The sequence below is a fragment of the Pelophylax lessonae genome, assembly GCF_965119305.1.
Source record: "Pelophylax lessonae genome assembly, chromosome: 10".
Classification (NCBI taxonomy): Eukaryota; Metazoa; Chordata; class Amphibia; order Anura; family Ranidae; genus Pelophylax; species Pelophylax lessonae.
This window is the reverse complement of record NC_138777.1, coordinates 183,589,384-183,655,767: the sequence shown is the minus strand read 5'-3', so window position 1 is coordinate 183,655,767 and position 66,384 is coordinate 183,589,384. Positions and strand designations below refer to the sequence as shown.

The window sequence follows — 66,384 nt, the reverse complement described above, 5'->3', positions numbered from 1 at the left end:
GGAAGGAAATAATTTTTTTCTTCTTTATTCATCCGCACTTCCGGGTCCGGCCGCCTATAGGTGATTACGTCACTAGGCGATTCGCAAGGGCTCCTTGGATAGCGGCGTCATGTATCCCAGCAGCCCTTTGCGAATCGTCTAGTGACGAAATCTTGCGTTATATCCAGACTGGCACCAGCTGTATGCAGGGATGTATTCCTTTCATTCTGCGCTCCGCCCCGCCTCCTCTCAGTGAGCTCTACGGGATGTAATGCTTTCAGTCCACTCTGTGCCCCGCCTCCTCTCAGTGAGAACGAACTGAAAGCATTACATCCCGTAGAGCTCACTGAGAGGAGGCGGGGCGGAGCACGGAATGAAAGGAATACATCCCTGAGTACAGCTGGTGCCGGTTGGGATATAATGCAAGATTTCATCACTAGACGAGGGCTGCTGGGATACATGACGCCGCTATCCCAGGAGCCCTTGCGAATCGCCTAGTGACGTAATCGCCTATAGGCGGCTGGACCCAGAAGTGCAGATAAATAAAGAAGAAAAAAAGGTATTTCCTTACAAAAAAATATATATATATATATATATATATATATATATATATATATATATATATATATATAGTTTACATTGGTAAAAGCATTTTTAAAGGGGATTGTGTACATCTCAACTTATTAAAATGGGTGGAACTCCGCTTTAATAAAGAATGTCAAGGTTTAAAATACAATAGGGTCAATAAAACCAATGCTGTACCAGACCGATGTATTCAGATGGTGATCAGCAATGACTGCTGGTCCATGGGGTGAGATGTATCCAAACCCCCTTGGTGGACTGGAGATGGAAAGCAATCCAAAGCGCTGTGTGGAAGCCGTGTACAGACGGGAGCCAAGCCGGTCCCGCCGGCGTTCACCGCATGACGTGTCAGCGACACAGAGGCAGGGTGGAAGTCTCGAACCCGGAACTGTAACCAGCCTGGAAAGCATGAAGAGAACGTTGCCGTGATAATGTTTCATGCACATGCGCTTTGTCAAGTTATGGAAAAGAGGGTAACGGACAGGCGTGGAACCACCAAGTGTCCTTTGCAGTCATTAACCCCTCACCACCTGCCAATGTCATTGAAGTTACATAATATAAATGATTAGTGGACTATTGCGAGCACATTTAAACACATCCATCTGGTACAGCATTGGTTTTATTGACCCTATTGTATTTTACATTTTGATGTTAATAAATGTTTTTCACATCCATCAGCTTGTTTATTTAGCACTTTGATAACCTCAAGATCTGGACAGCGCTGCTGTCTTTTCCTGGTTATGAAACTAAGTTAACTTCTTTGCTGGAAAAAAAATGTTTAAAGAATATTCCAGGGATCGGTATGTTATGCATAGTTACAATGGTCTAGCTTGAACAAATGTAAATATATATGACATACCTGGTGGATGCCACTGGAAGCTAAAAATGACTGAAATAGACACTTAGCACAATCACTATTCAGAGAATGCTTTACATTTTCTGAATGAATGCAAAGTGTTTTCTGATTGAACAAGGTGGGGAAACATGGCAGTGATGTCACTCTCTCAACCTAGTCCAACCAGAGAACGCTTTGCAAACACAAAATGCCCTGGGTACCATGAGTAGAAACTACTATGTGGCTGTGGTTGAATTATGGTAACAATGGGAGAGTCTTAAATGAAGATGGGAAGGCCTGAAAAAAAAAAGAGGAATATGTTCTTTTACAATAACAAATAATATACTGTATCTATGACACGGTATTCAAACTATATAACATGAAGACCTTAAAGTAGAAGTTCAATCAAAAACTAACTCTAAATCTACTGGCAGCTACATTTTAAGACTAATCTATCTAACCCTGCGAAGCAGAAATCGCTATACATACCTTTTCTGCAGCGGATCCGGCCCGGTTTCCAGCGGTGGATGCTGTGTAGAAGAGACAGCGGACAACGGCTAGGAGGTAACATCACCCATAGACTTACTATGGGGCGTTCCGTTGCCGGCTGCCTCTCCTACACATGTCTACACAGAGAAGCCACCGCTGACAGCTCATTATGAGACCAGATCAGTTGCAGAAAAGGTATGTATAGTGATTTTTGCTTTACAGAGTTAGATAGATTAGTCTTAGAATGTGGCTGCCAGTAGATTTAGAGTTAGTTCATTTTTGGCCGAACGTCTAGTTTAATAAAATATTCCTGTGACTTTATGTGAAGTCTTAAATTACTGCAAGTTTGCTCAGCTGAAGACAAGCAAATCTTGGCATACAATTCAAGTAACACTGTACTTCTCAGTGCAGTTCTCAAGCAAAAGCAATATGCATTTATGCCTCTAGGGGGCACTGCAGGGAAAAGGCTCCAGTTTTGCTTGTGGGCTCCATCTTATATGTCCTACAGTTGGGTGGCATACAGTAGATGATAGTTTCTGTCATCTCAGCCTTTAATTGATAGGTAAGAGGGTAAATTTGGCTGACAAATTAGATTATCTTTTTTAACCTTTGTTGACCAGGCCTTTTCTGGTACTTTTTGTTTATAAATTAAATTTGTATTTTTCGCTAGAAATGCTAGAAAACATAATAAATATATATATATATATATATATATATATATATATAATTTAGCAGAGACCCTAGAGAATAAAATGGCAATTGTATTTGCGCAGCAGTCTTTTAACCACTTAAGGACCAAGCCTATTTCTGACATGTTGTTTACAAGTTAAAATCAGTATTTTTTGCTAGAAAATTTCTTAGAACCTCCAAACATTATATGTATTTTTTTTAGCAAAGACTCTGGAGAATATATCGTTCATCGGTCGTTGCAATATTTTTTGTCACACCGTACTTGTGCAGCGATCTTTAAAACGCAATTTATTTGGAACAAATACATTTCACTGCATTTAAAAAAAAAAAATAAACGGTAAAGTTAGCCCAATTTTTTTGTAAATTGTGAAAGATGTTGTCACGCTTAAAGAATAGATACCTAACATGTTCCGAAGAGGAAGAGCAACTGTGTCTACTAGTGCCACCTACTAGTGCCCAACAGCGCCACCTACCAGTGAAGGTCAGTGCCACCTATTAGCGCCCACCGGTGCCTCCTATCAATGCATGACAGTGCGACCTATCAGTGCCAGTCAGTGCCCCATCATCAGTGTCACCTACCAGTGCCTACCATTGCCGTCTTATCAGTGTCCCCTATCAATGCCCAGCAGTGCTGCCTCATCAGTGCACATCAATGAAGGAGAAAACTTACCCGTTTGCAAAATTTTATAACGAACTATAAAAACTGTTTTTTTTTTTTTTTTTTTTTAAATTTTTGGTATTTTTTTGTTTGTTCAGCAAAAAATAAAAACCCCAGTAGTGATTAAATACCACAAAAAAAAGCTCTATTTCTTTTGAAAAAAAAAGATAATTTCATTTGGGTACAGTATTGCATGACCGCCGCAATTGTCATTTAAATTGCGACAGCGCTGAAAGCTGAGAATTGGCCTGGGCAGGAAGGGGGTTTAAGTGTCCAGTAGGCACGTGGTTAAAAATCTCCTTAAGGCGACACTTTAAAAAATGTTACAGGTTACCTGTTTAGAGTTACAGATTCTTGCACTAGAATTAATGTTCTGGCTCTAACAATCACAGCAATATCTCACATGTGTGGTTTGAACACGATTTACATATAGGTTTGCATGACCTACATATGCGTTCGCTTCTGTGTTTTTTTTTTGTTCTCTTATTTATTTATCCTTTTATTTTCAGACTGTCCTTTGTTCTTTTTATTTTTTTTTTATCACTTTTATTTCTATTACAAGGAATGTAAACCTACCTTGTAATAGAAATAAGAATGGGGTCAAAAAGACCCCAGATCTCTCATATACCTTTAAAAGCAAAAGAAACAATTTTTTTTTTATGACACCTTGACTTAAAAAAAAAATAAATAAAAATAAATCTCTTTAAGCCTGAGAACCGTAAGGGACGCCAGCGGTCACTTCCGGTTCTTCCACACTTGACTTCCTGCCTATCCATCCAGCAGACCTGATCGATGCCGGGTTTACCGGCAGCTCCGGTAAACTGCGAGTGTGTGGCAGATACACACATGGTCATGTACATTAGCGGTCTTCTTCAGGCTTTGGGGCGCGCATGCACGTGTCCCCTGCCAACCTGTGATGTGATTGGACACAGCACAAGTCTGGCAGCAGATTTCAGCCAAAACCTGCTGATCGGCTGTGTCCAATCACACGTAGAGTTCTGTGTTTACAAACACACAGAGCTCTGTGTGCAGTGAACAGCAAAGTGGCTATTTTCTTTCTCCCTGAAAAGCAGGGAGAAAAAAACAGCCAGATTAGTAAGTAAAAGCATCACACATTACACTTGTTGGCACACAGGTAACCACTTTTGTGCTCCCAGATTTTTTTTTTAGTATCTTTATTAATTTTCAACTATACAAAATATAAATACATTATTTACAATCTTTTTCACAATTCTCTTTCACTAATTTTTCAAACTCCCCCCAGTTATACTTCTTTCCCTTTTAACATAAATATGTTTATTCTCCTTTCTTTTGTGTTTTTTTTTTCTCTCTATCCCTTTCTTCCACTTTCTTTACCCCTTCCTCCTTGCCTCCTAAAGGGCCCACCAGTCCGGTGTATTTCTTTGAATTTTTAAACTCCAACCAGCCTCTCCAAATTTTTACAATTTCTTCTATTTTATCCTCTCCACAAGGATACAGTTCTTCCAAATTATAGATATAATCTGCCTTTTAACCGAATCTCTTACTGTTGGGCTCTTTGGTAACCAAAATTTTGCAGTCAGATCTTTTGCTGCATTTATTTGGTGAGATGTGAGCATATTCTTAAAATTGTTTTATTGTAAGTGTTATGGAATAAATAAGCTCCTGGATCTTTATGCATATTCATTCCCCGTAGCCGTTGTATAACCTTCTGCCAAAACCCTTGTATTTTTTGGACACTCCCACCAAAAGGCCGCATGCACCAGTCAGTGACGTCACAGGGGGCTGTGTCACCGGCGTCGTGATTGATGATGGATCTACACTAGGGGGCATTGGTTTTTTTTTGTTTTTTTTTAATAAAAGAATTGTCAAAAACTGTGTCTGTGTTTTTATTTATTTTTGACACTTTTTTTGGTGAATGAGTAGGGGTACAATGTACCCCATACTCATTCACAGTGGGGGGGCGGGATCTAGGAGCCCTCTTGTTAAAGGGGGGTTCCAGATGCCAATAAGCCCCCTGCCCATAGACCACCAAAACCACCGCCCAGGGATGTGGGGAAGAGGCCTTTGTCTCCATTTACATGGGGACAAGGTGCTTCAGGGTGGATTCCCCCCGCCCCAAAGCACCCCCCCCCATGTTGAGGGCAGATGGCCTGGTATGGCACTCTGCCTCCCCCCCCCCTTTCTAGCCTGCCAGGCTGCATGCTTAGATAAGGGTCTGGTATAGATTTTGGGGGGAGACTCCACGCCAAATTTAACCCCCCCCCAAGATCTGTACCAGACCCTTATCTGAGCATGCAGCCTGTCAGGCTAGAAAAGGGGGGTGAGCGCCTCCCCCTCCTGAACCATACCAGACCCCATGCCTTCAACATGGGGGGGGGGGTGCTTTGGGGCAGGGGGAGATCCACCCTGAAGCACCTTGTCCCCATACAAATTAGAATATTACATAAGACCAAAAAAAAAAAAGGATTTTTGATAAAGAAATGTTGGCTTACTGAAAAGTATGCCCATAGTATGCAGTTGCACTCAATACTTGGTTTGGGCTCCTTTTGCATGAATTACTGCATCAATGCTGCGTGGCATGGAGGCGATCAGCCTGTGGCACTGCTGAGGTGTTATGGAAGCCCAGGTTGCTTTGATAGTGGCCTTCAGCTCATCTGCATTGTTGGGTCTGGTGTCTCTCATCTTCCTCTTGACAATACCCTACTGCTTCTCTATGGGGTTAAGTCTCAGGCAACTTTGCTGGCAAATCAAGCACAGTGATACCATGATCATTAAACCAGGTATTGGTACTTTTGGCAGTGTGGGCAGGTGCCAAATCCTGCTGGAAAATGAAATCAGCATCTCCATAAAGCTGGTCAGCAGACGGAAGCATGAAGTGCTCTAGAATCTCCTGGTAGAGGGCTGTGCTGACTTTGGACTTGATAAAGAACAGTGGACTAACACCAGCAGATGACATGGCTCCCGCAATCATCACTGACTGTATATATATGAGTTTCACTTTTTACATTGAATTACTGAAAAAAATGTACTTTTTGATATTCTAATTTTATGAGATGCACCTATATATGTGGCCCCACTGCACTGAGCTTTTTTCTGTGGGGCCGCATTAATGAGTATCTCCCTTTGTGTTGGGAGCAAGCCGAACAGCACAGAAACCAAGTCTCACCAAAAACTCCGGGCCCCGTACTAACGATCAGGACAAGGAATGCCCAATTCCAGTTTACCTGATCGCTGTGGTAGCCTCTGATTGGCTACCATAGTGATCAGTCGCTGTGAAGCCCGCCCCTGTGTTTCTCTCTCTCTCAGTGAATGGAGAGGAAAGATGCAGTGGGGGAAATTTACTAAAACTGAAGCACACAGAATCTAGTGCAGCTGTGCATGGTAGCCAAACAGGCTCCTAACTTCAGCGTGTTCAATTTAGCTTTGACAATAAAACCTGGAAGCTGATTGGTTACTATGCAGAGCTGCACCAGATTCTGTGTGCACCAGTTTTAGTAAATCTCCCCAATGTATCTTTCTCTCTCCTTGCAGAGTAAAAAAAGTGTGTAATAAAATAAAAAATACCAGTGCCAGAGTTAGTATTTGGGTCAAGAAAGGGTCAAAGGTCAGTATCAGTATAGTTTGGGCAGGATTTTTGTTTTTTAAATTGGCGTCAGTGTGTTTTAGGTAGGACATAAAAAGCAAAATGCGCACTATTGTTTCTGGGCTGTACATATATATATATATATATATATATATGTATATATATATATATATATATATATATAGTATCACTGCAATCGTCCAAAGTGGGAGAATTTATTTTGAGTTGTTCTTTGGTGGTAGGTTATAAGAGTAACAAGAAAAAGTTTTGTTGTTAAATCTAAACAGCTTAATGAAGAAAAAAAAAAAACTATTTGTTTTTACTATTTTGGACCAGGTTTCCTTTAATAATTTAATTTAATCAGGAGATATCCATAACCATTTTCTACCAAATGAAAGACCAATTTGTCCTGAAAAAACAAGGTATACTCAGTGTTCATTTTGTTCACTAAAATGTTTTCGTCTACTAAATTAACACAATTTTAGTCTACTAAAATACAACTAAAACAATTCACATGACTAAAATACAACTAAAACAATTCACATGACTAAAATACAACTAAAATTAAAATGGTATTTTAGTTATAAGACTATAACTAAAATTAAATTGAAAATTGACATCAAAATTAACACTGTCCTCTGCTGGCAATTTCTAAATCGGCAACACAATTCCATCCAGAGCCTGTAAGAATAGCACATTAAAGTTTATGTGATGAGGCAGGACTGATGATCAGTGCCCTCATTTTCAGTGTAAATGTCCCCTGTCATACTTGCCGGTTACTGGCTCTCCTCAAGGAAAGGAATGCCAATAACCGGTAAATTTGTTTACAAGTGATCAGCTGTGATTGGACACAGTTGGTCACTTGGTAAAGGGCCACTGTGATTGGCACTTTATTCTGATCTGTGAACAGCTGTGTCCAAAGGACACAGCAATCACAAAGCACCGGGTGTACAGGTGGCTTGTTTCTGGAAGGAAATCCATAGACACCCTCCCAGAACTGGATGACCGCACTGTATCCATCTTTCGGCTATAGCCTAGTCAAAAAGTGTTTAACGTGTACAGTCCTTGTTATTTCATTTGTAATAAAAAATACATTTTTAAAAAGCAAGTTTAATTTATTTACTGAATAAGTTGTACTTTTATTTCAAGTATAATACTTTTATATACGCTGTATTTCAAAGTCCCTGTACAACAAAATTACTTTCAGTGTGTAAAGCTACTACACACTGATTTTTTTTTGATTTTTTTTCCAAAAATATCTCATGGCTTCAAAATTTCAGGAAATTTAATATCTCTAGTCACTGTATATATATATATATATAGTTTTTTTTTTTTATATAAAAGACGTAGCATGCTCTTATGTGGATAAAAATTGCGTAATAGGGTGTATGTAGTTCCGCGCTTAGGATGAGGGGTATATATGTACAATAGAACACCGCACCTAGCTGCTGCCCACTTCAAAAATGCGACCCTAGAAGGGGAGCACTTGAAGAAATAAAAGGGGAAGGGAAGTGATTGGCGCTGCCTGGTGGGGTGTTATGGGAATGTATATGTAGGATACTATGCTTCTAGTAAGATATCCTATAGAGGCATGTGTAGTAATTTGATATTGGAATCAGTGAATCATCAACTTAAAGTCTGATAAATGACAAACCTGTGTAAAACCAAAGTGGGTCTATGTATAAAAAATATAATAAAACCCTATATACATAACATCAATAAATAAATTTCATACGTACAATAATGTGCAAAGAGAAGTGCAAAAAGTGAATAAAAAAGTGAAGTGCTAAAAAAATAAATAAAATTAAGCCAATGAAATCCAGTGGTAAATATGTGACCATAAAATAACAATAGGTAAGTATGCTATAAAAATTCTTAATAAATATAGGTAAAGTAATAAATAGCGTATATATGACCCTAAAATGACAATCGATGGGTATGCTCTTAAAGTGCCAGTAAATACAAGTAGAAAAAGAATGAATAAATAATTCTCAATAAATAAATAAATAGGTGCAAACGGTGCAAAAGGTGAACCAATTAATTGGTGAAAATATCCGTGCCGAACTAGCGGTACATAAATGAAAAAATGCAGACTAAAAAGTCAATACAAATAATCCCACAAATGAATCCAAGTAAATGTGCCGTCTCAGTGGTTTAAAAAGTCCAAAAAGAGTCCTAAATAGGTGAAGTCAATATATGGTGGATTTGTAGTGCTCTTTTCTCTATGCCCAAAGTATAGTGGGTGGGCAGAAGGAAGATGTGTTCCCCTGAGCCTGGGGTCCTGCGCTTACCAGATTCCCTTACCCCTACAGGGGTAAACAGCGGGTCGATTATTAGGGGATCGCTCCCACACACTGGCAATCAGGATCTCCTATGGCCTTGGTATCACTCCGTGGTAGTAGTGCAGATGTCAGCTCAATAGGTATAAAATAGGAATCCAGTACAGTGCCCGGGTATGTAGGAGAAAAAGGGAAGGAGCCTCCAATAGTGTAAAATTGTTTCACAGAACAGCTTTATTATATAAAAAAGACATGTACTCACAAGGTATAAAATACAAAGATATGCCCGTCTGGCATAGGAGCCGCATAGGAGATCCTGATTGCCAGTGTGTGGGAGCGATCCCCTAATAATCGACCCGCTGTTTACCCCTGTAGGGGTAAGGGAATCTGGTAAGCGCAGGACCCCAGGCTCAGGGGAACACATCTTCCTTCTGCCCACCCACTATACTTTGGGCATAGAGAAAAGAGCACTACAAATCCACCATATATTGACTTCACCTATTTAGGACTCTTTTTGGACTTTTTAAACCACTGAGACGGCACATTTACTTGGATTCATTTGTGGGATTATTTGTATTGACTTTTTAGTCTGCATTTTTTCATTTATGTACCGCTAGTTCGGCACGGATATTTTCACCAATTAATTGGTTCACCTTTTGCACCGTTTGCACCTATTTATTTATTTATTTATTGAGAATTATTTATTCATTCTTTTTCTACTTGTATTTACTGGCACTTTAAGAGCATACCCATCGATTGTCATTTTAGGGTCATATATACGCTATTTATTACTTTACCTATATTTATTAAGAATTTTTATAGCATACTTACCTATTGTTATTTTATGGTCACATATTTACCACTGGATTTCATTGGATTAATTTTATTTATTTTTTTAGCACTTCACTTTTTTATTCACTTTTTGCACTTCTCTTTGCACATTATTGTACGTATGAAATTTATTTATTGATGTTATGTATATAGGGTTTTATTATATTTTTTATACATAGACCCACTTTGGTTTTACACAGGTTTGTCATTTATCAGACTTTAAGTTGATGATTCACTGATTCCAATATCAAATTACTACACATGCCTCTATAGGATATCTTACTAGAAGCATAGTATCCTACATATACATTCCCATAACACCCCACCAGGCAGCGCCAATCACTTCCCTTCCCCTTTTAAAAATTGCGTAATGCACAGACTGCAGGGACTAGGAGTGCATAAGACAAAGCACACAAGGGTCAGGAGTATGTAATGCACAAAGTGCAGAACGTAGGGGTATGTAATGCACAGATTGCATTGGATCAGAAGTGTATAACGCATGAAGTGCATGAGGTCAGAAGTTAGTAATGGGGTCAGGAATATGTAATATATGGGCCAGCATACATAGTGGAACCAAAAAATATATGGGCCAGCATACATAGTGGAACTCTTTTCTCCAGTACAGAAGAATGCGCATTTAACCCTTGCTGGGAAGGCAGACACGCATAGTCATTTCTTACTGCTGTTCGGAGTTCGGTTTTAACAGAGTGGTAACTTTGCATTCTCCAATCTGAATGCTAAATAGGTTGGAACGATCTGTTATCAAATTAATTTGTATCCTTGAATTGCGATAAAAGTATAAATCAGCAAATGCTTAAATAACCATCTGTACTGGATGAGAAAACTGACAGCCACCCTCATTATTAATCAGTCACCACGGCTTTCAGATGGGAATCTTCCTGGCTCTTCCTCCTGTTTTTTATTGATGAACATGCCATACTGTAGCCTTAATGCCAGATGGATCTCTTTCATTATATGGTTTGCTGAAGCTAAAAATATAGTTTGGTTTGACTATGATAAAATTGCTCACATTAGTTTCAGTCTAATAGCTCCTGACGTAGAAAGTTCAATATAGCCCTATGGCACCTTTCTGATGGTAGTTCCCTTAAGGACCGACTAGCACCTAATTCAGGCAAGCATTTGCACCAGCGCCTGTAGCATTACCAACAGTGTCCAATTCAGGTAGTTTTTACTACAGCCACTTTTAATTTCACCCGGTGATCCTCCCAGTAAGTCTGTTGTTTTTCTTTTCAATATATGTTTTATTTTGTTGTAAAAAAAGAGGTTCAAATACAGTGTACAGGCTAGATGCCCAAAAGCTGGGTAAACAATGTATCAACAAAATATTGATCATATCAGTACAAACAACAAGGCATTATCAGTGACATATGGTCAGTAGCACAAAACAATGAGAAGAGCAGTAGCCACAGGGTCAGTATGGAAAAATGGCCTTGGTGTCTAACACGGCATCAATCTGTCATGGAGGAACTAGCTTTCAAAAAGAAAAAGGATAGGAGAAAAAACTCCAAAGGAAAAAACAGGGCAGGCTAGGAGAGGGGAAGGGGGGAGGGGAGGGTGAAAGTTTAGGAAGGGGTAAAGGAGAGGAGAAGATGGAGGTAAGGGAGAGGGGAGTGGGGGTGACACAGGCTGTATCCAATTCCTTAGAAGGCCTCTTACACAGCTGCCAGGCTCACCAAGGAAACCATTGGGTGTCAGTATGCGAGCCATGGGCTCCAGATTTTTAGGAATTTGGCATAAGTGTTAGTAAGAATACTGGTCAGTTTGTTTATAAAATGGCCATCTAGGCAAGAATCAGCTTCTGAGAAATGGGTAATTTGCCTCTTCCACACTTTAATAATTGTGTGCTTAATGGCTAGCAGGACAAAATGGACCATTTTAACCGGTTGCCGACCGCCGAAAGTACATATACTGCGGCGGTCAGCCCCGGCCAGGCAAAGTGACGTATGGGTACGTCACTAGCCTGTCACTAGCTTGTGAGCCAATAGCGGGGAGCGCGCGCCCGCGGAGGCGCGATCCCGCCCCAGCTCGTTACCTAACAAGTCAGTGCATGTGAACGACGGACCCGATGTCCGCCGGTCACTCGCGATCGTTCGCCGTGAAGGGAGAAAGGCAGGCGGCTAATGTAAACAAAGCCGCCTGTCATTCTCCCCTGTGTAAAAATGGAGATCACACGGTTCTATTATGTAGGACCGTTGATCTCTGTTCTTACACCAGTAGCCATGTCCAATCACAGTTAGAAACACGCCCCTAGGGACATACTTAACTCCTCCTTCCCCAATAAAGTTAACCCCTTCCCTGCCAGTGTCATTTTTACAGTAACAGTGCATATTTATAGCACTGATTACTGTAGTAATGTCACTGGTACCCCCAAAAGTGTCAAAAATGTCAGTCAAGGGTCCGATCTGTCCGCCGCAATGTCGCAGTCCCGCAAAAAAAATCGCAGATCGCCGCCATTACTCGTTAAAAAAAAACCAACAAAAATCTTTCCCTTAGTTAGTAAACGCAATAACTTTTGCGCAAACCAATCAAAATACGCTTATTGTGATTTTTTTTTTTTTTTACCAAGCATATGTAGCAGAAAACAAATTGGCCAAAAATTTTAAAAAATTTTGATTTTTACATTTTTTTGGGGGGGGGGAATTTCATATAAAAAAATTTGAAAAATATTGTTATTTTTGCAAAATTGTTGCTCTTTTTTTGATTATAGCGCATGATCAAAAAATCACACAGGTGATCAAATACCACCAAAAAAAAGCTCTATTTGTGGGAAAAAAGGTACAACGTCGCACGACCGCGCAATTGTCCATTAAAGTCACGCAGTGCCGAATCGCAAAAAAAACCCTGGTCAGGAAGGGGGTAAAATCTTCCGGGGCTTAAGTGGTTAAATTGGTGTTTAGTAATGTCCGGGGGTTTGAAATGCAGGAGGGCCAGCCAAAGGTCCTTAGTAAGCAGTGTTCATAGTAGGTTATGTAATAGTGAAAAGACTCTGGACCAAAAACGACCCAACATAGGGCAGGTACTCCAGGTATGTAGAACATCACCAGTGATCTGGCATCCTCGAAAGCAGTAGTCTGAATGGCCAGGGAAAACTTGCAACTCTGGAAGGTATCATGTACAATCTGGTCATCACTTTATAGGCAGATTCAAGCATGGTGACATTAATGGTGCAGGAGGCGGCGGAGGACCAGAGAGACCTGCCAATCCAGGGCTTACTTGTAAAACCTTCAGATCTTCCTCCCATGAGTCACATAGGCATGAGCTGTTGATGTGGGCAGTCAGTTAAGTTGAGAAAATACCAACGAGATAGGCTTATAAGCCAGTGGGGTGTGGTGACAGGTATGTTCAAAGACAGTAAGCAGTGTGAAGAGATCCTTATCCTAAATAAGACCAGAAATCCAGTGTCTGATCTGAGTGTATTGGAAGAGTTCAGATGCTGGAGCTTTAAATCTTTTAAAATTGTTTGTCAGGAGAGAATGGACATCAATTTGTTATTGTATCTACTAACTAGGGTTGCCACCTCATCCCTTTAAAACAGAACACATATTAATTACACAGGTTCTGTGGCTGATTAGGGTGGTAATTAAACTCACTTAGTGCCTTATGTGCATTATATCCGCCTCAGAACCTGTGTGATTAATATGTGTTCTGTTTTAAAGGGATGAGGTGGCAACCCTACTACTAACACCCCCCCCCCCCCCAGACTGACAATGCTGCTGTCAAAAAGGTGGCCCCTGTGCTATTTTATCCAGAATGGAGGCACTCGAATACAGATGTGTTACTAGCCAGATTACCAGATGGGGGAAAAAGCCAAAAAAAAGAAAACAAATTTTTGAGTCAAGCCCCGTACACACGCACCGATTGTTGGCCGACCGATCGGCCGTTTTTTGCCAGTGTTGTTGTGTTGGTTGAAATGTGCTCTAGACTACACACGAATTTTGTCGGCCAACAACAACCAACTGCAGAAGTGATGTCATGCGCTGGTTAACTTTGCGTGTGTTTTTTCTTCTCTGAGCATGCTCAGTCTTGCTCATCACATTTTTGTCTGCCGAAATCTGTACTGACTGAAGAACAATCGGCCGTTCTGGTGACGGCCAACAAAAATTTTTTAGCATGCACACCAGATTTTGTTCGGCCGAAAAGTTGCAGTCGGTTGTCGGAAGCATCATACTAACAAGCCGCCGATCGGACGTTGGCCGAAAATTCACGGCCAACAATCGGTGCGTGTGTACGAGGCTTTAGGTTTTATCCTGCTTTTTTTAAAGCATGAATTGCCACCAGTTCTCGGTGGTAATTAAGACAAACTCTGAGTTGGCGTACAGAGGTACACCAGAACGAGTGGTTAGTGCCTGTGCAGGGGAAACTCATGTATGCCACAGCTTTCCAGACAGTCGTTAGTCGTAACCTCCGACTCCATTCAGCTGGTGGCCAGGAGATTCCCCAGCTGAAAGCGAAATGTAAATAGAGATACAGGTGATGTCATTACCCAACGTCATGCCCATATTTGGGAAATCAACAGTCAATGGGTGGCGGAGCCTTGAAGGGGAACTGAGAGACTAGTTTCCCATCAGGTTCACTTTTCAGCTCACAGCTAGGAGTAAATTTGAAAGCCAATATTACACTGAATCTGCCCACTACTGTGCTCTGTCAATCAAAAATAAAGCAGAATAGTCTCTCAATTCCCCATCAGGCTCTGCCAGCCCCAGTACAAGATTCCATCAGTGAGACAGGAGCAGTGGCCAAGGAGGGAGGGAGTGCATTTTAAACACTCCTTCAGTGCAGACAAGGACAGATTCATGTACCTGTTTGTGACAAGTACATCAATTGGGTGCAAGCCTTTCAGTGCTGCACCCTGAATTCTAAAGGGTGACGCCCAACATCCTTTATAAACTCACCCCAAGTATATACTTTGCTAAAAAAAACTTCATCTTCGATCATTAAAAGAAAAAAAAGGCCTTAATCTCCAGTCTATCGACTGTTCCTAGGCTCAGATGATGGTGATCAAACTACAACAAGGTATGTTTGTAGCATGCCATGTGAGTGAGATTCAGATTCTGCAGCAGGGGGCCATTCAGTGTCAAACTTTTGTGAAAACAGCCAAGGCAGTGAAATTTGCAGGATTGTGTCATCTCTCTGCCAGCCTCTTAGTCCAAGAAGTAGATGTCCCTGAACAAAGATGGCACCCTCTTTCTGGTAATAAACATTGTCAAGGGGGAGTACAGCTTGGCCCTGTGAAAGGTAAACACCTGTTAAGTGCCACAATTAAATATTACTTGGTTTTAAGTTAAAAGTATTCATACCCCTTGAAACGTTCCACATTTTCTCATGATACAACCAAAAAACGGAACGTGTGTATTGGGATTTTGTGTGATAGACAACACAAAGTGGCACATCATTATGAAGTAAAAGAAAAATAATAAATGGTTTTAAAACTTTTTTACAAATAAATGTGTGAAAAGTGTGGTGTGTATTTGTATTCAGCCCCCCAAGTCACTACTTTGTAGAAACACCTTTCACTGCACTTACAGCCGCAAGTCCTTTTGAGTATGTCTCTACCAGCTTTGCACATCTAGAGAGTGAAATTTTTTCCAATTCTTCTTCGCAAAATAGCTCAAGCACTGTCAGATTGGATGCAGAGTGTCTGTGAACAGCAATTTTCAAGTCTTACCACAGATTCTCAATGGGATTTAGGTCTGGACTTTGACTGGGCCATTCTAACACATGAATATGCTTTGATCTAAAGTCTAAACCAGAGATCACCAAACTACGGCCCTCCAGCTGTTGTGGAACTACACTTCCCATGAGGCATTGTAAAACTCTGACATTCACAGACATGACTAGGCATGATGGATATTTTAGTTCCTGAACAACTGGAGGGCCATAGCTTGGAGACCCCTGGTCTAAACCATTCCATTGTAGCTCTGGCTGTATATTTAGGGTAATTGACCTGGTGGAAGGTGAACCTCCACCCCAGTTTCAAGTCTTTTGCAGACTCTCAACAAGTTTTCTTCTAAGATTGCCCTGTATTTCGCTCCATCCATCTTTCCATCAACTCTGACCAGCTTCCCTGTCCCTGCTGAAGAAAAGCTTTCCCATAATATGATGCTGCCACCACCATGTTTTATGGTGGGGATGGAGTATTCAAGGTGACGTGTAGTGTTAGATGTCCGCCACACGTAGCGTTCTGCTTTTAGCCCAAAAAGTTTAAATTTTAGTCTCATCTGACCAGAGCACCTTCTTCCAAATGTTTGCTGTGTCCCCCACATGGCTTCTCGCAAAACTGCAAATGGGACTTCTTATGGCTTTCTTTCAAAATTGTCTTTCTTCTTGCCACTCTTCCATAAAGGCCAGATGGAGTGCGTGACTAATAGTTGTCCTGTGGACAGTTTCTCCCACCTGAGCTGTGGATCTCTGCAGCTCCTCCAGAGTTACCATGTGCCTCTTGGTTGATTCTCTGATTAATGCTCTCCTTGCCCAGCCTGGGATATTTTTTTTTTTTTTTTATAACCGAACCCTGCCTTTAAACGTCTCCACAACTTTATCCCTGACCGGTCTGGTGTGTTCCTTGGCCCTCATGATGCGGTTTGTTTATGAAGGTGTGACGAGAGTCACTTTGGTTGGGGGGGCCTGTGGAACCCAGCTTACCTTAGAGAGGTGAGAAATCCCTCTACTAGCTCCCTAGGCCCCTCTTATCTTTAAGTCACCCTGTGTCTATTAGGGGCACAGAGTGACCAAGAAAATTATGGACAGCTACTTAATGGAGAATATGTTTGGATTACGTCAAATGACGATTCCTGGTTTGTTTGATTTTGAACATGTTCATTGAAAGAGCTGGTCACATTGGCCTCTGTTCCATGTTCTTCAATGTAGGAGACGGATAGTCTGTTACTGGTGGTCTCTTGCTATTGTCTGTGTATTAAGGTGTGATGTGTTTACACTTATAATGTGTATTGTACTTCATGAGCTTGATGACGGCAAGTCTTCTAATTAATTAAATCACAGTCATCTATTAGTTGCTAGTGGGAAAGTAGAATATTGTTTGTGTTGGTTGTTCCCTAGATATGTTAATTATATTTCTGTACACAATTCCATCTGCATATGATAATGTAATTAGGCACCTGACTTGGTGGGGTATATAGTCGGTGTGAGTTAAGCCCCGTACACACGTACCAAATGTCGGCCGAACGATCGGCCGTCTTTTGTCAGGTGCTGTCCTGTCGGCTGAAAACTGCAAAAGACTGCACATGAATTTTGTCGGCCAACAACAGCAGTGATGTCATGTGATGGTTAACTTTCCATGTGTTTTTTCTTCTCTGAGCATGCGCAGTCTTGCTAATCGGCTGTTTGTCGGCCGAATTCTGTACTGACTGGCGAACAATCGGCCGTTCTGGTGTTGGCCAACAAAAATTTTAATGCCTGCACACCCGATTCTGTTCGGCCAAAAATGCGCTGTCGGCTGCATCATACTAACAAGCCTACAAGCGGCCGTCGGCCAAATATTTACGGCCGACAATCGCTACGTGTGTACGAGGCTTTAGTTCAATAAATGTTCCAGGTCTTATACAAGCTATTCTCAGCTAGTTTATTATGGAGGCGGCTAGAATATCTGATATCTATGTTCTAGACTGAAGGAAGCGGTATTCTGACAGAAGCCCACAAGCACGTTGTGGATCACGTTACATAAGGTTCTCTAACAAACCTGAGGGCTTCACAGAACAGCTGTTTTTACAAATGCACACCACACTTTTCAGATATTTATTTGTAAGAAAAATAAAAAGTTTGAAAACCATTTATCATTTTTTTTTTCTACTTCACAATTATGTGCCACTTTGTGTTGATCTATTAAAAAAAAAAAAATGCCAATTGAATCCATTTATGTTTTTAGATGTAACACGACAAAATGTGAAAAATTTCAAGGGGTAATAAATCATTTTTTGTATTTCAAAAATTTCCCAGACTACTCTTAATTACCTGAACAATCTTGACGTTTGTAAACTTACTTTGTGAAGATTCGCAAACATTTACTTCCCTGAATTCTGTGACATGTATTCCCTATGCACAATTAGTAGACACTACTGCGCTACATCTGATGAAGAGTCAACTTTAAAGTGGCTATAAAGGCTCAAGATTTTTTTTTTTTTTTTTCTTTTTACCTTCATACATTCTATGTGTGGAGCAGTAGCCTAATAACTACCCGAGCCCCATCTGAATGCAGCAATGTGCCTCAGCGGTCACAGGTCTCTCAATCACAGCCAGTGAGCCAATGAGACCAGTGTGGGGGCGGGCCAAGCAACAGCTGTGTGCATGGACAGACAGAGCAGTGGCACAGGAGTGAGTCTGCTCTGGTGCCCCATAGCAGGCTGCTTGCTGTGGGGGCACTTTGTGAGAGGGAGGGGCCTGTAACACTGGCAAGAGACCCCCCCCCCCCCAGAAGAGGAGGTTTGGGGCTGCTCTCTGCAATACCATTATACAGAGCAGGTATGTATCACGTTTTTTAAAAGAAAAACATATGCTTTTACAATAACTTTAAAGTGACTGGTACAAAAATAAAACTTTAAAAAGGAGAAGTTCACTTTAAAAATAAATAAATGCACTTTTTTTCCAGATAATAAAACGTGCATTTATTTTTTTTTTTGTAGCAGGAGCCTGGAAAGCATTGCACCAGTGATCAGCAGATCACATGTCATACAGATAAGCTGATACTCCCTGACAGGAAGGGAGAGGCAGCTGCAGCAATGGGAACTCACTACATGTTCCCAAAAGGTGAACTTATCCTTTAACTACCATCCGCAAGAGTAAATACTCTCCCACACCAACCTGATGAAGAGGAATGGCCTGCGGAAGTTTTCTTCTGAAGTAGACATTTTTAAGCGTTTTGATTGCCAAAAGTTCTCACACTGGGCCCTGTTACTACCAACTCCTGCAGCTAAAGGGGGGGGGGGGGACCACCTGCTTATCTGTAGGAATAAATGGACTGAGCAGTGCATGCGCAATGGGAGATATTCTCTCTCTCTCTCTCTCTCCAAAAGGAAAAAGGCTGACTCTGTGCATTAACCAACCCCCAGACAGATGTGCGATATGGAGAAAAAAAAAAAAAAAAAAAAAAAAAAAACCCCATGTTTAGATTGGTATAGTTAATCATAAACCCCCCCTTCACACCCACCCCCATTATGGTACATGATGAGAAAATTACAACAAAAACATTAGGAGTGATCATCCAATAACCTATTCATTAGTACACAGCTTTTGAGAACCAATAAGTTAATGTAAAAAAAATCCAAAAGGGCCAAGCATGAAAATATTTCTTTTAACAGAACAAATGATTTTCATGTAATTGGTATAGTATTCGTACAAAGGGAAAAAAAAAAAAAAAAAAAACCCCATGCAGTGAACCTAAAGAATTTATCACAATACAACACTTCCAAAGTTGCATTCTGTCTTATGAAAATTTTCTAAACCTAATCGATTTTTGATCTAAACCTAGCATGCAAGAGAAAAAATAAATGATTATGACGATCATTCATCCGTCAGTCCATCGTGTGTACTAGGCATTATCCTTTGTGTCTTGTTCCAGTGAGAACGCTAACAATTTGCCATCACTTTCTGACCAAGTGTCCCTAACCTCTTTGTTTTGGTGACAATTGTCTAAGAAGGGCATGTCTTGTTGTGTTGACAGGAATAGAAATGACCCAATGGCACACAGACTGCAATTGACTGACATGGATTTTAGCCCTTCCATAAAATTGGCTATACTTACACTTTAAAGATTTATCAACAACTATGTGGCATTTCTGTAAACCCCCTTTTCTTTATAGCTCCTCACTTTGCATCACACTATATTCGTTGATAAATTTTACAGATAAATGATCAAAATAAAACCTGTGTTTGGCTCACTTTAGGTGCATTGACACAGAAAACAAAGGCACAGCATTTGCTCATACTATCGCATCCAGTCAGATAGCTCCTTTCCGACAGAGCTGGTGCAATATGCCTGTTGGGGGCAACAGATACTTTTCTAATCTTTTGCCTTGTGCTGGCCATACACTAGTACAATGTAGAATCTTGCTAGAAATTCTTTGTTTTAAGAATTTTCATTTAATTCCCTAATGATTAGTGGGGTCAAATCAATGTTCCCTTTCAACCACATTGATGGAAAAAAGGGAGGAGTACGATTGAAAATATTTCTCAAACGAACAAATTTTTAAACAGGGTATATGGTTTTTGTTTGGGAAAAACCCATTTACTCTATAATCAAATGTTTAACCACTTCAGCCACGGTAATATGCCGGTACATCGAGGGGTTGAAGTGGTTATGCCAGGATGATGCCTGCAGTTACAGGCAGATATGCTTTTTTGTGTAAGCAATCCGAGCAGCCAATTAGCTGCTTGATCGCTTTTACGGACAGTGGAAGGGGGTGTCCCCCTTCCCAGGCTTTGCCAGCCCACTGGGATGCCCAGGACAGAAGTCAGCAGTTCCGCTGGCCATAGAGATGATCAAGGAGAACATCCTCCTTCTCTATGGTCTAAGAAACCAGAAGCGATGAGTATTTAATCACTTCTGGTTTTGCTGGATGTAAACAAGCCACAGATAAAACAGATCTTGGTTTGATCTGATGCTTAGGAAAAAAAAAAAAAAGATGACCCCAGATCTCTCAGTAAAGAGTACATGTCACTGCCCATACCATCACAAGGGATGCTGTTTTATCATATTATTAATCTTATCAATAGAGAATTAATAATAGCAAGTAAAAATAAATATTTCTATATATAAAAAACAATTCAAAAGAGAGTAGTACATATAATTCAAAAAAAAGAGTGGCACTCACGGGTCTTGAAAGGTGAACACATAATTAAGGTTTTATTTCAACAATTCAGCGAGGCACAAACACACACACACAGTAAAAAAAAAAAAAAAAAAAATATAGGGGTATTTTTCTCAAGAGCCCCTCGTGCTCGCACGCAAAGGCGAATGCACGCACAGATTGAAAGCAATATATCAAGCAACAGACCTCCTATGTAAATATAAAGTGGTAACCTGTAAAGGCTTTTGAAGCGTTTCATATGGATAATTTAAATCAGGGCTCGACAATTCCCGGGCGCCAGGTCGCATTTGCGACTAGAATTAGCGACCTGGCGCCTGGGGGTGCCCTGCAGAAGGTGTCCTGTCATTTTTGCCCGGACTTCCACGCACGGAGTGCACTGACTTCCGGGCCGTCCGAAAATTGAGGCCCCGGCTTTTCGGCCTACTTGAGATGACAGGCTTCCAATGGGGAACTGGCGCCCACTTGTGGAGGCCGGGAGTAATGATGTTGTAATGACTGTTTCCACTGCCTTTTTGTTCTCAATTCATTCATTACCATCTCCCTGTCCAGTTAGTTACCTTTGACAGGGAGTGTGGATTATTATTTAATTTATTTTTTAAATGTAAAAAGAAAAAAAATATATATATTTTTTTTTTTTTTAATTATTAAAAAAAAAAAAAAAAAATGTATATTATATATATATATATATATCCTTTTTTTTCCTCATCGCCATGCCACAGCCGAAGGCCCCTTTCACACGGGCTGTCTGATCAGGTCCGCCTGTCAGTTTTTGAGGCAGACCTGATCAGACCCTTGATTCTCCTCTATGAAGCAGTAATCTGCCGCCATCTGATCCTGTCCACCAAAAGCAGACGGATGGTGGTTCTATTTTCTATCCATCCCGTGGATCGGATCAGATGGCATCGGATGGACAGAGACAGACAGTCTGTTTTCATCCAATTGTGCTATAGAGGAGAGTGGGGTTCTAGTCGTATTTATGTGTAAATTTAGTATCCGTTTTATTAAATAAAGCTTGGTTGTTAGTTTAAAAAAAAAAAAAAAAAAAAACTGGCTCCTAACTTTAGCTGGCTCCTAGATTTCAGGAAAATTTGTCAAGCCCTGATTTAAATGTACCTTAGTTGATCACCAATGTACAATTTTAAAAGCGTGACATGTTTGATTTCCATTTACTCGGCCTAACCTTTTATATTTTACCAAAAAATGGGTATTGTGTTTGCGTGCAGTAAAATTCATTAAAGTGTATTTCCTCCCAAAAAAATTTGCATTTGAAAAAAACTGCGTGACAAAAAATTGCAACACCCACTATATATATTATATATGCATAAATATACATATATACACACACACACATAAATGTTTGAGGGCTCCAAGTAATTTTCTTGCAAAAAAAATGCTGATTTTTATATCTACGTGGGGAGTGTCAGAATAGGCCTGGTCTTAAAACAAGAATTAATGCAATCAGCCTCATTGTAAAAATCTTTCACACTCTTTACAACTCTACCCACTTCTATGACAATAAAATGGGACCCCTGGTTTAAAACATGCGGAAATTCTATTCCAACCAATTTAATTCAGATAATTTTGATAAGATGTTGATCCTTTGCCTTAAATTACTTTGCTGAGTAAAGATGCCGTTAGAAATATACAATATACTGTGACACTAACCACTAAAATATTTCTTCTATTTTTATCTGACTGACTACAATGATTCTGTTATTAGACTATATATCCTATCTTTTGTACTCTGATAATATATTTGTAATACCATGCTTCTTGATATACAATGTTCTTTTGTACCACCATTTTCTCCCAAATAAAAACAAAGAAAAAAAAAAAACACGACTAGGCCTGGTCTAAAGTGGTTAAAGAAATGGAAATTTGTCAAGTCATCAAATGTACTGAGAATACTCGTTGAGAAACCTACCAATGTATGGCTAGCTGTAGTGCACAAAAACCTACTGTATGTTTGGGTGTACATATTTCAGATTTTCAGTAATGAACCACACAAAGTTTACAGTCAGACAGATAATTCTTTATCGTCACACTATAAATAATTTACAATGAAAACCAAATAAATAAAGTGCTTTTCTAGGTGTTTGCGCCAATATACAAAATAGACCAAATGTCTACATAATTGGTGTACAACGTCATGCAATTGAGAATCACATTAAATAAAAACAGCATTTAAATGTATGCCATGCCTACTAATGGCCAAGACGTTCTATAAAGGCTGTGCAGACGGACAGAAATAGTGAGGTTTGTTTTTGCAACATACGTTAAGACATGCAGAGACAAACCAATAAATAGAAAGCAAAGGAGGATGTTAAAGTTCATTCACTGCTATCGGTAGGATTGAGTTTAAAGGCACGCCAGTCAGCTCTGAGATTTTTCAGAAAACAAAGTGAAGCGCTCCTCACAGGTCTGGGTCTCCACTGAGCTGAACTGAGACTCCATTGTATTCCATGCCAGATCTGCCAGGAGAAAGTCATCCATAGCAGTCTGGGTTTCGTTGCTTGTAAGGAATAAACTTCCAAGAGTCTCAAAGCAGCTGTCGGTGGTTTGTGTCTGGGCACTGTTCTGCTGTACGTGGCTCTCCAGCGCAGGGCATGGCACATTTTTGCTGGTTGATGCTCCATCTGTGTGGCTTTCTGCATCAGAAGAGTCTGTGCTTATCGAAAAGCTTGACTGTTTCAAGAGACTGCCTAGACGCAAGGGAGAAGTACGGTCCAGAAAGAGATTCAAGTCCGTCTGGGTTTGAGTATCAAACATCTCCATCCCCAGCAGATTGGAACTTCCTTTGTTTGAAAACGATTGCGTCGAGTCATTAGAAAACAGAAAATCAGTTTGTGTTTCAATATCCAAATATTCAGAATTCAGATTGCTCAGCATGCTCTCTTCAGTCTGGGTCTGGATATTGGATGCTGAAAAGAACTCCTCAATGTCAAAATCGATGCCGGTGTTGGGGTTACAGTTAGAAGATAAATGGCCTTCTCCAGCTGAGAGCAGGTTGCGATTATCCAATGGCTGGCTGGATATATTGTCAGATAGGATTTTTTCGAGGTCACTTAACAACTCCATAGTTTGGGTTTGGTTATCGGTCATGTTTTGGGGTGGGAAGGTCCCATTTTGTGTGCTGAAATTAATAAAAGAGGGAGGTTTCATTTCCTCTACCCTGATGTCCCTAATGGCATCTGAATTCAGTAGATTTTGCCCCAAGGTTCCAGGGATATAGGTACTGTCTGGTTGGTTTGTCTGCGTCGACACAGTGTAATAGGAATTAGTGTTATTGAAGAGATCATCACAGCTGACTGCCTGGTCCACCAACAGAGTGTTCTCTCTCAGCAGAGAAGTACTGCTTGTTTGAGTCTCCCGAGAAATTCCACAAGTGAGACAAGGATTGACAGAGACTTCTGGCTGAGGTTTTGGGGGCAATGAAGAAGAGTCCTGCAGGGTTTGAGTCTCTACACTGATGGGCAAAGTCATCTGGGCAGTAAAGGACAAGTCTGTTTGGGAAGAAGATGAAACGCTAGACTCGTTCGCAGTCCAGGAGGTGCTGGGCAAAACACTGGAGGTAAAATAAGATAAGTCAGTTTGAACATCAGATGTGATTTTGCTTTTAGGCAATATACCATTCGAATTAGAGTGCAAGTCACTGGGCGATAGTCTACCCATATTGACTTGCACATAAGAATTAGCAGCTCCTAGACAACTAGCTTGAGGGAGGTTACTAGGTAGGGTAGTCTCAGCGTCCAGACTTGGCAGGACTGTTCCATTATAATGAGGTATGAATTGCAAAGAACTTATGACTGGTCCACGACTATTAACTGCTACCACTACAGATTTCATAGAACAGTCATTGGCTGAGACTAGGACAGGCAGGTGAGCCAGCTGCATGACTGGTAATTTAACTACTGCCAACTTAGGCTTTGGTAACAAGAGTTTTTGTGCTTGACTTGGCTGTAGAGAAGCGTCCCCTGTAACATAGGAAGCAAAGTAAGTTTCACTTGCAGACGATGCCTTAAACTCTGCCATCTGCTGGTCAGAAGTCATAACTGCTTCGAGCTGATCGTTTTTGGCAACACACTCCTCATTCACAGCTTTCTTGTTCTGTTTTAATGCATCCAGTTTTCTTTTCTTGACAGGGGGGTCTCTGCAAAAAAACAATACATTATGGTCATCATTGAAAAGGCAAGGGTTAAAATGATTTATAATTAAAGTGGTTGTAAAAGCACAAGGTTTTTTTTTTTTTTTTTTTTTTAACCTTCATGCATTCTATGGATTAAGGTTAAAAAAAAAAAAAAAAAAAACCTGTGTGCAGCAGCCCCCTCTTGATCCAGCAATGTCCAACAGAGCCTTGCCTCTCCGGGGACTTTCACTTCTGATTGGCTATTGGCAATCAGAGCAAGAAACCACACAGGAGATGGTGGAGGCGGGGCCAAGCCACGGCTCTGTGTGAATGGACACAGCAGCGGCTCCGCTCGGGTGCCTCCATAGCAAGCTGCTTGCTGTGGGGGGCACCCGACAGGAGGGAGGAGCCAGGAGCACCGGCGAGGGACCCAAGAAAAAGGAGGATCTGGACCACTCTGCAAAACCACTGAACAGAGCAGGTAAGTAGAACATGTTTGTTATTTTAAAGAAAAAACAAATAAAGCTTTACAATCACTTAAAAGGGTTAGTCCAAAAAACTGGATTTTTGTCTTACCGTAAAATCCTTTTCTCTGATGTTCATTGACAAGACACATCTCCATATCTTCTTTCACCCCTGTGTTATGCTGCTCTCCTTAGGAGTAGGACACTAGGCGGAAACTAACTTCGCCTATAGGGCAGTCCCTGGGGGTATACTCCCACTTCCTGCTATAGGACTTCAGTTTTTAACAAGCAGTGTCAGAAGAATACATAACCCAACGCAACAGAGGGGTGGGTGCTGTGTCCATCAATGAACATCAGAGAAAAGGATTTTATGGCAAGACAGACAAAAATCCAGTTTTCGCTTTCGTACATTGAAAGACACAGCTCCATATCTTCTTTGACCTTTGGGACGTCCCAAAGCAGTGTCAACATGAGGGGTGGGAAAAAAAAAAAAAAAAAAACCAAACACACACACAGCAATAAACATTTTTCCCAAAAGGGTTAAAATGTAGCCAACCATGAACAACTGGAACTCCCCTACCAAGAAAAATACACCCTCAAGAGGCAGGAGCCTCTGCAACAGCAGCCTACAAAACTTTGTAGCGCAACGCAACATCCGCAAATGTTAGTACATCTACCCTGTAAAACTTTGTGAATGTGTGTACAGACGACCAGGTGGCCGCCTTGCAACTGACGCCTGATGACGGAAGGCCCAGGAGGCACTAAGCGTCCTTGTAAAATGTGCCTCAACAGGGGAAGGAGGAACCTGACCCTTGATAGAATAGGCCTGCACCACCGCTTGCCTGATCCATCTGGAAATGGTCGCAGCAGATGCAGCCTGCCCCTTACAAGAACTATCCGCAAGGACAAACAAGGAATCTGATTTCTGCATCGACTCAGTCACCTTCAAGTACATCCTGATGGCCCGAAACACATCCCAGGAATGCAAGGATTTCTTTTGGATGTTTTGGCTTCGAACACAATGAAGGCAACACACTGTCTTCATTTAAGTGGAACCCCGAGAAGACCTTAGGAAGAAACGACTGACAGGGACGTAGTACCACTTTGTCCCTGTGAACCACCAGGTGACCAACAGGACAACACAGCCAGTTCTGAGACCCTGCGTGCAGAATAGCTAGCAAGAAAGCCACCTTCCATGACAGAGTAAGCAGAGGAAGTTCACGAACATTTTCAAAAGACGGTTTTTGAAGAACCAACAGTACCAGGCACCGGGGGCCTTACCGGAGAAGCCAGATGGCAAACCCCCTGCACGAAGGTGTGAACCAAGGAATTTGTGGCCAACAGGCATTGGAAAAGATTGCCAAAGCTGAAATCTGACCCTTGATGGTACCCAGGGCCAAATGCCCCCCCGACACGCACACCAATGTAAGCCTTCCAAACTCGATAAATCTTCCTAGAAGTAGATTTTCTAGCTTTGAACAGAGTAGGAATTACCAAATTCGACAACCCTCTGTCCTTCAGTACCTGGCTTTCAGTAGCCAAGCTGTTAAAGCCAGCGACCATAAAGCAGGATTGCAGATCGGTCCTTGAGACAGAAGATCTTCTCTGAGAGGGAGTCACCAAGGGGCATCGGCTACCAGTCTTACCAGGCCTGCGTACCAAGACAGTCGAGGCCACTCTTGATGAGTCGAGGCCACCATAATGACCAGAATCATTTCTGCCTAGATTCTGCGCAGAAGTCTCAGCAGAAGCTGTAGCAGGGGAAAGGCATATATTAGACAATACTGGCCCCAAAAGGGCCACCAGGGCGTCTGCCAGAGCACTGTTTCTCAACTCCAGTCCTTGGGGCACACTAACAGGCCAGGTTTGCAAGAAAACTGAAATACATCACAGGTGATACTTGCTGCTCAGTGATTGCAGTATTCTAGTCTGCATCTCTCTAAGGTAATACCCAAATCTGGCCTGTTAGTGTGCCCGAGGACCGGAGTTGAGAAACACTGTGCCAGAGGGTCCTGAGACCTTGCCACAAACCTCTGAACCTTGCAGCTTAGGAGAGAGGCTAATAGGTCCACATCTGGGGTCCCCACTGGACATAGTTGTTGAAACACCTCTGGGTGAAGGGACCATTTGTCCGGACTCGGGGCCTGCCGACTGAGGTAGTTCGTCTGCCAATTTTCCACCCCTGGAATGTGCACAGCAGAAAGGGCTGGAACAAAGCGCTCTGAACACCTTAGAATGCCGGCCACTTATTTTGCCGCTAGGGCACTTTTGGTGCCCCCTTAATGATTGACATATGCCACAGCTCCTGGCATTGTCCGATTGAATCCTTACTAGACACCCCTGCAGATGATCCGTCCACTGGGACAGGCAAAGCCTGATCGCCGGAATTTCCAGGATATTGATCGGCAGGCTGGACTCCTCCCAAAACCAAACTTCCTGGGCCGATTCTGTGCCCAAGACACTTCCCCCACCTGGACAGACTGGCGTCCATGGAAACCACCATCCAGTACGGGGGGGGGGGGGGTGGGTGGAAAGGGCTTTTGCTGGTGGAACAGAGCCACCAAAGCAAGGATCCCCTCATACTCTGGCCCAACAGGACCAGACTGTCCAGGAACCAAGGATTTTTGTCCCATTTGGCCAAAATATCCTTTTGCAGAGGTCTGGTATGAAACTTAGCAAACGGCAACCGCCTCGAAGGTGGAGACCATCAAACCCAGCACTTGCATGCAAGTCCTGAGACATGACTGGCGGTTGGATAACAGGAGCCGAATCACATGCTGCAACTTCAGCAGTTTTGTTTCTAGAATAATCACCAGAGCCAGGGCTGGGTAGTCCAATCTGTTGGATGGAGTCAGAGCTGATTTTTGAAAATTCAGCGTCCAGCCGAACTCTTGCAGAGTTCGCACAGTGATGTCCAAATCGTTCTGTAGGACAGACGGGGACTGTGCTCGCAGAAGGAGATAGTCCAGGTACCCCAGTACTGCTATCCTCTGCCTGAGCAAGGCTAACTGGGGCCAAAACTTTTGTGAACACCCGAGGAGCTGAGGCGAGACAAAAGGGTTAACGCCACAAATTGATAGTGTTCCTCACCTACGGCAAAGCGACGAAAACGCTGGCGCTCAGAATATATTGGGATATAATGGCAAGCGTCCTTGATATCGATAGAGGCCAGAAAATCCCCTTGATAAAAAGGGATGCCACTACTGTGTGAATGGACTCCATTCTGAATTTCTGAACCCGCACAAAGCGGTTTAGGGCCTTGAGGTCCAAGATTGGACGGACCTTGCTTTCCTTCCTGGGAACAGTAAATAGGTTTGAATAAAACTCCTGAAAATGTTACAACTCTGGAACTGGTACAATGACTCCTTGTGAGAGAAAATCCTGAACCGCCCCAAGAAGGCCCTGTAGCCGATCCGGGGACAGGCGCAGGTTGGAAGGAAAGAACCTTGCAGAAGGCAAGGACCAAAACTTGATCTTGTAACCGGATCAACTCATGGACCCATTTGTCTTGAATGAAGGAGATCAACGGGTTCAGAAAGAAACAAAGAAGTCCCCCCCCACCCCATGTACCAGTGAGGGTGCCCCCCCTTCAGGAGGACTTGTCTGCAGGACCAGCGGAACCTGCTTTTCATTTACCAACCCAGGGTCTCTTGGAATCTCCGAGAACGTACGAGAGGATTTAGAACCCTTGTCCTGCTTTCTGCAGGACGAAAGGTCTGCTTTTGGGCCAAGAAGACAGGCCCACGTTTGTGGTGAGGCTCTCCGCTTTTAGTAACCTGCAGAAGCAGGCTGCTCTTACCTCCCGTGAGACCTTTAATGATCTCTTCCATAGGAACTCCGAACAAGCGATCCCCCACAAAGGGGAGATCCATCAGCACCTTTTTGGAGGCCTGGTCCGCAGACCAGCATTTCAGCCAAATCGGCAAAGAGTCACCATTGTCACAGACACCCTGCACGCCAAAGGGGTCGCATCCAGAGAGGCATCACAGATATACTGTAACCCCTGTATCAACTGATCCGCCAGCTCAGGGGGATGCTGACCCCCTTCCAAATCCTGGGTAGAAGCTTTGCCCATTCCGTCAAGGCCTGGGAGACCAAGGTTACGGCAAACACCGGCCTCAAAATTTAACCTGCCACAGTAAAAAAGGTAATGGACCAGAGATTCCGCCTTCCTGTCTACAGGTCTTTAAAAGATGGCACGTCCTCCACTGGCAGCAATGTGACTTTATCAAACCTGGAAACCTGAGAATCCACAACCGGTCGAAATGTCAGTTTCTTTAAGAGGGACTCCCCAAAAGGATACCTACAAGTGAAACGCTTGGGTATCCCAACCATGCGTTTCGGGAAACCCCACTGACTAGCGACAATTTCCTCAAAATAGGCAGAAGAGGGGGAACACCTTAGTCACCTTGGATGGTCTGCAGGTACCAAATTGCACCAGCGCAGCAATAGCTGTGTCCTCAATTTTTAGAATTTCCTGCACTGATACAAGTACCTCCACCAGCGCCTTTTCTTACAGAGATGTAGTGGAAGAGGAATCATCCTCACTATCAGAACACTCAAGGTGCATGGGCGCAGACCCCGTGGGGTGACTCGCGTCTGCCAAATCAGCCTCAGAATCTGAGGATGCACAGGATGCAGGTGAAGGCGGGGGGGCGCTTTTTGCTAGGTCTTTTGATTTTGAAAGGCCATACCCACTTTGGACACCAAGGACTGCAGGACCGCCGTCATGGCCACCATGGTGGAGTGAGACCCAGAGGGTCCCATAGCTTCTGAGAGTGAGTCATGCGGTGACACGTGCTCTAGGGACTTCAAAAAGTAACCTGGGGACCCCAAGCAAAAGCTGTACAAAAATAAAATAAAAAATGTGGTAAACCCCCCCCCCCACCGCTGCACCGATGGCACCACAGGTCCCAGCCCATCAAGCAGTGCTGCTATAGGGGAAAAGTATGTACAGCCCCAGGGACTCACCAACTTAAGAGGAACAGAGAGCGCCAAGCTGCCAGCAGCAGGCTGATCAGAAAGGAAGAGGAAACGGATGTACCGCCACTAGAGGCCCACAACCGAGCACCGCTCCATTCGGCTACAAGAAAATGGCCGCTGCATCGATTTAAAATGGGAACCACAAAAACATGGCCGCGGACTACACAAACATGGCCCCGAGCTCCCATGCAGTTTAGCCATAGGAAAATGGCGACGCCACGCGGCGGGCGCCTCCCGGTACCCCAGGGACCCTTCAGGTACTTAAGCTCAGCAGGGGGGGGCCTAGACAGGGACCCCCCCAGGACATTTTCCGCCATAAAAAAAAAAAAGAAATGGAGCCACCTCAGCGTGCCCCCCCCCCCCTTTTCTGACCACAGCTCACCTCACACCAAGGACAGCACAGCCACTCCAGAAGAGGGGACTAAAGGGGGGAGGTGTGCGCCAGGGAACCCCGCTAGTGAGGGGGTGCCATGAGGGTAGGACACATGGGGGGCCCACCAACCCAGGGAGGGGCCTGTGCCACCCCAAAATTTCCCAGGGGGGGGGGGGGGGGGACACCACTCACCACGCCTTGGGGCCAGTGGGCACCACTCCGGTCAGATCACCTCCCCATCTTGGAATGGGGGGTGCTGTGGGCCAGAGGTACGCTGCGACTCAAGCCGCGATCAGGTCGTATGCATCCTCGCAAGGCGTTTCACCCGCAGGCCAGCCCCGTCCAGAATTGATGAAAAAGAAAGAAAGAAAGAAGAAAGAAGAGTTCTGTTTAAAAAGGAAAAAATGCTAGGACCAAAGATCCCAGCAGGGAGCTAGGTCCTTACTGCTGACTAGGCAGAAAAAAAACTCAAGTCTTATAGCAGGAAGTGGGAGTATACCCAATGGGACTGCCCTATAGGCGCAGTCAACTATTTTCCGTCTAGTGTCCTACTCCTAAGGAAAGCATCATAACCCAAGGGTCAAAGAAGATATGGAGCAGTGTTGGTCAATGAACGAAAGAAATTATATATGTTGACTAGATGGTGCCAAGATCACTTGCTCAGCAGCTTCCTACAGCTCTCAGGAACTTCTATAAAAAATAAAAAAAATTCTGCATCTGAATTCTCAGCTCATCTGTCATGGCCATTACAAGAGGGTCCTGTCCTCCATGTTGAAATAGCCGTAGAGTATTTAAATTTAACTTGCCCTTCACACACAAAAAAAAAAAAAAAAAAAAACAACCTTGTGTGCTGCTCACCTGAGCTCTCTCTCGATCCAGTGATGAGCACAAAAGCATCGGCTGTCCCGGAACTCCCTTTCCTCATTGGCTAAGATAGCAGCACAGCGGTATCCTTTAGCTCCCACTGCTGTCAGTTACAGCCAGTGAGCCAATGAGGAGAGAGTGGGGGGCCGGGGCTGAGCAGCAGCTCACTGTGTGTGTCTTAAAAGACACAAAGAGCAGGGCTTGGGAGTGAGCACACCCAGTGCTCCCATAGCAAGCAGCTTGCTACTGGGGGCACTGGCCAAGGGGGGGCAGCCAGGATTGCCGGGCAGGAGAGCCCAGGATTGGGGTTGCGCTGTGCAAAACCACTGCACAGAGCAGGCAAGTATGACATTTTTATTTTTGTAAAGCCAAACCTTTAAAACAATTTAAGCGTATGCTCATCATCCTGTTTGTCCGCAAAGGGATGCACAGGTATTCCATGTGTGCCCATGCAAGCAGTGCTTTTCATGTTAGCTGAGATGCAGTGTGGCTGTATGGACACAACCACTGCTCCCAATTTGACAGCTGTGTGGGTGTTCCAGACCGCACAGCCTTGAATGAAGACGGTGTGCGTTTGGGGCTGCGTATCCACAAAGCTGCCAAATTGGGAGCAGCGGCTGTGTAACTGCTGCTTCCCAACTGACATGAATGGGACTGCCTAGACAAGGATGAATGAACACCTTTGCATCCCTGTGTGGGGCAATACATCCCTCACACGGGTGTACACTAATAAAGTGGTTCCAAAGACAGAAGTTTTTTACCTTAATGTATTCTTTGCATTAAAGGTAAAAAAATCTTCTTGGTGCTGCCCCCCCCCCCCTTTTACTTATCTGAGCCCCATCTTGATCCAGTGATGTGCATGAAAGCAGCAGCTCTCCCGATCTCTCTCCCCTCATTGTCTCACAGAGCAGAGGGTGCCATGTCCATTCACAGGAATGCGGCTCGGGAGTGAGCCAGCTTGAGTGCCCGAGCTAGGACTGCCAGGGGACCCAAAAATGAGAGAATTGGGCCTGCTCTGTGCAAATTCATTGCACAGTGCAGGTGGGTATAACCGGTTATAAAAAAAATATATAGTATTACAACCACTTTAAGTTTGTCCATGTGAGCGAAGCAAAAAGTCTTGAAATAATCTTAGTAGCAGTTTTAACTAATTGGAATTTACAAATATCCAAAGCTCTTTCACCTGTGTTCAAGGGGAACTTCGTGGCCCATTCTATGAGTATGCGATAAGAGGGCAGTTCTGCTGGTGTAAGGACATCCGCAGGTGCACCTGAAAGTCTTCCCACAGTACCCAATATGTCGCTTTAAGTCCCATTCTGTGCCATACGAGCTTCCACATTTTTCACATTTGTGCTTTTTCTCCGCGTGCATTTTCATAAAGTGCTAAAATGCAAAAAAAAGGCTCAATTAAAAAAAACAAAAAACAGAAAATTTGCATACAATTAATGTACATAAGCTTTGCAGTATCAAGTCTTATGCTGCAAAAAAATAAATAATCCACACTAATTCAGTATAGGCAAAGGAATGCAAAAGTGACAATTACATGTAAAATGTAGAACTCCCATACTAGCTGTAGAACCCACAAATAACTCCAACAAAAAGGGAAACTGCAGAGCCACACAGGGGCCTGGAACTGCGTATTTTGAAGAGGATTAACACTATCGGAATCACAGAAAGGTAAGCTTAAAGCGGAGTTCCGGGCACGAAAACGTTTTTTCAATAAACATACCCCCGGGACAGTCAGGGCTAGTACATTCCACAATGGCTAGCCTCTGATCTGTCCCGGTTCGCACTTACCTGCAAGAAGAAATACTCACTTATAAAATTTCTTCTCCAGCGTTGCCATCTCTGTTGTGGGCAGCTGAAGCTAGCGCGATCCTCTTCTGCGTCCTCTTCGGTGTCTTCTCCCAGAATGCGCCTGCACCAGCCCCTCTCGTCACTTCCGGTGCAGCGCCGCATTCCTCCACAGCTTCTGGGCATGCCCAGAAGCTGTTTAGCAGGGAATGCGGCGTCGCCCCTGGAAGTGATGAGCGGGGCCGGTGCAGTCGCATTGATTCCTGGGAGCGATGACGTTCAGCTCCCAGGAATCATCGCAAAGAGGAAGTGACGGCGGAGCCACGGCACAGAGGGAGGAAGTGGAGAATAGGTGAGTATTTTCTATCTACAATTACAAGGTGAGTAAAAAAAAAAAAAAAATATATATATATACCTAACTATCCAATTCCTTTTCAGGTGAAGAAGATCCAGCGGATGGGCACAAAATCGATTAGGTCGATTTTGTGCCCGGAACTCCGCTTTAAAGTATGTATAGCCAACATTGTTTGCAGTTTTGAGTAGGAAACTCTGGTCAACTTTTTATTGCAATCTGTATTCTGACTTCCTGACAGAAAAAAAAAAAAAACCCTCAGGTTTTACTTCTGGTCTACATACAGATATAAAAAAGTCTACACACCCCTGTTAAAAAATGTCAGGTTTCTGTGATGTAAACAAATGAAACAAAGATAAAATCATTTCAGAACTTTTTTCACCTTTAATGTGACCTATAAATTGTACAACTCAGTTGAACAACAAACTGAAATCTTTTAGGTGGAGGGAAGTAAATATAAAAAATGAAAGTAATATGGTTGCATAAGCGTGCACACCCTTCAGCTAATACTTTGTTGAAGCACCTTTTGATTTTATTACAGCACGCAGTCCAAAAGGTTATGAGTCTATCAGCATGGCACATCTTGACTTGGCAATATTTGCCCACTCTTTGGGAAAACACTCCAAATCTGTCAGATTGCGAGGGCATCTCCTGTGCACAGCCCTCTTCAAATCACCCCACAGATTTTCAATCGGATTCAGGTCTGGGTTCTGGCTGGGCCATTACAAACTTTACCTCTTCCCGTCCGCCAGTGACAGCTGATCACGCGATGTAAACAGCAACCGGCAATCAGCTTTTTTTTCTCCTCACGCTCTCGGCTTGAAAAAAAAAAAAAAAAAGCAGATTGCCGCTGCTGTCAGAGGGACATCAGTCCCAAAGAGGAGAGGAGCATCTGTGCCCACCAGTGCCACCTATCAGTGCCAATCAGTGCTGCCCATCAGTGTCACCTACCGGTGCCACCCATCAATGAAGGAAGAAAAAAAAAAAAAAAAAAAAAAAAAATTACCAGTTTGCTAGATTTTATAACTATAAAAACGTGTTTTTTCCTTTCAACATTTTTCAGTCTCGTTTAGCAAAAAATAAAAAATGCCAGAAGTGATTAAATACCACCAGAAGAAAGCTCTGTTTGAAAAAAAAAAAAAAATGATAAAAATGTAATTTTGGGTACAGTGTTGCATGACCGCACAATTGTCATTCAAATTGCGACAGAGCTGAAAGTGGAGAATTGGCCTGGGCAGAAAGGGGGTTTAAGTGCTCAATAGGCAAGTGGTTAATCTTCTGGTGAAACCATTCCCTTTTTGATTTGGAGGTTTGCTTTGGGTCGTTGCCATGCTGAAAGATGAAGTTCCTCTTCATGTTCAGCTATTCGCAGAAGCCTGAAGGTTTTGTGCCAATATTGACTTGTATTTGGAACGGTTCATAAATTCCCTCTACCTTGACTAAGGCCCCTGTTCCAGCTGAAGAAAAACAGCCCCAGCATAATGCTGCCACCACCATGCTTCACGGTGGGTATGGTGTTCTTTTGGTGATGTGTAGTGTTTTTGTGCAAAACATATCTTTTGGAATTCTGGCCAAAAAGGTTAACCTTGGTTTCATCAGACCAGAACACATTTTCCCACATGCTTTAGGTAGACTTCAGATGTGTTTTTGCAAAATTTAGCCAGGCTTGGATGTTTTTCTTCATAAGACTTGACACTCTACCCCATATCCCAGACACATGAAGAATACGAAAGATTGTGGTCACGTACCACACAGCCAGTACTTGTCAGATATTCCTGCAGGACTATTGGCAGCCTCCCTGACCAGTTTTCGTCTCTTCTTTTTCATCAGTTTTGGAGGGACGTCCAGTTCTTGGTAAGGTCACTGTTGTGCCATATTTTCTCCACTTGATGACTGTCTTCCATGGTATATCTAATGCCTTGGAAATTCTTTTGTACCCTTCTCCTGACTGATACCTTTTAACAATGAGATCCCTCTGATGCTTTGGAAGCTATCCGTGGACCATGGCTTTTGCTGTAGGATGAGACTAAGAAACTGTCAGGAAAGACCTACTAGAACAGCTGAACTTTTTTGGGGGGTTAATCAGAGGCACTTTAAATTATGGCAGGTGCGTGCGGACTCCTATTTTACATAGGTTTGAATGGGATTGCTTAGATCTGAACACAGCTTCATCTTATAAGAGGGTGTGCAACCACATTTTATATTTTTATTTTTACCCCCCCCCCCCGAAAGATTTTAGTTAATTTTTCAGTTGAGTTGCAGTTTATAGGTCACATTAAAGGTGGAAAACGTTCTGAAATAATTTATCCATTTCTCAGTTTTTCACATCACAGAAACCTGACATTTTAACCGGGTGTGTAGACTTTTTATATCCACTATACATACATGGAGACAGCATTGGTGAAGAAGGCTCACTAATGGTGACAGCAGTGGTCAATGCCTTGGAAAGGTGTGTTAAAATGGTCCCTGGGTAGACTCCACTGGAAGCCCATGACAGGGCAACAATGCAGGAGAACAATCAAGAGACAGGGGTAGAATGCAGACACGAAAGAGCCTAAAATGGCCCTTTAAATATTGTGCATCTATAGCCATAACTTTGGATAGAGTAGGAAAGGATCAGAACTAGAGTCTATACAATACATGTTTAAAACTTTTTTGGCAACACACCAGGGACCGGTTTCATGGCAGCCAATTTTCCCAGGCTGATGGGATATTCACACTTCACACCACACCTTTAAAGCAGTCCCAGTGTCCTCTGTTCCCCTTCAAAATCACAGCCCCCCCTCTACATCACACTGCCCCTTTACATGTGATGGGAACCGCTTGTTAAATGGGCACTGTAATGTAAAGGGGGGGGGGGCTTTGATGTAAAGGGGACTGCACTGTAATGATTACAGAGTGCAGTCCCATTTATATTACATACCCCCTAGCAATCACAGCTTCCTCCATCACAGTGCTCCTGCAGTCTACCCTCCCCCTTTCCTCTCTAACATCACACTTCCCCATTCCAATCTCTGCCTCCCCTGCACAGGACTCCTACTTTTGGCAGGGCAGAGGCTGTTATCAGTCTGTATCCTCTCCTGGCTTCTCTGCTGTCCTGACAAGGTCATACTTACTATCAGCAGGGCAAAGGGTAGGAGGAGCTCTCCATTCCAATTTGCAGCTCCTCCTGCCCCCTGCCGTTCGGATAGGATGATAGCGTGGCCGGGCAGGCGGAGGAGCCGGGAGAGGATACACAGGCAGGGCCGCATAGCAGGAGATGAGCGGTGACCACTGTCCTCACAGAACTATCGCACAACGCTTTCCCTAGCCCCTACCCCTGGCATCGGTCCACGGGTTGGGGACTACTGGTTTAGGGTATAGATATACTACTCAAAAGATACCATTTTAAAAAGACTAAGAATTACTTTTCAAATTAAATTAAAATGTTAACCGGTTGCCGACTGCGCACAGTATATTTACTGCGGCAGTCAGCCCCGGCCAGGCACCTAGACCTACGTCGCTCGCCTGTCACTGGGATTGGAGCCAAGGAGGAGTGCGGGCGTGTGACCGGCGGACCCGATGTTTTTTGATTTGATTTTTACATTTTTTTTTGGGGAATTTCATATAAAAAAAAAAGTGAAAAATAGTTATTTTTGCAAAAATTACGCTCTTTTTTTTGTTTATAGCACATAAAAAAAAAAAAAAAAAAACATCGCAAAAAACCCCCTGGTCAGGAAGGGGGTAAAATCTTCCGGGGCTTAAGTGGTTAAAGCTTATATGAGGTTTTCGAGACTATGTTCACATCCAAGTAACATCATTACCCCAGATCTGAAGCCAACAGTCCTTTTTTCAATTATGTAGCATTTTGTTTGGAGTTTATGCTAGTCTTGATTTCAGGCAAGTTCAACTGCATTCAACCAGCTTTCAAATCACAAAAATAAAATAATCTAACGAATCAAGTTAATCTACCACCAAGAAATCTGTTGCCAACAGGTTGCCTTGAATAGATTGGCTACTCATTCTTGCACTACTGATGTTAAAAAGGGGTCAATAAACCCATTTTTAATTTTTAACAAAAGGTAATGAAAGTGTCCAGCCAAAAATATTTTAGATTTGGATACATCCGAGTTGGTTTAGAACCCCCGTGGGTTTTTTTTACCACCATCCTTAGCTCAGTCTAAAAGATTCCTTTTCACTTTCAGCTTTCTCACAGCTACCATACTAAAGAACAATGATCAGGCTGAATGGTTTCTGGCGGTGTGTAGTTGATCAAGCCAGGAAGATGTCCGAGTCCTCAAATAAATGCAAGAAAAACAAAAATACAGAGGTGCCTCTAAATGCAGACTAACACTTTAACGGCAAGTTGCAAGCTACATAAAAAAAAACAAACAAACAAACACACATCCCCCATAAGTATAGAAAGCCTAAGACCCCATTCACACTGGGGGCGACCTGTCAGGCGACCTGGTCGCCTGACAGGTCGCTGTAGGTCGCCTGCCATAGAGAAGCTGTGGACCCGTTCCAATAGGAGCGACACAAGTCGCTCCGACTTAGAAAAAGGGTCCGGAGCTTCTTTGGGGCGACCCGGAGCGACCTGCATTGACTTCAATGATATGAAGTCCGTGCCGGACGCTCCTAGGTCGCGGTGCGAGCTGCGCACCGCGACCTGTGAGGTCGCCCCGGCAAGTCGGATCGCCCAAGTGTGAACGGGGTCTTAGTAAAATTGATGAGTCCATCCACGGCATCCTGTGCAAGTCCTCAAATGCATGCAAACAGTCTTCACTCACCACCTGAAGGCTGGCAGGAAACGGCACGGCGTCGTTGAGACGATTTATACGTAGTCGACGCTTGACATCGATGAAAAAACGGTGAACGCTGCTGCAAAATCCAGAACAGACACCAGCACATTTTGGAACAGGATTTTGCCTTTTTCTCTGGAGAGACTGAGGGTGGCATCTCAATCCCTGTAGTTAAGCAATTTAGCAATTCAGGAGTGAGGGGGTGCGCCGGCATTCGGTGCACCCATTCCACTACAAAGTGGTGGAGAAGGCGGCCCTGCCAAAGGTGGTAACCGGGAGCTTTACCAGGAACGTAACTGGGTGAAAACACTCTGAGCCCTCCAGGAGGCCGATGAAGCGAAGATTACATCGGTGGGCACAATTCTCCAGATCATCCTGCTTCTGGGCTATCTGCTGTATCTGGAACTGTATGGCTTCGGCTGTATGCTGTAAGGGATATAGGGTGTCCTCAGTGTGGCCTATGCGGGTTTCAGCCTCAGTGACCTGGTCCCGAAGCTTGTGCATATCCTGCTTGATAAGAGGTCAATCTTTACCGCCTCAATTTTCGTCGCCAGGGTTGCTTGGAAGGTGGATATGGCCTCCAGCACCAGACTCCAGTTCAGGTGGAGGAATTGCATCATCTTCCCCCAAGAGGTCCCGCTCCTGCATCTAGAATTTATCCATGTAAAGGTGGCTGCAGTGACTTTGCAAGGTGGTGACACGGACAGGAGGATCCACATTACCATGGGCTGAAGAACTGTGTGAAGAGTGGCAAACCAGTAGACACACAGGATACTGGAGACAGGATAAACAGAGCGCAGCGCAGCTTGTGTGTGTTCTACTCGCCACGCCCGAGGCTAGAACCACTGTTAAAAAGTTTTTCTCCCAAGTTGTTCTATGTGGTTACAGGATTGCAAAGCTCCAGCTGATCTATGTTGATATGCAGCTGTTGAATGTGTTGAGCAAACTCTTCCCCATCGACACTGCCTAGAACAGTGGACCCCAGCCTTAACCTCTATGCTGTAGGGGATTTGAAATGGTTGCAAAGGCTAAGTTTTTTTTTTTTTTCCCATAAAACCTTCCATGATCAGCTCCCCTCCTCAGCCTCCACTAAACACTTAGCTGAGCCGAGCCGATCTTGATCCAGCGCTGCCCTCTCTCTCCCACCTCAAATCCTGGGGGGGGGGGGGGGGGTGCTGAGCCACGTTGCTGTGTGTGTGCGCTTTATATATATATATATATATATATATATATATATATATATATATATATATATATATATATATACACACATATACACATACACACAGCCCAGCTTGGGATTGACCCTACACAAGTGCCCCATAGCAATCAACTTGAATCAAGGAGCCAAGTGCGCCAACCAGGGACCCCAAAAGAGATTGGTTTGGCTCTGTGCAAAACTATTGCACAGAACAGTTAAGCAAACCATGTTTATTATTTAAAGAAAAAAAAAAAAAAATTCTCTTTACAAGCACTTTAACCTAGTTGTTGGGACACCAGATAACACAGTGGAGCCAGAGCTTTGAAGTCATATGACCACACAGAATTCCATTGGGGGGGGGGGGGGGGGGTATTTACATTGCAGTTTTTGCTAAAATGTATGTGGGGTGATGGGGAGGAAGCACTTTAAAGAAGGTATATTCTTTAGCCTTGCCTTCTTATACCTATACATTGTGACAGTTTTTGGAATTTCTTTTTTCTATAAAAACACATTTTTAAAGCGGAGTTCCACCCAGGGGATACTTTTTTTAATTAAGATACCCCTGGGACAGTCAGGGCTAGTACATTCCACAATGGCTAGCCTCTGAACTGTCCCGGGTTGCACTTACCTTTTAGGAGAAATACTTACCTTGAAAAGGTATTCTCCAGCGCTGCCATCTCAGGTGTGGGCAGCTTGAAGCCAGCGCGATCCTCATTTGCGTCCTCTTCCTTCTTCTTCGGTCCCACGATGCACTGCACCGGCCCCGCTGTCACTTCCGATGCGTGCGCGTCATCCCTCCACAGCTTCTGGGCATGCCCAGAAGCTGTTTAGAAGGGAATGACGCGCGCGCACCGGAACTGACGTCGGGGCCGGTGCAGGCGCATTGATTCCTGGGAGCGATGACGTTCAGCTCCCAGGAATCATTGCAAAAGCCAGGAAGTGACAAATCGCTGTGGCCGCCGAGGGGAGGAAGGAGGAAGTAAGGTAAGTATATTTTCTCTACAAGGTAAGAAAAAAAAAAAAAAAAAAATTGCGATTATCCATTTGTTTTTCAGGTGACCTGGAGCGAGAAGATGGAGGTAAGTATAAATTTAGGGTGGAACTCCACTTTAAATTGAATTACTCTTACTTGAAAGGGCCACAGCTATAGAATACATTTAAAAAAAAAAAAACCTCATACCTGCTTAACACGAGAAAACTGTGAGAAGGGTCTATTTGTGCCTCTTGGGCAACCCTCAACTGGACAACAGTATAGCTTCTGTGATGCTTTTAAATCTTTCCGCAGTGTGGGATTGGATATTCCTTCCTGGAAAGAGAAAAAAAATAGACTTCCAATTAAATTTAAGAATAATTGCATAAGTGACATACAGCAGGATACAGATACAAAAGGTTACAGACAGCAATCTGAAATGTACTTTAGCTTAATCTATTTAACCATAAACCAACAGATTTGTTTTTTCTAATCTACCAGGACGCCCAGATCCTTCTCTCCCATTGACTCCCCAAGCTGTTCACCTAAGAAAGCTCTGCCACAAAAGTTATATAAAATTCATATGGGGCAATGTTGCACTGAAATGTGAAAAAAGACCTGGAAATGAAGGGGTATATAAAGGCTTGGCTAAAGATGGAAAACCACCAACAAAAGCCCACAATGAAATATTGCTTACATATGAGCTTATAAAACAAATAGAAATAGATCGGGCATCACTGCAGTCAAGTGAGATGGTTTGCAGCGCCTACTCCAGAGCCAAAATGTCTAGACCCAAAAGATGTATGCCATTCTCACTGTCATGTGTGCATACCTCCCTTTGAAAAAAAAAAAAAATAAATTACGAGGATAACTGTTTTAATGTTAGCACATACACAAAAACCTCAGCAGATTTACATAGTTTTAGTGTTTTCTAAACGTCTAACGACTTTTCCAGAGTCACAGGTTGAGCTGGATTCTTGGTGGGGACACAACATATTTGCTTGCTCCTTCTGTTTAGACTAAAGTACAACGAAGGAGAAATACATAAAAAAGGTGGCGCAGATGCCCTTTAGAACTTTGGCTGATTGCCATACCAAAATGGGTGGTGCTAGTGCTCAATTTTTGTACCCTTTGAATCTGTTGTGATCTGGCACGAAGGGTGGAGTGTCCACATTGGATGCGCCTTCCTCAGTGCACTCCTTTTGACCATAGTGCCTCCTTTGGGTCCTTTCAGGCGCATTTTCCGCCCCGCTGAGCAGGCAGATGACAGGTCTGTCTCCACTTACTTTGTTGAGACAGACCTGTGAGATCCCCGCTCTCCTCTATGGGGGGGGGGGGGGGAATCAGATGAAAACGGACCGCCTGTCGGTTTTCATCCGATCCTCCAGAAAGATGGAAAAGCTGGGTTATACTTACTGATAACTCCTTTTCTAATAGTCTTCCAGGACAGCCCATGAGACGTTAGGCTCCTCCCCCAGGGACAGGAAACACATTCCAAAATTAAAATAAAAGGCGGTCCCTTAGTCCTCACCTTCAGTATTTCATGAGAACCACAGGACACCCTGTAAAACATATACATAGATATATATAGACACATATCATACATTATACATAATACCAGATAGTTCGGGTGGGAATCCGGCTGTCCTGGAAGACTATTAGAAAAGGAGTTATCAGTAAGTATAACCCAGCTTTTCTCAAAGTCGTCTTCCAGGACAGCCCATGAGACGATGAGCAAGCACTTACCAGTCTAGGGAGGGACAACTGCCTGGAGCACCTTTCGACCAAACGCCTGTTCCTGAGAAGAGAGGAGGTCCAGGCGATAATGTCTAACAAAGGTCGAAAAGTTAGACCAGGTAGCTGCCTTACAGATTTGATCTGGTGAGGCACCGGCCCTTTCAGCCCAAGACGTGGACAATGCTCTAGTAGAGTGTGCAGTAATGAAAGGTGGAGCCACCTTTTTCACTATATAGGCTTCTGTGATAGCCTGTTTGATCCATCTAGCTAAGGTTGCCTTAGAAGCTTTTTCCCCTTTATAGGAGCCGGAAAATTGTAAAAACAAAGTATCAGTCTTCCTGAAGGTTTTAGTCACCTCCAGGTATCTCAAGAGGGATCTTCTGACATCCAAACAGCTAAATTCTTTCTCTTTATTGTTGTTCGGGAAATTGCAAAAGGAAGGAAGGACTATGTCCTGAGTCCTATGAAAAGAAGAGACCCTTTTTGGCAAAAATCCTGGATCTGTTTTTAGCACAATCCTGTCATCAAAAATCATAAGAAAAGGTTCTCTGATTGAGAGAGCCTGTAATTCGCTAACTCTTCTAGCTGAAGTTATAGCTACTAAAAATAAGGTTTTTAGGGTGAGCATTTTTACTGATAGGTCTACCAAGGGTTCAAACGGACTGGTAACCAAGGCCTGGAGTACCAGGGATAGATTCCAAGCTGGACACGTTTTAAGCACGGTTGGCTTTGTCCGGGCAATTGCTCTGAAAAAGGCATTCACATTTGGGTCTTCTCTAAGGGAAAACTGAAGAAAGACACTAAGGGCGGCAGCCTGTACCTTTAAAGTCCCTAAGGAGAGACCTTTGTCTATGCCTTCCTGAAAAAAATCCAAGATAGTTGGTATATCTGGGGAATGTCTCTGATTCTCCATCATCCAAAAATGAAATTTCTTCCAGATTTTAGCATACATTTTTCTAGTGACCGGCTTTCGACAGCTGGTCAATGTTTTGATGACTCTGTCTGAGAACCCCTGAGAGCCTAGTATTTGTTCCTCAGATACCAGGCCGTCAGGTTTAGGGTCCTGAGAAATGGATGGACCACCGGACCTTGTGTTAAGAGATCTGGTCTCCAAGGTAAGGTCATTGGAGGTTGCGCTGCCAACGCCTGAAGGCGTGCAAACCATGGCCTTTTGGGCCAGTATGGGGTTATCAGTATCATCTCTGTGTCTTCTAGGATGAATTTCTGAAGAACCTGTGGGATCAATCTGATCGGAGGAAATGCGTAACAGAGTCTGACTTTCCAGGGGTGGGCGAAAGCGTCTATGCCTAACGCCTGATCCCCTTGAGTTATGGAAAAGAATTTTTCTGTTTTCCTGTTTGCCTGGGAGGCAAATAGATCCACTACCGGTAGGCCCCATGAGGTTGTGATTTTGAGAAACATCTCTGGGTTGAGGGACCAATTGTCCTGGTTCATCTGGTGGCGGCTGAGATGGTCTGCCAGATAATTCTGCGTCCCTTTTAGGTGAATGGCCGAAATGGATGTTAGGTTCCCCTCGGCCCAGACAAAGATTTTCTGTGCAATGGTTTGTAGGCCCAGACTTCGAGTACCTCCCTGCTTGTTCAGGTACGCTACCGTTGCTATATTGTCTGACCTGATCTGTAGATGGCTCCCCTCTACCTGAAAAAACTCCAAGGCCTTTTGGACCGCCATAAGCTCTTTTTGGTTTGATGAAGACTTCCTTTGTGCTGGGGACCATGTACCCTGCGCCCATCTGTCCTGCAGATATGCTCCCCATCCGGAAGCGCTTGCATCCGTGGTAATCCTCTGTGATACCTGGATGGTCCAGTTTAGCCCTCTTGATAGGTGAAGAGAGGATCTCCACCACCAAAGAGTCCTTTTTACCTTGGTGGGAATCCTTACTTTTTGTTCCAAGGAACTTGACTGCCCATCCCAATTCTGTAGAAATAATTTTTGGAGTGGACGTTGTTGGAACCTTGCCCAGGGGACTGCTGGGAAACAGGAGGTCATCAAGCCTATCACTCTTGTGACATCCCTTAGAGAGACCCATAAGTTGGTCTGTAAAGAGGCAACCATCAGGTTCATTTTCTCCATCTTGCACTGAGGGAGGAAGATCATCTGATCCCGTGAGGAGATTTCGTAACCCAGGTAGGTCACTCTTTGTGAGGGTACCAGGCAAGACTTTTGTCTGTTGATTATCCAGCCTAGGGAAGTTAAGAATTCCTGAACTATGAGGAGGTCGGCTTCCAGTTTCTGGTATGATTCTGCCACTACCAAGATGTCGTCCAGGTAGGGGGTGATCATGATAGCTTTTAGCCTTAGAGGGGCTAGTGCTTCCCCTAGGACTTTGGTAAAAATCCGTGGGGCTGAGGACAGCCCGAAGGGCAGTGCCCTGAACTGGAAGTGCTTGACTTCCGGTCCTATCTTTACTGCTAGCCTCAGGAATTTCTGATAGGATGTGTGTATGGGGATGTGAAAATACGCATCTTTCAAATCTAGGGTTGCCATGAAACACCCTGGGAACAGTAGGTTCCCTATGGAGTATATTGATTCCATGCGTTTGTATGCTATTGAAAGGTTCAGATTGCGTAAGTTCAGGATCAGTCGATGACTTCCTGAGGGTTTTTGGATCACAAAGATGTGAGAATAAAACCCTGTTCCTTGTTCTTCTCTGGGGACTGGGATAATTACTTTTTGATCTAATAGGTCCCCTAACTGAAGACTCAAGGCGGAGGCCTTGACTGGATCCCTGGGAAGATTTGTGATCAGGATCCTTTCTGGAGGTTGAAGACAGAACTCCAGCCTGTGTCCTTGGCCTACTAGGTCCAGAATAAAAGGGCTGGAAGTAATCTTCTTCCACAGTGGGAGGAAGGCCCTTAATCTTCCTCCCACTCTGAGAAGGGAGTCATTGGGGCTGGTTGGGGCGTTTAGGAGGGTTAAACAGGATGTTACCCCTCCCTTTTCCTTTATGCCCCGTCCAATGTTTTTTGAAATTTTGCTGAGTTTCAAAAGACTTCTGCTGTTTGCCCCTGCCACGAAAATTCCTCTGAACATAGGGGAATTTTTTCTTATCTGGGAATCCCTTCTTTTTATCCGCTGTACGCTCCAGGGCTTCTGTTAGGCCTGGGCCAAAAAGGTGGTCGCCTGTGAAGGGAAGACCACAAAGGCGAGATTTAGGCTCCATGTACACGGGACGTTAGAAAAAACGTCCTGCAAAGCTATTTCTGACGCCGGGAAAAAGCAGCTGTTAAACGTGCTTTCAGTAGCTTTTTCCATTTGCGTTATTGCACGTTTGGCCACGTTGCTTTTAGCAGCGTTTTTCTGCCTCCATTCAAAATCAATGGTTCCCTATGGGAGCCTATTGATTTGAATGGAAGGCGCACCGCAAGTCAGATCAGGATGATCCGACTTGCGGCGCGACCTGCACTGTGAGAATCTTGAGGGGGAACTCCACCCAAAAATGGGAAAAAAATTGCGTGGGGTTCCCCCCCAGGTTCCAAACCAGGCCCTTCGGGTCCGGCATGGAATTTGAGGGTAGCCCCACACCGAAAAAACGGCGTGGGGTCCCCCCCAAAATCCATACCAGACCCTTATCCGAGCATGCAGCCCGGAAGGCCAGGAAAGGGGAGGGGACGAGCGAGCGGCCCCACCCCCCCTGGACCACACCAGGCCACATGCCCTCAACATGGGGGGGTGTTGGTGCTTTGAGGCAGGGGGAGCTCTGCACCCCCCCACCTCAAAGCACCCTGCCCCCATGTTGATGAGGACAAGGGCCTCATCCCCACAACCCTGGCCGGTGGTTGTGGGGGTCTGCGGGCAGGGGGCTGATCGGAATCTGGAAGCCCCCCTTTAACAAGGGGGCCCCCCAGATCCCGGACCCCCTCCCTGTGTGAATGGGTATTGGGGTACACTGTACCCCTACCCATTCACCCCATAAAAGATAGTGTATGTAAATAATGACAGGAGACGTTTTGGAAAGTTTATTAAAAATCTTCATCCGGCTCTTCGGGGTCTTCTCCTCTCCGGGGGTCTTCTGCTCTTTTGCTGTCCGCCCTTCTGCTGTCCTCTCTTCTTGTCTTCTCCTCTCCGGGGGTCTTCTGCTGTCTTCTCTCCGTGGGGTCTTCTGCTCTTTTGCTGTCCGCCCTTCTGCTGTCCTCTCCGGGGGTCTTCTGCTGTCTTCTCTCCGTGGGGTCTTCTGCTCTTTTGCTGTCCGCCCTTCTGATGTCCTCTCTTCTTGTCTTCTCCTCTCCGGTCTTCTGCTCTTGTGCTGTCGGCTGTCGGCTCTCCTTCCTCCGGTCCTCCTCCGACGACGTCTCCAGCGATTATGCCGGCCTCTGGTCTCTGCAGCTTATTATATAGCCATTAGGGGCGTGGCCGCCAGATGACGTCATCGGGAGACCACGCCCCTTGTGTCACATGTGACGTCACATGTGACACAAGGGGCGTGGTCTCCCGATGACGTCATCTGGCGGCCACGCCCCTAATGGCTATATAATAAGCTGCAGAGACCAGAGGCCGGCATAATCGCTGGAGACGTCGTCGGAGGAGGACCGGAGGAAGAAGGAGAGCCGACAGCCGACAGCACAAGAGCAGAAGACCGGAGAGGAGAAGACAAGAAGAGAGGACATCAGAAGGGCGGACAGCAAAAGAGCAGGAGACCCCACGGAGAGAAGACAGCAGAAGACCCCCGGAGAGGAGAAGACAAGAAGAGAGGACAGCAGAAGGGCGGACAGCAAAAGAGCAGAAGACCCCCGGAGAGGAGAAGACCCCGAAGAGCCGGATGAAGATTTTTAATAAACTTTCCAAAACGTCTCCTGTCCTTATTTACATACTCTATCTTTTATGGGGTGAATGGGTAGGGGTACAGTGTACCCCAATACCCATTCACACAGGGAGGGGGTCCGGGATCTGGGGGGCCCTCTTGTTAAAGGGGGCTTCCAGATTCCGATCAGCCCCCTGCCCGCAGACCCCCACAACCACCGGCCAGGGTTGTGGGGATGAGGCCCTTGTCCTCATCAACATGGGGGCAGGGTGCTTTGAGGTGGGGGGTGCAGAGCTCCCCCTGCCCCAAAGCACCAACACCCCCCCATGTTGAGGGCATGTGGCCTGGTGTGGTCCAGGGGGGGGTGGGGCCGCTCGCTCGTCCCCTCCCCTTTCCTGGCCTGCCGGGCTGCATGCTCGGATAAGGGTCTGGTATGGATTTTGGGGGGGACCCCACGCCGTTTTTTCGGCGTGGGGCTACCCTCAAATTCCATGCCGGACCCGAAGGGCCTGGTTTGGAACCTGGGGGGGAACCCCACGCAGTTTTTTTTCCCCATTTTTGGCGTGGAGTTCCCCCTCAAGATTCTCACAGTGCAGGTCGCGCCGCAAGTCGGATCCGACTTGCGGTGCGACTTCCATTCAAATCAATATGCTCCCATAGGGAACCATTGATTTTGAATGGAAGAAAAAAAACGTATAACGTGGCTGAACGTAGGTTCATCACGTTCAGTCACGTTTAGTCACGTTCGGCCGCGTTTCTGCGTTTGAAACGTCGGGAAACACACGTTCGAACGCAATATAATTGCGTTCAAAAAAAAGTCCCTGAACGCAACTGCCTGCAAATGACTGTAAACTACCATGTGTACATGGACAGATAAGATAACATGGAGCTGCGTTCAGGGACTTCTGAAAAAAACGCCCAACTGCTCCTAAACGTCCATTTCCAGCGTCCCGTGTACATGGAGCCTTAGAAGTAACATCTCCCGACCATGTCTTGAGCCATAGGCTTCTTCTGGCCGTATTAGCTAAAGCTGAGGTCCTTGCTGCCATTCTTACAGCTTCAGCTGAAGAATCCGCCAGGAATCCTATTGCCTGGAATAAGAGTGGAAATGATTTATTAATCTGTTCCCTCGATGTTCCTGCAGTCAAGTGTGTTTGGATTTGAGATAGCCACAGCTCCAGGTGTCTGGCTATGCAGGTGGATGCCAGGGCTGGCTTTAAGCTCATAATGGAGGCTTCCCAGACCCTACGTAAAGAGATATCTGTTCTCTTATCCATAGGGTCCTTTAGTGCTCCTGAATCCTCAAATGCCAAGTCAGTTCCTTTGGAGATTCTGGCAAGAGAGGCATCCAGCTTAGGGATTTTGTTCCAGGGCTGTTCCACACTTTCGTCAAATGGATACCTTCTTTTTAAGTTTCTTGGAAAAAAAGGCTTTTTATCAGGAGAATTCCATTCCTGTTTAATCACATCCAATAGTGAGCTATGCACAGGGAACACTCTAGCATGCTTTTTATGACTAGCGTACATTAAGTCATGCTTAGAGAGATGCACTTCTTCCTCCTCAATCTCTAGAGTGGTATAAACCGCTTTGAGTAGATCATCTACATCCTCCAGGCTCAGTTTAAAGTTGGAGCTATCATGGGAAACATTGCTTTTTGGTTCCTCTCCTGATCCCGATCCCTCTGCAGAAGAGTGGGAAGAAGAAACTTCCTCCTCCAAAACCAATGGGTCAATTAGGGATGGTGGAGCCTGAGCTGGGGTGGAAGGCTGGGCTGGTGCCTGCATCTTTTCAATGAGAGTCCTGAATGAACTAAATGTACTTTTTAGCTCATCTCTCACTGAGGACAGCATTTTCTGGGTAGAGACTGCAGAATCGTCTCTGACCAGTTTAGCTATGCATGCCCGGCACACTGCTTTGTTCCAAGAGGAACTCAATTTTTCTCCGCATACAGCACATTTCTTTTTGGGGGGCTGAGGTGGGTTATTGTCCTGAGCCTTGGCCTGGAAGATAAAAGACAAGGGAATTTAATTAGAGATACTTGTCCTCCTCCCACCTCCCACTTTTCCCCCTCCACCTTGTGGATAGAAAAGAGGGAGCGGTGCTGCTTAACCCCTGCCCCTAACGATAGAAAAGAGAGGGGGGAAGGGGAACGGAGTTCCTAACAGGTACCTGCAAATAGGGTGTCGTTCCCCCTTGCTTACCTGAGAGGTGCCGATGCCAGAGCCGACTTCCGCCGCCTGTGCGGTTGCTGCCGTGGTGTCCATCGCTCTGTATGGTGGTCCCAGCAACTGCTGTTTCCCCTAACATCGGTCGCCCATTTGAACTCTCTGTTCGCGCCTTCGGAAACTGGAACGAGGGTTTCCGGCGCCCGCGGATGCCGTCACTGCGCCGGAAGTGACACTGTCACTTCCCGTGAGGCCAGAGTGGATACGCTGAGTTCCGCCCCCTCCGTTTTTGGCGCCAACTTCAAAATTTCTTCCGAAGTTAGCGGTTCACGGGTACACAGCACTGCTGCTCCAAGGAACCGGCCGACCAACGGAGTGAACTCCCCAACGCTCCACCAGACAGCATCCGTAGTCCTGCCGAGAGGCTAGGAGAACAGGAGACAGCGGTCAGCCCCTATTGCGGCACTAAGGGGTACCGCTATGGGCCGAGGAGATGCATCTTTCCAAGTCTTTCCATGGACAGTCCAGGAGACCGGGAGCTTCAGTTCCAGGAACATGTTACCCCCTGTCCGGAGGAAACAAAAATACTGAAGGTGAGGACTAAGGGACCGCCTTTTATTTTAATTTTGGAATGTGTTTCCTGTCCCTGGGGGAGGAGCCTAACGTCTCATGGGCTGTCCTGGAAGACGACTTTGAGAAAATAGGGTTTCCATCCATCGGGATTTCACAGACAGGATTGGATGGGATGGCAGCGGGTGTCAATGGACATGTCACCACTGACATCAGCTGCTCCATAGGGATGCATGGAGAATCCGATCAGGTCCGCCTGAAAAACTGACAGACGGACCTGATTGGAAAGCCCGTGTGAAAGGACCCTTACACAGACAGGTGAATGGCTGGGGAGTTTGGCAGGATGGTGGGTGGAGCCTAATGGGGGAACTGAGAGACTGGTTCTCCATCAGGTCTGTCTCTCTGATGGACAGCTCATGGCAATGGGCACACCCATAGCTGCTGTTTAGTCCAATAGCAGACTTCGAATGCACCCACTGCCAATCAAAGGCAGAGCTGACTGGGGAACTAGTCGCTCAGTTACCCATCAGGCTTTGCCCACATTTGTTAGTAGTTAAAAATACCCGAATTTAGTGAAGCAAATGTTACCAAACCTGGTGCAAATGCTTGCCTAATTAAGGGTGCTTTACTGAGGCCAGGTTTACACTGATGCGGTGCGGGACACCACATGTAATTTACATAGGAATCGCAGCACATTCCTGTGTGAATTACATGTGGTTCCTCTGGGGTGCGATTTTAGCCATTGATTTGTATGGCTCAAATTGCACTGCATTCGCTACTTCTAGCGCAACTCTGTAGTGTTCACGGCTTTCAGTGAGACTTGTCCCTCATTATAGAGGGAAGTCGCACTGAAGTCGGCCCAAAAGTAGTGCACAAACTACTTTTCAAGTCGCCGCAACTCAAGTCGCGGCAGTGAAAACGGGCAAAATAGAAATGAATGGCTTTTGACTTGCTGTGCGACTTGACATGTGTCAAGTCGCCCAGCAAGTCGCAATAGTGGAAACTGAGCCTTACCCATCAGAGTCAGTGTTGATGGGGGAAATCGAGCGATTTTCTTTCCTGCCATCCGTGGTTGCAGGAAAGAAAAATCACAATGTCTATGGCCGGCTTGAAGGTCATCCAGTTAGGATGAAACAGTATGACATTCAGTCCCGGTCACACTATAGTGATGACAGACAACGCATGCGATTCGGAGCTCTGAAAATCACATGCAATGAAAATTCAGCCATACAGTGTGTATGGCTGAATTTGCATCGGACTTGGACAGAATACGCATAAGACCTTTTTTGGGGTCTGCAGCAGAATCGGATCGCATGGTGGTTCACACCTATGCGATCCAATTCATGTCCGAACTGACAGTTCGCACTGCAATATGCAAACTTATCTGGGGGTGTTAACTTTGTATTGACACCCCCCAGCTATTCGCATATGGCAGTGTGAACTGCCTGCAATTTGAATGCGATGCGGGAACCCGCAGCGAATTTGCAGGGTTCCCGCATCGCATATATGTGAACTGGCACTGAAGCCAGTTGGGAGGGACCACTGTGCCCAGCAAGGGACACCCTGCCTGACGCACCCAGAAGTGTCAAATATTGGTACCTTTGCAAACCAATAGACTCGGCACTTGCCAGGAAGGGAAATATTGAACATGGTTCTTTTACAGGGGGGCTCCTGGCTGCATTTTGTGATCTTAGTGATGTAGGACAGTAACTGATTACCAGGCAATGCTGCATCAGCTCTGCAGCAAAATGTTTGATAAGATCAGATTCAGCTATTAGCAACAATGACGTGGCAATACTTTCATCAGCAGTTGCATTCAGACAATATACACGTCAAAGCAAGCCAGACTACTGAAAGATGAAAGGCAAACAGAATACATTACACCCAGCAGAGCTCTCCAAACAGACACCCATTATTTGCTGCAAGGAGACTGAGTTACTGTGTCATGCATCCCAGCTCTGTTCTTCACCCAGTTAACAGCTTAACAGTGTAAATATCATTATGGGACAGCATAGAAAGCTAAAAGTGGTATTAAACCCAAAATCAAAAATGTGTGGCTGCATTCATTTTATTTTTTAGGCTCCCCCCCCCCCCCCCCTCTGTTCCCACCTGGTGATCTGGCCAGTAACAGACCTCCTGTATTACAATGCCCCCACTCTGGATAAAAGGAGCACAGGGGCACAGCAGTGTTGTTCATTTGGGGGGGGGGGGGGGGTGTTAGATGGACTAGCAGACTTAAATACAGAAACAAATTAAAGCCAAACTCCAGCTACCATTTTTTAAGCAGTTAGAGCAACAGAGCTTTTTCATTTTGGGATAAAGGTCTTACATAAATTAATAAAAAGCTGATTATTGTAAGCACCCCTGCCAGTGTTAAATGGATTGCCTCCAACTTGTGATGGCTACATTTGCAAGACAGCTTGTTCTTTTGAAAAATAAAAGCCTTGCTGGCCTGATCACCAGGTGGAAATGAAAGAACGAAAGGTTAAAAAAAGAAAATGAATAAAGCAATCACATCTAAGAAAGTGTAATATAACATTTCTTTTTGGTTTAAAGCAGGCATGTCCAACCTGTGGCCCGGGGGCCGCATGCGGCCCGGAACCACAGGCAATGCGGCCCACTACCTCCTGACTATTTTTTTTTGCTGGGGAGGAAGAAGTCAGGTTGGGGGAATAGCCACAGCAGCTTCCAACTAATGATAGGCAGAGGCTGCCTCAGAGGGGAGGTGAGCATGTGCAGTGTTTCTGACTCCTACCACCCGGACCACTTCAAATCACTGAAGTGGTCATGGTGGTTAGAGTGTTCCTTTAATATCTCTCAGAAAAAGTAAACCTCTGTATACTGATTCCATTTCATTTGATCATCCTCTAGTTGTGTTAAATTAGTGCGGGGGGCGCGGCGGCGCGGGAAGACGCGGCAGTGTTTTATTACTTCTATACCTTAACTATAGTATATATTTTATATGCGGCCCGAGAAAATTTCTCTACACTCAATGTGGCCCAGAGAAGCCAAAAGGTTGGACACCTATGGTTTAAAGTGATATTAAAAAGTCTCTTTTTCCCCTCAAATTACAAACATGTCATGCCATACCTACCTCCTCTGTGCAGTGGTTTTGCACAGAGCAGCCTCCATACTCTTCTCAGGTCCCTCACGGCCCCTCCCTTCTGCTGAGTGCCCCCACAGAAAGAAGAAGAAGTCGAGACGCTGCTCTATGTATCCATTCATACATGGAGCCATGGCTTGGCCCCACCCCCTCTCTCCTGTCTCAGCCAATGAGGGAGAGTTCCACGACTGCAGAGACTCTCCTGCAAAATCGCCGGAGAGTCGAAGGGGCTCAGGTAAGTACTAGGGGGGCTGCTGCACACACAAGTCAGAAGGTTTTTTATTTTAATGCATTCTTTGCATTAAGATAAAAAAAAAAAATGGTGTAGCATCCTCCCCAGCACCCCCTAATACTTACCTAAGCCCCATCTCCCTCCAGCGATGTCCATGAGTCCCTCGGCCGTCCGGGACTCTCCCTCCTGATTGGCTGGGACACAGCCACAGCACCCTTGGCTCTCAAAGTCAGTTAGCCAATCAGGAGAGAGAGGGGGCAGAGCCAAACTGGAGCTTTGTGTCTGAATGGACACACAGAGCTGAAGCACGGTTCGGGTGCCCCCATAGCAAGCTGTTTGCTGTGGGGGCACTCAATAGGAGGGAGGGGCTAGGCGCAGCAACGAGGGACCAGAGAAGAAAAGGATCCAGGCTGCCCTGTGCAAAACCAAATTTTTTTGTAGGTCTACGTCGCTGGACCCAGCCGAGCCGCTCTGCTGCAGTAGCAGCAACGTGAGCGGTCGGCTAGTGTCGAAGAAAGACCGACAACCTTTTCAGGAAGTGAAAGAAAGCTTAGCAAATTCAGACAAAGGGAGATAGCGTTGTCGGTGAAGAACAGGAAGAAGCCGATTGTCTAGTTTAGATAAGACTTTCTAAGCTACACAAGCAGCTAGCCAGAAAATGATTCTTATCAAAGAGAAAGATATTTAACATACTTGAATTCATTTTTGACTGCAGTTTCCCTTTAAGTGCAGTTGCTTGTGTTCATCTTTCTATGGGCATTGTGCACATGAACTATTTTTATTGTTAAAATGTGTGTATATGTAAATTTTTATACATTTGTGCGCAATATGTAACATGCCATGTATTTGGGTTCTCTTATTCTTTACTTAGGACACATATGCACTTAAACTATTATTTGGGTTCACTAATAAGCAATTTAGTTTAAATTTTAGACAAAAGTACAACGTACTGTATATTAGTCAAAGGCACGCATGTTATCTTGAAGTTACCCCAAATGTTTGCGAGATCCTCTTAAAGAAGAAGTAAAGCTTTCTCTGTAACTTGTACCTATAGGTACTGTAAATATCTCCTAAACGTGCACTGTTGAGGAGATATTTACTTTGCATGCAGCCAGTGACATCACTGTCGCATGCGCACTGAAGGAACAGCCGCCGCCCGTGCCGTTCCTTCAGAGCCCTATGCTGTGAATAGCAGCTCCCGTGCACATACGCGGGAGTGACGTCATGGCGGCTCCAGCCAATCAGATGCCCGGAGGACGCAAACCCGGAGGGAAGACTGGGTATAGATGGACGCCGTGTGAGTGGTGAGCAGGGGGCGCTGCGGGGGCTTCGTTTTAAGGTAAGCATTTCATAATGAGCTGGTATGCAATGCATACAAGCTCATTATGCCTTGGTCTTTCAGGTTGACATTTATTTTTTGGAGGGGGGAGGTTTACAACCTCTTTAACAAAAAAACTTTGGCTTCCTTGGCTGTGGCTTCACAACAAAACAGACAACGAATCAGTTTCATTCAGTAAAATGTTTCCCTGTAACACATTGCCATAAGCAAACATGACGTGTAAAAAAAAAAAAAAAAAAGGAAGCAAAGAATCCTAATCACTTCCCCAGAGCAGGTACAAAGAGTCCAAACTTACTATGGTAACAATATATTGCTCTGCTCACAATGTGTAAAAAGGAAGAATTGTGAAATCTTTTTTTTGATTTCTTCATTTTCTAAAAAATTACAACTTCAAAAACTGCCTCTTACCAAAATACCTTGGACTGTCTACTTTCCAAAAAAGGGGTAATTTGGGGGGTATTTCTACTGTCCTGACATTTTAGGGCCTCAAGAAATGAGGCAGGCCGTAGGTTCATCAGGATTGATCTATTTTTGGATATATACCATGGTTTGTAGGCTTCATAATTTTCCTACAGACTAAAACATTGATTTTAGTTATTTTCACCAAAGAAATGTTTCAGAATACATTTTGGGTTAACTTTATGGAGAACAATTGTTTAAAATGTTATCACAGAAACAAAGAAAATCCATCCCCCCCAAAAAATGTTTGGTCTTTCGTTTATCAAAAAATATAAAACTCAGGGGCGATTAAATATCACCAAAATAAAAGCTTTATTTTTGTAAAAAAAATAAAAAAAATTATTTATTTATTAAAAATAAAAAAACCTTGGTATGGGTACAGTGTTGCATGACCATGCAAATGGCATTCAAAATGTGACAGCGCTGAAAGCTGAAAATTGGCCTGGGCAGGAAAAGGGTGAAAGTGCCCAGTTTTGAGGTGGTTAATTAGTATAGTGTGAATGATAGTTCTGAGGCTGCATTTGACCTGCTTTGCAATCCTTTGGCCGAAGAAGATCCTGTTAAAGAGGCTGTAAACCTCAAACATGAAATATGAACAAAGCAGATACCTCTAATATGTACTTGCCTCAATTAGGAGCAATAAGTGTCATTTCTGTCTGCTGCTTCCTTCCTCTGCCATCGGTAGGAGTCTCTTCTAACAAGTTCTCCTGACACCAAGAGAAAAATGGTATCAGGGGAGGGATCTCCAGCTGATTGACAGCCTCAGCTCTGTTCCTGTGTGTTGTTTGAAGGGGGGTGTGTCCCTTCCCTCCAATCAATTCTCAGAGCTCTCTTTACAGAGCTCTGCAGAGTACAATTTCAGCGCCCCAACCCCTGTTTTCTGAAATCTCAGACAAGTTTTTTTACATTCTTGACTCAAATTGGTGTAGAGACGAGAATACTGTAGATAAACAGGTACAATTTATGTAGGAGGATTTGTTCCATTCCTTTGTATCACCATCAGTCACAGGGTAGAGTGGACAGGGAACATGCAAGCAGAAAAAAAAAACTGCAGCAGAGAAAGATCATGTCTTCTGCCTTCCCAGGCAGCTCTGTGCAAGTCTCAGAACTGCATTAACAGAAAATTGGAATTTTCGACTTACCGTAAAATCTATTTCTCTGAAGTTAATTGACGGACACAGCTACTAATCTTCTTAACCATTGTTATACTGCCCCCAACAGGAGTAGGACACTAGGCAGAAAAAAAAAAAGTCTGGCTATGCCTATGGGCAGTCCCAAAGAACTCAGTTTTGTTACAAGCAGTGTCAGAAGAATTACGACTCCACAGAGGGGTGGGTGCTGTGTCCGTTAATGAACATCAAAGAAATTGATTTAATGGCAAGTCAAAAATCCCATTTTCGCTTTCATTTATTGAGACACAGCTCCCGATCTTAACCATTGGGACCTCCCAAAGCAGTGTTAAAACATGAGGGGTGGGGACAGCAAAAAAAAAAAAAAAAAAAGTCCAAAGGCTATACAGTAGCCAACCAGGCAACAGGAGCTCAACCAAAACTGGAGCCCACCAGAAAAAAAAAAAATAGAATAAAAAATAACACCCTCAAAGGAGGACCAGGTCCTCTAAACAGCAGCCTGCAAAACTTTGCGGCCAAAAGGAAGCATCCGCAGATGCCAACAAATCCACTTTAATGAACTTTCTGAAAGTTTATACCAACGACCAGGTGGCCACCTTGCAAACCTGCGTCACTGATGCCTGACGACAGAAGGCCCAGGAGGCACTGAGCACCCAAGTAGAATGCGCCTTGACAGGGGAAGGAGGAATCTGACCCCTGATGGAATAAGCCTGAATCACTGTCTGTCTGATCCATCTGGATCTGCAAACGGTCGCAGAGGAAACGGATAACCCTTTGAGGCCCATCCATGAGCAAAAATAGGGAGTCTGACTTCCTAAAAGACTCCGTAGCTGCCAGTTACACCCTAATTGCCCGGACCACATCCAAGGCATGCAATGCAATTTCCTTCGGTTTTGGCCTGCGACACAGGGCAGCCAACACAATGTCTTCATTCAAAAGAAAATCAGAGACAACCTGAGGAAGGAACGACGGACAGGGGCGAAGAACTACCAAGGTGAACGACAGGATAACGCCGCCAATTACGACACCCTGTGCGCAGAGGTGAAAGCCACCAAAAAAAGGCCACCTTCTAGGACAGCGCAAGCAGGGGAATCTCCCGAAGATTCTCAAAAGGAGGCTTCTGGAGGACTGAGAGCACCAAATTGAGATCCCAAGGCGGCAACAGAGACCACACTGGAAGGGTCAAGTGCCTAACTCCCTGAAAAAAGTACGCACAGGAATATGTGGCCAAGGGCTGTTGAAAAAAGACAGCTAAGGCTGACACCTGACCCTTGATAGTAATCAAGGCCAGTTTCTGCTCAACCCCCCTGTTGAAGGAAGGTCAAGATCCGAGCCACCGAAAAAAGAACGAGAATGAACCCCAAGAGACTCACACCACGCAATGTACGTCTTCCACATACGATGGTAGCTCTTTCTAGAAGTAGATGTCTTAGTTATAACAGCGTTGGAATCACCTTGGGACAGCAGATCCTCCCTGAGAGGAAGCTTCCAAGGAACTTTGGCGACCAGCCATACCAGATCGGTGTACCAAGCCCGGCGGTGACTGGACTCCCTTCTGCCTCAATCCTGCGTAGAAGTCTTGACAAAAGCTTGAGAGGAGGAAATGTGTAAATCAGACGATACTGACCCCACGGGGCCACCTTCGCATCTGTGGCGTCCGCCAGAGGATCCCGCGACCGAGCCACAAACCCCCAAACCTTTCTGTCGAGCTGGGATGGCAACAGATTCACCTCAGGGATGCCCCACCGGAGACACAACTAATGAAACACCTCCGAATGAAGGGACCACTCCCCTTTAGTCAACACCTACCAACTGAGGTAATCCACCAGCCAGTTTTCCACCCCGAGAAAGTGTACGGCGGGGAGGACTGGAATGAACCGTTCTGCCCACCTTAGAATGCTGACTACCTCCAGAGCCGCCAGGACACACGCTGGACATCCCTGAAGACAATCCGTCCAAAGTTCCAGGCACAGTCTGAACGCTCGGAGTTCCAAGACATTAATCAGTAGTCTGGACTCTACCAGTATCCAGATACCCAAGCAGAATTTTTGCTGAGGACACCTCCCCAGCCGGACAGGCTGGCATCCATGGTGACCACTGTCCAATACAAGGAGAGAAAGGATTTGCCCAGCCGAAGTACAAAGCCACTATATCAGGGACTCTTTCGTTCCCTGGCTCAGCCAGATCTGATTGTCCAGAGACTGCGGATTCTTGTCCCATTTGGCAGGGAGCTCGTATGGAACTGTGCATACAGAACCACCTCAAAAGGTAGACACCATCAGGATGACCATTTGCTGGACAGCAGGAGACGAATTGCAGCCTGCATTTTCCGGAGTTTGTCCAGAGGAAAAAGCACCCTGGCTAAGAGTCCAGAGTCAGACCCAGATAATCCAGCTTTGTGGGCAGAACCAGAGCAGACTTCTGAAAAGTTCAGAACCCAGCCAAACTCCCTCAACGTGTGTATGGTGACTTCCAGGTTTTCCGCCAGAGCAGTAGGAGACTCCGCTCGCAAAAGGAGGCCATCCAAGTAGCCCAGTACCACAATCCCATATTGGCATAACAATGCTAACACCAGGGTCAACACTTTTGCGAAGACCCAAGGAGCAGAGGTGAGACCAGAGGGTAACGCCACAAACTGATATGTTCCTCTCCCATGGCAAAGCGTAAGAAGCGCTGGAGACTGACACATATTGGAATGTAAAGGCAAGCGTCCTTGATATAGATGGAGGCATGAAAATCCCCGATGCAGGGAAGCCACCACCGTGCAATGGACTCCATTCTGAACTTCTGCAATCGCACAAAGCAGTTTAGCATCTTGAGGTCCAGAATTGGACGCACCTTGCCTTCCTTCCAGGGGACTGTAAACAGGTTTGAGTAAAACCTCTGAAAACATTCCGAAGTCGGAACTATTACCTTTTAAGGATAAAAAGGTCTTGCACCACCCCAAAAAGAGCCCATTGGAAGGAAGAATCTTACCGGCGGTTAAGAACTAAACTTGATCTTGTAGCTGGACCGAATTACCTCGTGGACCCATCTTCTACCAGGGTAGTCCACGGGTCTGGGAAACAGCGAAGACATCCCCCCGCCCAAGATAAGGGTGAGGGCGCACCTTATGAGCTGAGAAGAAGAAGGGCCCACGTCTACAATGAGGGTCCGTGACTTTAGAAGCTTGCGGAAGAAAAGTACTCTATCCCCTTGTGAGACCTTTAATGAGGTCATCCAGGGTAGCACCAAACAGGCGATCTCCTTGGAAGGGAAGATCAGTCAAGGCCTTTTTAGAAGTCTGGTCCGCAGACCAGCATTTGAGCCAAAAGACACGCCGAAGGACCACTGTCGAAACAGAGAGCCGAGCCACTACGGCAGCAGCATCCAAAGAGGCATCACGGATAAAACTGCAGTCCCTGGACCAGCTGGTCCGCCAACTCAAGTTGCCAACACAACTTAAGAAGAGACTCCTCACAAGGGTATCGCCTAGCAAATTGCTTAGGGACCCCAAGGGGACGCTTTGTTTGGCCACACACTTTAGTGAAAATACTGACAAAACAGGAGGGGAAAGGGAACACCTTTTGCGCTCTGGATGGCTTGGGAGTGCCAAAGGGAACCTGCACCTCAGTCGCAGCCGCGTCCTCCATCTTAAGTGCCGGTTCAAACTTGTGCGATTACGAACGTATGCGATTACAATGCGAATTTGCAATGCGAGTTTACCTTGCGTTTTTCAATAGTACCAGCGCGATTGTAATGAAAATTGACTGCGTTGATTATGTTAATTAAGCTCAGGAGGGGTGGAGCTGAGGGGAAAACTAAAACAAAAAATAAGAATTCGCACATATCTGAACTGATAATGCGAGTCAAGACCGATTTACATTGATGTCTATGGAGACTAAATTCGCAACGCAGCGCTGTAAACTCGCACAAGACCCTTTTCATCATCGCATTATATTCGCATCTGAATCGCAACGCATAGATGTGAACGACCATCGCGAATACAATGTATTTTGGGAATACATGCAAATTTAGACTTTTCAGAACGCATCTCATTTGCACTAAAATCGCACAAGTGTGAACCAGCACTTAAGGTCTCACGCACAGTTACAATCAATCTGTCCACTAGCGCCTTTTCGTGCACAGTTGCAGAAGAGGAGGAATCCTCCCCACTATCTGAGGATTTGGGGCCCGTGGTCGCAGACCCAGCAGGGTGACCCACGTCCGAATCAGATTCAGGATCTGATGAGACATATTAGGCAGTGGAAGGCGCTTTATGCCAGCCCGTCGCTCAAAAGCCACCTCCACGACCACCCTCAGTGAATCAATGGATGGATGGGACCCGGAGGGCCCCGCAGCCCCAGAGAAGGGATCAGGTGGGGAGATGTGCTTCAAAGACTCCATGAGTCACTAGAAGTACCCCACAAAAAGTGTAAAACACTGCTAAGGGACAACCCCCACCCCTTTGGCAGCACCACCTGGTTGCCAGTAACAGGGCACCAATCGATCTTCAGCAGAGAGGACCCCACCAAACTCACCACCCTGCAAAAACCAGGCACCGCAGCCACCAGGAGAATCTGCATTGCACGAGCGGAGATCAGGAAACAAAAGGATCCAGGAGTCAGCACCAGATGACGACCAAGGGCTCCCACCGCCAAAATGGCCGCCCAGAAGGCTCCACAGACATGGTTGCCGCTGTTTTCTATGGAGAAACACCGCAAAATGGCCGCCGGCCTTCACAAACATGCCCGCCATGCATTGCAGCACAAGGTTACAACAAAATGGTGGCACCACGAGGCTCCCAGGGACCCAGGAGGGATCCCTAGGGCTCAAAGACAGGCCCAGGCAGGGGGGTCCTTGGTAGGAGCCCACACCAGGTACACATCCCCCCCACGCACAGCTGATCGTCCCGTCGCCCTGGCGGCGCATCCCCCCTGCCCCCATCGTCAGCGTAGTGCCCTGCCCCACCCCAGGAGGTGGACCAGACCACCCACATTGCCCCATCATAAGATCATAAGTGGAGGGGGGATGGAGATGAAAAGAGAGGTGCCTGACGAGAAGGAGTGTTCGACTGTCCTATGCAGGCAGGAAGAGCGCATCCATAATCCGGAGGGCGGGTGCGCGAAGAGCGCATCCATAATCCGGAGGGCGGGTGCGCGAAGAGCGCATCCATAATCCAAAGGTGAGGGAAGTGAAGAGCGCATCCATATTCTGGAGTGTGGGTGCGGGTTGGAAGAGCGCATCTAACATCTGGGAGGGAAGAGCACATCTAAAATCTGGGAGGGTGGGTGCGGGACTGAAGAGCACATCTACAAATCTGAAGGGTGGGTGCGGGAGGGAAGAGCGCATCTGAAACCTGGAGGGTGGGTGCGGGAGGGAAGAGCGCATCTGAAATCTGGGGAGGGTGGGTGCGGGACTGACGAGCGCATCTAAAATCAAGGGGAGGGTGGGTGCGGGAGGGAAGAGCGCATCTGAAACCTGGAGGGTGGGTGCGGGAGGGAAGAGCGCATCTAAAATCTGGGGAGGGTGGGTGCGGGATGGAAGAGCGCATCTAAAGTCTGGAGGTTGGGTGCGGGACTGACGAGCGCATCTAAAATCTGGAGGGTGGGTGCGGGAGGGAAGAGCGTATCTAAAATATGGAGGGTGGGTGCGGGAGGGGAGAGCGCATCTAACATCTGGGGGTGCCATAGCACATCTAAAATTTGGGGTATGTAGGAGGGAGAAGGGCATCTACAATCTGGGGGTGCGGGAGGGAAGAGCACATCCAAACATCTACAATCTGGGGGGTGCAGGTGGACCCAGAAGGTCTTCCCATGTAGGAAGGTGGTACTGTCACCTTGCAGAGACCATGCATGGAACTGTCATCAGAATGACAAGGGTGGCATGTCACTAATTAAAGCTGGGGGGTGGGGTCAGTATAAAAAGGGACACCTGTCACCCACCAATGACCATCTGACAATGGCCTACACATCTACAGCCAGCACTAAACACCAATGGCAGCCACACACACAGCACTGCACTGCTTTTCCAGGATAGGAATAGTTGCTATGTGCACCCCCCTTTCTGTCTCTGATCACTCCCCCACTTGGGCTCACAGCTCTCTAATCACAACCCTTTACAGGATTCCAATCCCTTATTCAAACAATGACACCTTGTATAAATCAAACCCCCCCCCCCCTTCACACATACCCCCGGTGGTATATCCCACGTTCTCCTTACCTGCACTCCATGAGACTTGACCAAATGCATGTTGAGCGCGGGGGGATTGGGGAGCACCTTACCGCATCCCTTTACAGTGCACAGTATATTGGTGCGGACCTCTCGGGAGAGCTCGCTGACGGTCGGCTTGACAATCTCCCAATGCTCGCAGGAGTAGAGAGCCCGCACCCTCGCACCTCCCCGGGCAGCCATAATACCCCCCAACACCCGGCACCGTACACACACCGGCGTGTACCCAACCCCACCCCCTTCCCCTGTCCGCAGTAAGGAAAAAAAAAAAAAAAAAACTACTTCCTGAGGAGGGGCAATAAAACAAAACAAAGGCTCGATTGGATGAAAACGACCTATTTACATAAAAAGGGCGGGGCGCTCCTGTGGGCGGGACCTAGCAACCTCGTATTGTTGCTCTATGGAAGTGTAGGCGCTTCACCCAGTGCCAATAACCTTCCGCCTGGTGTTACACCTGACAAATAGTCCCAATGTAGTACTGTATACTATAGAGAGCAGTGCTGAAGTCTACACAGAGCGGGGAACATGACTACAAACATAGATACAGGTTGTGGGGGAGAACACACAATACCCTCATGGCTGCTTCATAATTATCCCTAAAGGTCCCCTCACAGGTTTGTGTGAATTCACACACAGTGGCACAGTGTTTGCTTTCTCTGAATTAAGGGAAAAAAAATATTAACACCCTCCTAAATACTTACCTGAGCCTGTACTCTATCCAGCACTGTGCCTGAGAGCCCCATCTCCACACCAACACCTCAGAGGTAGCAGTGGGAGCCATTGGCTCCTGCTGAAGTCAGTCAAGTCTTGAGGGGAGGAGAGGGGCGGTGCCAAGCTGCACTGTGTGTGTCTATAGCAGGGGTGGGGAACCTTTTTTCTGCCAAGGGCCATTTGGATTTTTGTAACATCATTCGGGGGCCATACAAAATAATCAACTTAAAAATTAGCCTGTTATATTTGACCACAGCGTGCCCCCTTTTAATGCAGAGACCACAGTGTGCCCCCTTTCAATGCAGACTGACCACAGCAAGCCACCTTTCAATGCAGACTGACCACAGCATTCCCCCTTTCAATGCAGACTGAGCACAGCGTGCCCCCTTTCAATGCAGAGAGACCACAGTGTGCCCCCTTTCAATGCAGACTGACCACAGCGTGTCCCCTTTCAATGCAGAGAGACCACAGCGTGCCCCCTTTCAATGCAGACTGACCACAGCGTGCCCCCTTACAATGCAGACTGACCACAGCGCGCCCCCTTTCAATGCAGACTGACCACTGTGTGCCCACTTACAATGCAGACTGACCACAGCGTGCCCCCTTACAATGCAGACTGACCACAGTGTGCCTCCTTACAATGCAGACTGACCACAGCGTGCCCCCTTACAATGCAGACTGACCACAGCGTGCCCCCTAACAATGCAGACTGACCAAAGTGTGCCTCCTTACAATGCAGACTGACCACTGCGTGTACTCTTACAATGCAGACTGACCACTGCGTGCCCCCTTACAATGCAGAATGACCACAGCGTGCCCCCTTACAACGCAGACTGACCACAGCGTGCCCCCTTACAATGCAGACTGACCACAGCGTGCCCACTTACAATGCAGACTGACCAAAGCATGCCCCCTTACAATGCAGACTGACCACTGCGTGTACCCTTACAATGCAGACTGACCACTGCGTGTTTGTACCCTTACAATGCAGACTGACCACAGCGTGCCCCCTTACAATGCAGACTGACCACAGCGTGCCCCCTTTCAATGCAGACTGACCACTGTGTGCCCACTTACAATGCAGACTGACCACAGCGTGCCCCCTTACAATGCAGACTGACCACAGTGTGCCCCCTTACAATGCAGACTGACCACAGCGTGCCCCCTTACAATGCAGACTGACCTCAGTGTGCCCCCTTACAATGCAGACTGACCACAGCGTGCCCCCTAACAATGCAGACTGACCAAAGTGTGCCCCCTTACAATGCAGACTGACCACTGCGTGTACTCTTACAATGCAGACTGACCACTGCGTGCCCCCTTACAATGCAGAATGACCACAGCGTGCCCCCTTACAATGCAGACTGACCACAGCGTGCCCCCTTACAATGCAGACTGACCAAAGCATGCTCCCTTCAATGCAGACTGACCACAATGCAGAGTGAACAGCGTGCCCCCTTAAAATGCAGAGTGAACAGCGTGCCCCCTTAAAATGCAGAGTGAACAGTGTGCCCCCTTAAAATGCAGAGTGAACAGCGTGCCCCCTTAAAAAGCAGAGTGAACAGCGTGCCCCCTTACAATGCAGAGTGAACAGCGTGCCCCCTTAAAAAGCAGAGTGAACAGCGTGCCCCCTTAAAAAGCAGAGTGAACAGCGTGCCCCCTTACAATGCAGAGTGAACAGCGTGCCCCCTTAAAAAGCAGAGTGAACAGCGTGCCCCCTTACAATGCAGAGTGAACAGTGTGCCCCCTTAAAATGCAGAGTGAACAGCGTGCCCCCTTAAAAAGCAGAGTGAACAGCGTGCCCCCTTACAATGCAGAGTGAACAGCGTGCCCCCTTAAAAAGCAGAGTGAACAGCGTGCCCCCTTACAATGCAGAGTGAACAGCGTGCCCCCTTTAAAAGCAGAGTGAACAGCGTGCCCCCTTAAAAAGCAGAGTGAACAGTGTGCCCCCTTAAAATGCAGAGTGAACAGCGTGCCCCCTTACAATGCAGAGTGAACAGCGTGCCCCCTTAAAATGCAGAGTGAACAGCGTGCCCCCTTAAAATGCCAAGTGAACAGCGTGCCCCCTTAAAATGCAGAGTGAACAGCGTGCCCCCTTAAAATGCAGAGTGAACAGCGTGCCAAGCCCCCCCCCCCCGACCAGTGCACTTGACTTACCTTCCTCTCTTCGAGTCCTCCCGCGTCCCGCCTCCTCCTCGGCAATGGCATTGGCCGAGGAGGGGGAGGATCCGTGAGACAATAGCGAATTTTCATTCGCTATTGTCACACAAATGGGCGGGCTCGAGGTGCACTGCTCTGCGCCTCGGGTCCACCCTTTTCAGAGACTCAGTGTCAGGACGGAGCCATCGGCTCCTTCTGACACAGCAGCACGGGGAGGGGGGCGGACGTCACGATCATGCGGGCCGGACGTCACGATCGTGCGGGCCGCATGCGGCCTGCGGGCCGCAGGTTCCCCACCCCTGGTCTATAGCCACTTCACCTCCAGAAGGTTTACCACCCCCCTCCCCCCCACTATCATGACCAAGCCATGTTTTTGCAACACAGCACTGCATTACTTCAACTGACGATTGTGCAGTCGTGCAAAGCTGTACCCAAATAAAATTGATGTCCCTTTTTGGTTTTAATGACCTCTGCATCAACAATTTTGAAAAAAATAAATAAATAAATAATTTTTTACTTTCTGCTATAAAACATTTCCAATAAAAAAATGGGGAAAAAAACAAAAAACAAATTTATTCTTCAATTTAGGCCAATATGTATTCTGCTAAATATGTTTGGTAAAAAAATTCTCAATAAGCGTATATTGATTGGTTTGCACGAAAGTTATAGCATCTAAGAACTATGGGATATTTTTATTTATTTAAATTTTTTACAAGTAATGGCAGCGATCAGCGACTTATAGCAGGACTGCGATATTGTGGCTGACAAATATACATCTAACTGATACTTTTTTAGGGACCAGTGACATTATTACAGTAATCAGTGCTAATGACACTGGCAGGGAAGGGGTTAACATCAGAGGTGATCAAAGGGTTAAATGTGTGCCTAGCCAGTGTTTATGTGAACTGCAGGGGAGGTGCTTTTACTTCTGACTTGAAGACATGGATCAGTGTTTCCGCTTTACAGGAACACAGGATCCATGTCTTCTGTACTGACAGAACAACAATCTGCCTTGTATACATAGGCAGACTGCCGTTCTGTCAGTGTACCGAACGATAGGCAGGTCCCGGCTGACATCGGGTCCGTGGGACCTGCTGTGTAAAACCACAGTGGAAGGGAGCTGCCGGCAGCGCGCACTTGCGCCCAAAT

General features: G+C 45.4%; 1 protein-coding gene across 1 annotated transcript; it reads right to left on the bottom strand.

Moving 5' to 3' along the window:
- Positions 1–22,771: 22,771 nt before the first annotated feature.
- Positions 22,772–62,581, bottom strand: ATMIN (ATM interactor). The gene is made up of 4 exons (XM_082269776.1): positions 62,356–62,581; positions 40,868–40,993; positions 32,743–32,942; positions 22,772–24,899 (listed from the first exon to the last, which is right to left on the bottom strand). The coding sequence occupies exons 1-4, from the start codon at positions 62,545–62,547 to the stop codon at positions 23,123–23,125; spliced, it is 2,295 nt and encodes a 764-aa protein (XP_082125902.1). The 5' UTR covers positions 62,548–62,581; the 3' UTR covers positions 22,772–23,122.
- Positions 62,582–66,384: the final 3,803 nt, after the last annotated feature.

Excerpts from the sequence above, each read along its gene's own strand:
- ATMIN (XM_082269776.1), bottom strand. The coding sequence starts at position 62,547 with ATGGCTGCCCGGGGAGGTGCGAGGGTGCGGGCTCTCTACTCCTGCGAG. Across the intron at positions 32,943-40,867 it reads AGTTTTCTCGTGTTAAGCAG|CACTTTATGAAAATGCACGC; the intron begins GTATGAGGTTTT and ends TTTGCATTTTAG. Across the intron at positions 24,900-32,742 it reads GAAGTTCCCCTTGAACACAG|AGACCCCCCTGTCAAGAAAA; the intron begins GTGAAAGAGCTT and ends GTTTTTTTGCAG.